Genomic DNA, 71,208 nt, shown 5'->3' on the forward strand with positions numbered 1-71,208 from the left:
AAGCTACTCCCTGCTATGCCAACATCCCAGAGAGGCACTGGTTCAAGTGCTGGCCACTCTGTTTCCATCCCACTCCCTGCTAATGTACCTGGAAAAGTAGCAGATATCATCCCAAGTCCTTGGGCTCCAGCACTCACAGGGGAAATGTAGCCTGGCCCAGCTCAAGCCATTCTAGTCATTTGGAGAGTAAACCAGTAGCTGGAAGATCTCTCACACTCCATCTCTCCCCCTTTCACTCTCTACAGCTCTGCCTTTCAAATAAATAAAATAGAGCTTAGAAAAAAAATAGAAATTATAAAAAAAGCTTTTCTCTTTTTTACTAAACTTTTTTTTTTTAAACAAGAAGTAGTTTTTATTGGAAAGGCAGATTAAATTTTTATGGTGAGAAAGGAGAGACAGAAAGAAATCTTCCATCTGATGATTCACTCCTCAAATGGCCACAATGGCCGGAGCTGAGCTGATCTGAAGCCAGGAGCCAGGAGCTTCTTCTGGGTCTCCCATGTGGATGCAGGGTCCCAAGGCTTTGGGCCGTCCTCCACGGCTTTTCCCAGGCCACAGGCAGGGAGCTGGATGGGATTCAGTCAGGACTAGAACTGGTGCTGATATGGGACGTCTGTGCTTGCAAGGTGAAGATTTAGCCATTGAGCTATTGTGCCAGGCCCCAAAATGGTTATCTTTTATCTACTTAATAACTAAGCTTATTTTTTAATTCTACTTTTCCACAAACTTAAAAGGTATTTTTAACACTTATTTATTTGGAAGGGAGAGAAGCCCATCTGCTTGCTCACTCATCAAATACTCGCTCATTTCTCAAATGCCTACTACCATGGCAATGACCATGGCTAATACTGGGCCAAGCAGGATATCTGGAAGCTAGAAGCTTCATCCAGGGTTTCCAGCACTACCACCTGGGGGGTCATGTCAGCAGGAAGCTGGAACTAGGGGCGGCATCAGCTCTGAAACCTCACACCCAATTCCCATAACTTTTCCTAAGCACCCCAGTGCAAGGCCTCTCTTATGCGCAGGTGGTTTCCTCTGTTCTTGTTTAGTGCTTTCATCATGAATTAAATGTGATATTTTAAAGAGTAAGAATGCAAGGACATTGAACAGTTACTTTTGAAGTTGTTATTTTAATGTTACTCTGAAATCTTCACACCATCGTCATGAATTAAATGTGATATTTTAAGATTAAGAATGAAAGGACATGGAACAGTTACTTTCTGAGGTGTTATTTTGATGTTACTCTGCAATCTTCACACAATCTTGAAATGGCCATCACCCTTGTTAAATGCATCACGGGCAGGTCCCTTATTCCTTGGGTGGCCTGTGCATGCCAGGCCCTCCTGGAGCAGGGCTGGGCAAAGAGTAGTTATTCTCATGGGTTTTCCATTTCTGTAGCGGAAGGTATAAAATAATCAGGGGAAAAATAAATGGGAAAAGGAACAGACAGTAACTGATGCCAGGATTCCTGTGCGGCGATTGGGGAGGATCTGGTAGAATTCTGGCTTCTGAGGTGACAGCTAAAATGTGACGGTGCCAAGTCCCCCCGTGAAGATCACTGCAGGAAAGGGACTCAAGAGCAGAAGCCACAAGGCAAAGCTCCTGCAGTTAAACACAAAGGATGAGGGGGAGGTGGGTTGCCATGAAATCAGTGAAGAAGAGAATAGTGATTGCAATTTTTAATGTAAGAATAAATAAATACATACAAATGATGTGGTATAACAACGTTAAGCTTGTACCTGTGGTGCCTGCATCCCATATGGGCATCACTTCAAGTGTTAGCTGCTCCACTTCCAATCCAGATGCCTGCTAAAAAAAGTACCTGGGAAAACTGTGGAAAATGACCCTTCCACCTCCTGCTGAGTTCTTGAGATCATGCACCCACGTGGAAGATTTGGCTGAAGCTCCCGGCTGTGGTCTGGTCTGGCCCTGGCCATTGCGGTCATTTGGATAGTGAAGTGGGAAATGAAAAATTACCTCTCAATCTTCCTTCCTCTCTATAACTGTGCCTTACAAATAAATTAAAAAATGTCTATAAAAACTGAAGCAAATAATCATAGGTAGGAAGCACTGTTAGGCACCCACACACACATGGTCACTGCCCTTTGAAAAATAGGAAGCTAAAAGGTCTCTGCTGACAACCATTGGGAAGATTGGGTTGGACAGTCTTAGCTATATCTGTAGGCCTGTTTACATAAATACAAAGCACTTACAACCTCATGTCTTTTTTCCCACAGTCCCGTATTTATGGCTGTTGGGGGCTCAGGGAGCCTGACACAGTCTCACAGCCACCTGGGCTGTGTCAGAGTTGAAAAAGCTCCCCTGAACCTATGGGAACGCTGACCCTGGAGGAGAGTGCATTTCTGAGCGGTATACTCTCACACTGGCCTGTGAGTCACAGTGGCAGCCACTGTCTCTGCAGAGTGACGAGGGCATCAGACAGCAGCACAGGGGGCTCTTGGTTGGACTGCCTGGCACAAGCCTCCACGCTCTAATCTCACTTTTCTACCTTTTGACATAAAGGCAAGCCCAGTGCCACTCACCCATGGGATTGCACCAGTCCATGTTCTGCATCTTGTCTGGCTTCCTTGACTCGCTGCTTATAGTCACTGATTATCCTGTTCCATAGATGTGCTCAAGGTTAATCCCCTAAAGCAGAGTTTCTCTTTTTTATTTAATATCTACTTATTTGAACTGTTTTATTATTTGAAAATTAGATTTGTGTCAGGAGCAGTAGCCTAGTGGCTAAAGTCCTTGCCTTGCATGCACTGGCATCCCATATGGACGCCAGTTCTAATCTCTGTGGCCCTGCTTGCCATCCAGGTCCCTGTTTGTGGCCTGGGAAGGCAGTTGAGGACGGCCCAAAGCCTTGGGACCCTGCACCCGCGTGGGAGACCAGGAAGAAGCTCCTGGCTTTGGATTTTGGCTCAGCTCCGGCTGTTGGGGCCTCTTGGGGAGTGAATCAGCGAACAGAAGATCTTCCTCTCTGTCTCTTTTCCTCCCTGCATATCTGACTTTCCAATAGGAAGGCAGGAAGCAAGGAAGGGAGAAGGGAGGGAGAAAGGGAGGGAAGGAACAAAGAAAATTAGAGTTATAGAGAGAGAGGGAGAAGCAGAAAGAGGTCTTCAATCCACAAGTTCACTCCCCCAGATGACCCTTCACCTCAAATGGCCTCAATGGCCTGAGCTGAGCTGATCCGAAGCCAGGAGGCAGGAAGCTCTTCAGAGTCTCCCCTGTGGGTGTGCAGAGTCCCAAGGCAGTGGACCATCCTCTGCTGTTTTCCCAGGCAACAGGCAGGGAGCTGGTATGGAAGTGGAGCAGCTGGAACATGAACTGGCACCCATATGGGCTCTCAGCACTTCTAGGGCTGGAGTAGCTAATTGAACCAGGTCCCAGGATAAATTTCTTAAACCTTAGAATTCAGTTCCCTCTATTTTCTGAACTCAGTATCACATGTCAGTATCATTTACTGATGAAATTTTGCTTAAAGTGTTTTTTTCTTAGCCAGTCTGAGAAGAAAACCAGTTTACTTTGTATTTTAGGCTTATGGAGGCTGTCGGGCAGCTATGGACAGTGAAGGATTTCTTAGCATAAAAGGAGACTCCTGGCTGGCGATTTCCATATCCCCTGTTCAATGAAGGGAAGATAAGGCATAAAACAGCATCAAAGAGTAAGATGGCCTAATCTTTTCAGATTGGGATGATTTGATTCTAGTACGGTAACGCAATGCAAAATTCTTTCAACTTAAAAACTGCACCCAGCTGGCAGCCGTGGGCTGCTCTCAAGCAGGAATTCTTGTGGCCAGAGGGGAAAACTCTGACGTCAGCCTGCAACAATGCAGGGACCTCAGTGCCCCAGTGTCACCAAGACGCCTTTCAAACGCTGCCTGAGAATATTGTTGGGAAACACCAAATTTCTGTGGTCTTGTTCTCGATCTAACTGAAAGGTTGCGAGAGTTCTTAGCCTGGGTGAATTTTATTTTAAAATGCGTTTGAGGGGGAACGAGGCAGAGGAGATTCTTTGAGGGAGAGAAGAGAGAGAGATTCCGTTTGTTTGTTCCTTTCTTAAATGCCTGCAATAAATGACAACTCAGTGCAGGTCCCTCACATGGGTGGCAAAGACCCAGCTACTCAAAGCATCTCAACTTCCTCTCGATGTCTACAGTGGCAGAAAGCTGAAGACAGGAGCTACAGCCAGGTACTTCAAGTTCAGCACCAGAGTCTTAACCCCTAGGTTATATACCGGTGCTCAGGGTGATTTTTCGATGTGATTTGATGGCATCTGAGTTCTGATATATAAATTGGAAATCTGAAAAAACAAATGTTATCTTTGAAAATTTTGACACTTTGAAAAATAAACGCAAAAGTCTCTTGTGTGAGGTGGTTGCTTCTACCTTCTGCAGTGACCATCTTGTTACAAAAGAATTTTTCCAAGTGTCATCTGCTGATCTAAGAGATTGTTTCAGGTGTGCAGGTCAGAATCCCAGCTTTACAACAAAGTCGTTTTAAGGCACTTTTACTATCACGGGGACTGATCCTAAGCGGCGATGCTGGTCACTGAACAAAGATCCCAGGAAGTCTGATACGTGTAGTTTGGTGTCCTGGTACCCCATCTGTAGACTCAGAGAACCTTATCGCTCCTAACACGGGCTGCGAGCCTTCAGGGTGGTGGCCTCGGTGTGGCTCACCACACACCCCTTCGTTCTTCAGTTTGCTCCTAAGGCAAAGTGGCACAGGCTCCGTGTCAGCAGGCTCAGAAGAGAGGAAAGAGATGTTATTGTATAGTCCCAGGCCATAACCCATGGGCAGCTCAGTCATTTCCTCTGCTCAATGACCCTTGTGCCTAAAAATATCGCCCCTGCTATTCAGTCAGTCCCATCTGGTAGATCCCTCATTCCTATTTGGGAAAGGCACGTTCCCTTCCACAGCTGCAGTAGTTCAGGGTTTGCAAAGAGCTGCCTGACAACTCTCTTCCCTGCCCCCAGGGCTGTGAAGAATGTGCAGCCTCTGAGGGCTGGCAGGAAAACACGCCACACCCGGGGGGAGGTGCTCTCAGGCCTGCGGGAAGACCAGGAACGCTATATATGGAAAACAGGAGACAGGGCTGGTTGGGGCAGCCTTACTCATACCTGACCTGTGTTCACTTCCCAGAAAAGGACCCAGCGAGCTAACGGACAGCCCTTGCCAGAAGGGACACAATACCAATCAGGCCAGACTGTCAGGCCCTTTGCCACCTCACTTTTAAATAAACAGGGAGATGGTGCGTGCTAACTGAAGCCTCAGGGCAGCTCAGCCAGGACCTGCCAGGTCTCAGCACTCACTCGCACTAGGATAGGGGCTGCGTGCTGCCGGGTACACCTTCCCTGGTTCCTCCAACAGATGCAACAATATGCTGAGGAGTGTTCTCCCGGGCCTGGAGGTCAAAATGTAGCCAACAAATGAACCTTTTAGTTTCTCTGTATTCATCCAGTACATGCACCTTATTTATATATTTGCAGGCAGAAAAAGGAGGAACTGGATGGTCTGTGTCACCCCTTCTTGTTTTTCAAAGTGTCAGGGCTTTCCAGGGCTGCTCTGGCACCAAGGCATACAGACCCACATTGGAAAAGGCGCGCGTTTGAGATTCCTGGCAAAGGAATGGGATTACTCCTGATCTCAAGACCCCGGGTCACCAGCCCTTCCTCCTCCACAGCCAGGATACAGTCTAAGCAGCAGGAGGTGACAGGAGGTGAGGACAAACACATCCAGGTCACCGTGTGCAAAGTTCATGCAAAGGTCTCCACAGCTGACGCCTCACCTGGCTGCTCTCACTCAGTCTGCTCCATTGACAATGAGATTTAAACCTCAATCCTGCGGATCAGCCTGGCTACTTCAGGACTTTTCTCCTCCTTACCCGAGTCATCTACGGGACAGCTGCACCTAGAGGACTCGGTGATCCCACACACGCCTTCCACTGAAGCTATAATTGTGCTTCAGGAAACTACAAACTGGGGTGTCTTGGCATACTAGGGCACAATGTAATTTTGCTTATTTAAAAGTCATCCTGGTGGGGCCTGGCGGTGTGGCCTAGTGGCTAAAGTCCTCGCCTTGAACGCCCTGGGATCCCATATGGGCGCCGGTTCTAATCCCAGCAGCTCCACTTCCCATCCAGCTCCCTGCTTGTGGCCTGGGAAAGCAGTCGAGGACGGCCCAATGCATTGGGACCCTGCACCCGCGTGGGAGACCTGGAAGAGGTTCCTGGTTCCCGGCTTCGGATCGGCGCGCACCGGCCGTTGCGGCTCACTTGGGGAGTGAAACATCGGATGGAAGATCTTCCTCTCTGTCTCTCCTCCTCTCTGTATATCCGGCTTTCCAATAATAATAAATCTTCAAAAAAAAAAAGTCATCCTGGTGGACTTGTGACTGTCGTTGAAGGGACTGTACTACAGTAATAACAGAGAGGAAACTGAGGGGAGGTTGGGAAGGGAAGTTTCTGAGCCTCTATCATGAAAAATAAACACAAATTCAAAAAAAGCCATCTGGGGCCTCTGTTTAGTTTGCCTACAAGCATGTCTTAAGGGTCTTTGTTCTATGCTGGGGGGGTGGTCACAGGGGCTCAGGTATCTGGCTCTCTGCCACCCACAGGAGAGTCCCAGACTCCTGGCTTCTGCCCGTTGTTACCAGAAATGCCGGTGGGTTCTTTCCTCAGCTTAGTATAGAAATAAAAAGCTGGGAATCTGATGCAGACAGAAAAGTTTATTTGCAAAGGGACCAGGTGAGCAGGGAAGAGAGGGAAGGGAAAGCACCTCCGAGAAGCCAGGAGGTGGGGTGCCTCTCGAAGGTTTGAGGAAGGGTCTTGGGATTTTATTCATTCCCTGGCCCCTCCTTGTTGGGCGGGGAACTTACAGGTAAGATGTTTCCCACTGGTGGTCTCTTAATTACGAAATGGGTGGGCAGTGCTGGTGCCACCCACCTGAAGGTGTGGCCAAGACCTCAGCAGACCTGGATGGTCTCACCTGTTGCAGCATTTTGGAGAGTGAACCAGAGGATGGAAGCTCATTATTTGTCTCAAAGCCTTTCAGTAAATGAAACATGAATAAAAAATTAAAAAATGATCTGATATGGATGGTGTCAGTCCACCATCAAATCCAGGGAAAACCTTTTTCTGACTTGTCACTTGCCTAGTCTCTCAATGCAGGCACCCCTCCTCCACCCTAACCTGTCACAGAGTCCCAGGCCTTCTCACCCTAAGCTGTCCAGGACTTGGATGGTGCCTTTGCGGATAAGCCACGCCAAAAACCGCCTTTGGAGAACAGCGGGGGGTGGGGACTGCAAGGGAGGACCTCGTCGGCTTACTGCGGAGCGGATTGGAATATGAACTGTGAGATAGTGTGGGGAGGCAGTGGACTCAGGGTTACACCGCAATATGGCTGGCACTATGCCTAAATAGCACGGGTAGGGGACTGGCCATTGCTAGTGCCTGGGCCGCCCATTCATAATTCCATGACCGGATGCGCTATGTAACAATTTCCTTTTCTCTCTTTCGCTTGCCCTCAGAGCTCAGGAGTCCTCCATTTGCTCGCTCAGAGCTCCTCCCTGGCCCTACTGGAGCCAGCAACGTTTGGTTAATTATCCAATATCCCAGCACCTGTCTTTGTGTGCGAACGTGTGTGTGTGTGTGTGTGTGTGTGTGTGTGTGTGTGTGTGTGTGTGTGTGTGTGTGTGTGTGTGTGTGTGTGTGTGTGTGTGTGTGTGTGTGTGTGTGTGTGTGTGTGTGTGTGTGTGTGTGTGTGTGTGTGTGTGTGTGTGTGTGTGTGTGTGTGTGTGTGTGTGTGTGTGTGTGTGTGTGTGTAGGGAGCTTGACAGTGGTCCCCGGAAAGATGTCCATGAAGAACTTCTATTTTATAAAGTTCTGCAAAGAGGAGCTCCGGTCCAAATCACACCCCAGGAAGAGAATTTTGGGTCAGGCAAAGCGCTGCTGAATTAACTACCACCTTCAAGTTCAAGGGGGAAGAGTGCACAGCAGCGCCTCACGGGGTCTCCCGTCCCAAGCGGTCACCATTCGTGGGACCTCGGAGGTCGCTCCTCAGCGGGCTCCAGCGGTCCTCCCTTCCCGTGATGGAGACCACGCGCAAACCCCCCCACAAGCGGGGGCCTCCGTCTTTCTCTTCCACTTGGTCAGACCGGCGGCCACCACACCGTCTCCGGCCCTGGGGGCCTAGCCTTGAAGGGCACAGGGAAGCCACGCGGGAGGAAGAGCCGGCAGGAGACAGGCCTAGCGGGGCACAGAGGGGGCGCGCGTGGCGAGGTCGGGTGACGCGTGGCGTGGGCCTCCTCGGCCGCTCCGCGGGGCCCTTTGTCTGAGCGCCTCCTGAAGCGCAGAGGGCGCGGCCGACAGGAATGCGCTTCCGGAGCGCGGGGCGCGCAAGCTGGGGCGCGGGGGCGGAGCGGCGGGGATGTTTCCGGCCGGGAGGCGGTGCGGGGCCGCCGAGACCACGCCTGGTGGCCCTGAGGCGGAGGAGGAGGAGGAGGAGCGGGAGGAACCGCCGCCCGCCGCGCCCGGGAGCCTGGAGAGGGAAGCCTAGCCACGGGAGCGCGGAGCAGCAGGCCCAGGCCGCAGGCGCAGGCCCGGACGCCTCTCGGAGAAGGTGAGCGCCTGAGCCCCTCCTCGGCCGGGCCGGGCGAGGGAAGGTCTGGCCGGCACCCGTCCGTTCCTCGCCTACCTCCCCTGCCGGCTTTCCTGCCTGCCCACGGGCCGCCGGAGCCCCGACGCGGGAGGCCGGGAACGGTCGCCGATGGGAACCGGCCTTTTTCCGGCCGCGCCCGGACTTGCGCGTGCGAGGAGAGCCGGGCCTTTTAGCAGCCCTCGTGGAGGGCCTGTCCAACCCCGGGCGCCTGGGAGCCGGGGCCCTTTGCGCCGGTGGGGCTGGAAGGAGCCGCGGGGCTTGGGATCCGTCGCCCTCAGCCCCTGGCCAGCTGGGCGGAGTCCCTGTCTGTCCCTGTCCTCAGCCCGTGGTAGCCGGGAGGTGGACACGCTGCCCTCGTGCCCCGGGAGCAGCGCCTGGGAGCCGTGGAGCAGACGCGAGGCCCTGGACCTTGGGGAGTCCGGAGGAGACGCGGGAACCCGACCCCGGTTGCCCTCATGAGGCGGCGGGAGTGGCTGGGGCCTGGGATCCATAGGAGCGGTGCTGGCGGTCATGTCCTCGGGGGTCGCGGGGATCGCGGGGATCGTGGGCTCTTCGGGGCAGGAGGAACCCGTGTTGGGCGCTCCTTTATGGCCTGCATTTTCCTCGCAAGTAATTGCTTGTGCTACAAGCGGGCCTTGGGAGCATTGTAACTGGGACGCCAATCTATTTTTGGCTTTTGATTTCCTACTTAAGGGAAAAATGTTAGTGACCACCCCCCACCCCCAAGCTCCTGGTTCCTCCTGTGTAAACGAGGCACAAGGAAGGCCACACTGTTACTGACAGTGACAGATTGTAATTATCTTGCTCAGTTTTGGGATCGGGCAGTGAGCTGGGAGGAGGTCCTGTTGTCACCCCCCCTCCCGTTTCACAGATGAATACCCCATGCATGGTCTGTGGGTCCAGGAACTGAGCGAGTGGCCATCAGGACCCTGCTGTGAACGCTTGAAAGCAGATGTTTACATCTGTGGGGTAGTTGGGTGCTTGGATTTCTCTGGATCCTCGGGCAGGCGGAATTCTGGTTGTCAGTTACTTTATTGTTTGGGCAGTTTTCTTAGACTCCGCCCTGCGTGTTAGGCCACCTTTGGAGATGACTGAGGAAGGAGGTTACCTGTTCTACCTTTGTAAGACTCCAAATACAATGCTCATATTTTTAAATGATCTTGCTTTATTGATGATTACTAAATGAATGCTTGGAGAGTGTAAGTGATAAATAGGAAACACATGACACAGATTGATGTTTTGCTCTGGGCACTTGGGGTTGGGGATAAAGCGATTTTACTTGGCAGAGAACTGGGTATAAAGTGGAAAGTGTTAATACAGCGCTGGTTTAAAACATCGGGAACGTGGTTAATGCCTTGCCATGTAAACAGACGGCTAATGAACTCCCAAACGAACTTCATCTATGTTGATTTCATAGACCTGCAATTTTAAGTAGTCATGATGTTGGTTTTTCTTTTAGGAATGTGAAATTCCATTTTAAGGTTTTTTTTTTTTTATCTCAACATTCTGTGCATGCACAGTCATTAGCTGGAGCAGTTTCAGCATTCAGACCACTTTGCTCTGGTTTTATAGGGAGTGCGATTTAGATCGGCTGGGCTGTCGTCACTGAATGGGACTGTTATAGTCCTATCTTGGTGTTGCTGAATCCGCACTTGCAGGAGATGCAGTTGGTGCTCATGAAAATGAATCAGCTTGTGTACTATTGTGGGAGTTTTCATAAGAATTCCTGCCATTTGTGATTTGCTTATTTGGCTTCTTGCTGAGTAAGTGGTGCCTTGCGGGAGGGGAGAGTGGTGCGGGGTTGAAGGAAATGTGTCTCCATTCACCTCAGTTGGCTGGTTTGCTCTGAGCTCATCAGTGCTGCAGTGACAGCTTTTGAGTTGGTTTAGATCTGTGTTTAGCTGAGAGAATTTGAGTGCGCCTTGGCTAAGCCCCTGGAGGGGCCTGTGTCCCGGCAGCAGTGTGTTCTGAGGGCTCTGCTTGAGAGAATGGGTATGGAGGAGCATATAGTTTATGGGATCCAGGGCTCCTGAGTTCATACATTGCTGTGGAATCCTACAAGATAACTAACGAACTAAATATATAAATTCAGAACCTTTGCCGGTTAAGAATGGTTTGGCAGATCGGTGGAAAAAAGGTGCTTTTCTGGAAAAAGTGTGTGCGAAAGGAGCCCAACAATGTTTTGTATTTTTCATTGCTTTGGAAATGGCTATTTATAAGACTTTCACCAACTGAACTTTTATTTATAAAATAACACCATGTGACTGTTTAGAGGTCAGCTTTAAACTTTATTTTTGGTTTGTGGATTTAGAAGGTAAGGCTAATTATACTAGAAGTTGCTTCAACGAGTGCACATGACCTCATCATGAGGTGTGTAAGTGTGAAAGAGAAGCTGCTTCAGACACACACAAGGTGTGCCCACAAAAATCCATATTGTAAGAGAGTTGTAATTCTACATAGTCCCAAAGCACCCCCCCCCACCAGATAAGGTATCAGATTATTCACTGGGATGCATAAGACACATTTAGGCCTACTATTGTGAGTATCTTTGAATCTCATTACTTCAAGGCTTAGCATTTTATTATGATGAATAATATTGTAAGCTATATTGGTATTGAAGCATATGTTTTCACTTGCAACTCTGCGTATATTTTGAGTACATAAATACCTTCCCAAATGGGGGGGCAAAAGTGTGGGAGCACAAAGCCTTGGAGAGCTCGGGTAGAATGGGGATAGTTTGATTGGGAGCACCCGAGCTGTGTTTAGGAGGGAGACTTGTGGTGTCTGAGGCCAGGGGAATAAATGGCCCAGTCACCCAGACAAGCAGTGTGCTGGCAAAGGGAGCTGGCTGGCTGAAGGGAAGGGTGGATTCTCTTGCCGGTGGACATGTGTAAGAAAGTCTAGGATGTATTCAGGTGCACAGGTTGGGAGGTTCTGCCTTGGACGTCTTAGGCTGTAAATGCTGACAGCCCCAGGAGGCAGAGGAAGGAAGGGAGTGTGTGGAGAGCCGGCAGCCAGAGAACGCTAACAATGCTTGGCCCAGGGTGGCTGGGAGAGGAGAAATGTAGGAGAGGTTTTTCTTTGCTTCATTTCTGCTCTGGACTTCAGTTCCTTTGGATGACATTTTACTGAGTGAGTGAGGCTCTTGTAGGATTTTCCAGTGGCAGTGTACTTGAAAAACAAAAGATGTGACATTCACGTCCCTCTGCGGTGGCATTGTTGGTGTGTTATGAGAAAAGCACTTTGGGAGGAAGTAGCCGGGTGTCAGCGCAGGCCCTGCTGCTGGGTTTCTCTGTGACTTTTGTCCAAGAGTGTGACCCCCCCATGGCTTTACTGTGAGTGTGTTTGCACTTCACCGTGGTCTCTTGATCTTCTTGGGTCTGCCATCCCAGGCCTTGAAGGACAGTGTAGGGTCCATTCTTTTTCTCCTGCCACCAGTTCATTTTCCCCTGACAGACCCCCAAGAGGGCAGGAGTGTGCTGTGCTGTTACGCTTTTTTTTTTTTTTGAAAGATTTGTTTATTTATATTGCAAAGTGAGAAAACAGAGAGGAGGAGAGACAGAGAGGAAGATCTTCTGTCCAATGATTCACTCCCCAAGTGACCGCAATGGCTGGTACTGCACCAATCCGAAGCCAGGAACCAGGAACTTTCCTCCAGGTCTCCCATGTGGGTGCAGGGTCCCAAGGCTTTGGGCCGTCCTCCTCTGCTTTTCCAGGCCACAAGCAGGGAGCTGGATGGGATTAGAACTGGCACCCATATGGGATCCAGGTGCATTCAAGCCAAGAACTTTAGCTGCTGGCCCTGCTGTGTTACACTTGAGGAATGTGTGCTAGAGCTGTCCAGCCCCTCTGGCATGGGAGACCCTTTGCAGGATGCGGCTGCATTGCATGTTGCATGGTAGTCTATCAACGTGTGGCATTTGAGGCACCTGCAAGAGCCTCTGCCGAGTGGGTGTACATCAGGAAGTTGGCCCGGTGCCTGATGTTGAGTATTGTCTGTCTACCTGGAACAGTTTGTGTCTGCTTTAAAAACTGAACAACAACTGCTAGAGCATTAATTGAGGGGGAGAGACAGAGAGAGTGCGAGTGACCTTCCATCTTTTGTTTTGCTCACAAAATCTCAAGAGCTGAGCAGGCCAAACCAAGGAGCCACTGCTTCCAGCTGGGTCTCCTGTGTGGGTGACAAGGTCCCAAGTACTTGAGCCGTCCCCTGCTGCCTGCTGAGGTGAGCAGTAGCGGAAATTTAATAAACCAGACTAGAACCTAAGCATTCTGACCGGGGATGTGAGTGTTCCTAGGTCGATGGCTTAGCCAGCTCTGTCCTAATGGCATTGGCCGAAGGGAAGACTGCTAGAGATTGGATTTGAACTTGGAACAGTGATGAGCAGACACAGGAGGCACCTGTCTGTGGGACCAATTTTTCTTTTAAGGGTTTATTTTATTTTTATTTGAAAGGTCGAGTTAGGAAAAGAGTGGGAGAAACATTTCCTTTATATACTGGTTCTTTCTTCAAAGTACCACACTGGCCAGAGCTGGGGTGGTCTGAAGTCAGGGGCATGGAGATTGTTCTGCTTTGCTCACGTGGGTGCAGGGGCCCAAGGACTTGGACCATCCTCCACAGCTTTCCCATGCCTCTAGCATGGAGCTGAATGGGAAATGGTGCTGCCAGGTTGGGACTTGAACTGGTCTCCATGTGGGATGCTGGTAGTGCTAGCCCCAATGGGGATATGGATATATACATATTTTTTTTTTTTTGAAAGGCAGATTTTATGGAGAGATGGAGACAGAGAATGTCTTTGATCTGCTGCTTCACTCCCCAGATGGCCACAATGGCCAGAGCTGAGCTGATGAAAGCTGAGAGCCAGGAACTTCCTCTGTGTTTCCAACATGGGTACAAGGTCCCAAGGACTTGGTCCATCCTCTGCTGCCTTCCTAGGCCATGATCCAAGAACTAGATGAGAAGTGGAGCAGCTGGGACATGAACTGGGGCCCATCTACAATGCTGGCACCACAGGGTGGAGAATAAGCTTTCTGGGGCCCGGCGGCGTGGCCTAGCAGCTGGAGTCCTCGCCTTGAAAGCCCCGGGATCCCATATGGGTGCCGGTTCTAATCCCGGCAGCTCCACTTCCCATCCAGCTCCCTGCTTGTGGCCTGGGAAAGCAGTCGAGGACGGCCCAATGCATTGGGACCCTGCACCCACGTGGGAGCCCCGAAGAGGTTCCAGGTTCCCGGCTTCGGATCGGCGCGCACCGGCCCGTTGCGGCTCACTTGGAGAGTGAATCATCGGACGGAAGATCTTCTCTCTGTCTTTCCTCCTCTGTGTATATTTGACTTTGTAATAAAATGAATAAAATCTTTAAAAAAATTAAAAGAATAAGCTTGCTGCACTGCTGAGCTAATGGGGCCAGTTTAAATGTTCCATATTTAGTTGATTACTCATGTAGCTGTGAAGTTGTATGTGTGTATTGGGTATATGCCATAAAGGTCCAAATTCCGGTGTTCAACTCTACTCTGTTTAGCCATGGACGTGAATAGAATAACTTACCGCCAGTGCTTGATTAAAACCTAGACAGTGGGCCTGGTGTGATAGCATAGAGGCTAAATATTCACCTTGCATTCACTGGGATCCTATATGAGCATCAGTTCGTGTTCCAGCTGCTCCACTTCCCATCCAGCTTCATGCCTGTGGCCTGGGAGGGCAATTTAAGATTGCCCAAAGCCTTGGGACGCTGCACCCATGTAGGAGACCCAGAGGAGGCTCCTGTGTCTTTCCTGCAGATTGGCTTAACTCCGGCCGTTGTGGCCACTTGGGAAGTGAACCAGCTGATGGAATATCTTTCTCTTTGTATCTCCTCCTCTCTGTATTTTTGCCTTTCCAATAATAATAATAATCATAATACTAATCTTTTAAAAAGCAAAACAAAACAAAACAAAACCCTACACTGTTGCTGGGCATCATTGAAAGTTTGTCACGCGGGGACTGTTAGAAATGTGCTTTGGAATCAGAAAGAAGTAGTTTTTGTTGCTGTTTAATTGTTAAAGAGATGAAGAACCAGTAAGAGCTAAAAAAAGAAAGGTATAAGAGAGGTTATCTTTCTTTTTGTTGAAGATCAGGCATGTACCAGTTGACATGTGGAAGTCCTTTCAGTGCATTTTTATTGATTGAATTTACTAAAAGCTTAGATTTTGTGAAATTAGGCGAAGTGTTTACTGTCATTCCCCCCTGCAACCAATATTCCAGTTCTCTTTTGTGTCAAAATGTCAGTGCTTGTAAAACGCGTGGTTGTGCAGTGATATCTGACCGTTAGGGAAGAAGTTACAGTTTGAGTGAACACATTTACATTTAGTACTATAGTGTTATGCCCGGGTGCTTTAAGAAGTTTGTAGAAAATGGATACTATATAAAAGCAGCCCAAGGATTTAAAACTCTTCTGCATCAATAAATTTAGCTTCTAATTCCATTTTTGCATAACCTTATCAGTATCCTCATATTAGGCAGATATAATACAATTACAATTAATAGGGAATAAAATTGATGCTAATTAAAGAAGTATGAGTTAAAGACTGAGTAATATGTATAAAGTTTAGTTGGGTTCTTATTGTAGAGGTTCTTGGCAAGTGAATGAGTTGATGAAGAAGAAAGATGGAGCAGGCAAGTAGATTCGGAGGTGAAGATCGCTATAAAGATGCTTCCTGACCCAAAGCTTTCACAGTCATAATCCTGTGCTATCCTCCAGATGAGCAAAATGAAAACTTAAATGACGTCTTCCTCCCTGTGCATAGTTCAGTTTTGCATATGGAAGACACAGCCAGTGCTGTTTTTGTTCCTGATTGGATAGGGCAGAAGATCATGACTAGCATTAGTTTGGTCAAGATAGGGTGTTTGAATGGTCCTACCTGAACAGTGGGTGAGATGGTGCCGTTTGGGGACATGACTCACAATTCCTGACAAGTTCTATGGAATACAAGTGCCTGTGGTTATCATTAATCAGGAAGTCCCTTCTGCCTGCATTCTCTAGCAGCTTTGTAAGCTTGCTCCAGAGTAAGCTTTCTGAACTCAAAACTCAAACACTTGCTGACTTTGTTTCTTCTCATGGGGAAAGGCCAACACTGTTCTTAGAAAGTGTCCATGATAGCAGCCTGGGTTTGGATTAACACTCCTCAGCTTAGGTGCTCCTCTTACTGGAGCTGGAGGGACTTACTGGCTCAGCCCTGGGGGCTTGGATAGCTTTGTTTGGCCTGTGTGTTTTACCTTTCCCTAGGCTAGCTATCCTCCTGCTGTTTTGAATGTGTTTTGTATTCCCTTTCTTTGAATTTAATGCATCATTTTCTCCCCCTTGTACTTAAGGTTGTCTTAGCAGGAGAGGGTGGTTAGGTGGCTGACCAGTTGTTCCTTTTTTGGGTCATGTTGATTGGCTTGAATTTTGTACATTTTTCTTATCTGATCTTCCTTTTGTGCTGGTTGATGTTTGAGTTCTGTAGAGGATCCTGATCTACATTTCCTTCCTTCCTTTTCGTCTTTTTTGTGGTCTTCATGTTTTGATCACTGGGGTCCGATGTATTTGAAGTTTCCCAACTCCTTAAAGAACAAAATGAGTTCATGTAGATTTCCTTCTTCCGGAGAAGATTCCTCCCTCACTCTCACTTTTTGTCCTGGAGAAGTAATACGTGGTGCGTTGTCATCCTGTGTCCACTGTGCCCAGTGTTCCCAGCCTTTGCCTCTGCTTATCTCTTGGGCCTCTTGGTCGCTGACCTGGCAGCATGTCCCACTGTGCTCCTCGTGCGTGTGGACTGGTTAGTGGTTAGTAGTGGCTGACCTTGCCTGGTGTGCCATTTCCTGGAGAAGGTGGTTAGGGTAGTCACCAGGGAGGAAGATGTTTGAGTCTCTAGCCCTGTTACAAGCTGCTGTCAGATTTCAGACTTTGGCTGTTGAAGCTCATTAACTCAGGCCAACAGTAACTCTGGGTGGAGAGGTGTTGGTACTCCTTAGAGAGTTTTTTCAACAGGGTGAGGATATTGAACTGTAGGAGGTTTCCAGTTCAGACTGCTGTTCGTGGAGTGGTGGGCGATGGGCTTCAAATGGTCGCTCACCCAGGCTTTTTGTCTTCTGTGTTACACAGCCTCTTGTCATCCTCTTACTCATTCACTCACTCATTCATTCATTGCAGTTCCTTTTCTGTCCTTCCTGTTACATTTTGTTAATCATTAATCCTTTGATGTTATTTGGGCCATAAACATGTCTAGTCATCACCATACCTCCTCCTGCCAGACAGAAGGGAAATTTTACTTACTCTTCCTACAAGGGGAAGGGTGCTCTGGCCAGGGGTGATGTCATCCCCACGCCTCACCTTCAAATGCTACAAAGCTCAGTGAGATGTCTCGGTTGCTCACTTCTGTTCCCATTTGACTCTTAGTGGGATAAGTGGGAACTACCATAGAGTGGTTCTAGACTCATCAAGTCTGTTCCAGAGTACACTGATTTTTAAAAACTCCCTTTTAAATTTTGTATTTTTGATTATACATTACAAGAGGCCCAGGGTTTCATCCCTTCCGCCCCCGCCCCCCCTCATTTTCCCTTATGTTATTACAGGAGTGTAGTCTTCAGCAGCAGTCATAAGTCCATCATTCTGCTACTGAAGTATATCATGATATTTTAAAAAATGTTATTAACATAAACAAACAGGTGTAAGAAGATAACTGTACTTTCTTCCCTCTTTCACTCCCTCCCTTAGTCTCCCTTTCCTTTTTTCCTTTAATTTTACAAAGACATAATTTCAGTTCACTGTATAATCACGGACTTAATTCACCAGTAACTATAATATTTAAGTAAAAAGTAAGACCACTATTATCGCTGAAATAAGCCAGCCTCAAAAAGATAAGTGATCCGCTTTCTTTGCTATGTGGCAGTTAACATAGGATACCAAAGAAGTATAGGAATGAAATGGGTATCTTGTGATGTTTTTAGCTATTGCTTATTACTCCTAACTAAGATCTTTCTACTTTCTACACTGATTTTTAAATATTAAAATCCATTATTGGCCTGTTTCTTTTTTCCTGCTTTAAGGTGTATTAGTCAGGCCCGGTGTAATGGCTCAGTGGTTAAAATCCTCACCATATGAGCGCCGGTTCGTATCCTGGTTTTTCTGCTTCCCTTCCAACTCCCTGCTTGTGGCCTGGAAAAGCAGTGGAGGATGGCCCAAAGCCTTGGGACCCTGCACCCACATAGCATACCTGGAAGAAACCCCTGGCTCTTGGCTTCGGATCGGCTCAGCTCTGGCTGTTATGGCCACTTGGAAAGTAAAAGCAGTGTGTGGAAGATCTTTCTCTGTAAATCAGACTTCCCAATAAAAATAAATAAATCTTTTTTTTAGAAAGGTATTATTAGGTTCTCTAGAGGTACAGATTTGGTAGGAAATCAAGTACATGAGGGGGAATATATTAGGGATTTAGCTCCTGTGAGTGTGGCAGCTGACAAGGTCCTGGCATGCTCACTCCACATCTAAGTCAGTCCAGGGCTTCGGGACCAGGGGTGCGGAAGATGTGTCCATGAGGATGGGAGATTGGAACTTCAGCATCGGGGCTCCAGGTTTAGTCCTGGAGTCCAGATGCCTGTACCCACAGCTGACATGTGAGGCAGGGGTCAGCTTGCCTCTGTGCTCAGAGTCCAGATTGCAGTCCCATTCTTTTTCTTCAGATACGTGGCCATTGAGGATGCCCACCCATATGGAAGCCCAGTCTGCCCACCCAGCACAGTCAGCTTGCATGCTAATCTTACCTGGAAGCACCCTTACAGGCACAATAATGCTTTCCCAGGTTTCAGAGTATTCCTTACCTGGTCAGGTGGGCACCATAACATTACCTACCCCAAAAAGCAAATACAGGAAGTGATAATAGTGGGGTGACTATTTGTGGCGGTTAAGATCTGGTTTGAGAAGCCTACATTCCATATCTGAGTCTTTGAGTTCAGATTTCAGCTCTGCTTCTGATTCCAGCTTCCTGCTATTGTGCACCCCGGGAGGCCACCAATCCAGCCAGATACTTGGGCCCCTGCCACCCGGATGGGATACTGGGTGGAATTCTTGGCCCTTGACTTCAGCCTGGCTTAGCCCTGCCTCTTGTGGGCATTTGGGGAGTCAAACAGTTACCTGAAGATGTCTTTTCACTCACTGTCACTCAGCTTGTTCACTCAGATTTCAAATTAAAATAAAAATAGATAATAAAAATACATAATAAAAATGTAGGAAATAGTAGTGGTAGAACCAGACTTGGGATACATCCAACTTTGCCGTATCTCAAAGTGTGAGCAAATAAAATAAAAATGAATAAAAATAAATATTTTTTAAAAGAAGAAATCTTGTGCATTACTTCTGGTATGGGTTAGTTTATGGAGATCTTACCCTGAAACTCTGATGTAAATGTCACTTACAACGATTTTTAAAAGTTAGGCTTTTCTGTGAAGTAGAATTGCTGAATCTCTAGAAATACAGCATGGAATGAGCATTCCTAATCTGAAATTCCAAACTATAAACTGCTGGAGGATCTGAAAGGTGAGGTGATACCCTGAGTGGAAGATTGTGCACCTGACCTGGGGAAGGGTTCGCAAGCTGGAGGTACACTAACAGTACTGCAGGTCGTCTCCTCCGGCTGTATAAGAAAGACATGTGTGTAAGGAATTTCATATTTAGACTTGGGTCCCATCTCTAATGTATCCTGTGCAAGCAGGAGTTTCAAAAAGTTAATGGAAAATTTGAATTATCATTTAATTCCATTTTCTACAAGCTTTTACTTCCCCACCCCATACACACTTCACTTCAGAATCCCCAAACATCAGAAATCCAAACCTTTCTGGTCTCAGGCATTTCAAATAAGGGATTTCAACCTGTACATGCAGTTTTAAAATTGTCTGCAAATGTAAAAGAAAATGCCAGTTGAGTTAACTGAGTGTGTATTTAAAAGCTTGAATGGAATATAAAATCATCTTTAACCTTCATGAATAAAGATGCTTGTACTGTGAGGATTAACACAGTTGGGCACAATTTTCCTGACAGTAGCACCATTGCACCCATTTGCTGCTATTGGACATTAAGATGAGGTTGGTGTGTGGGAGGTGCCTAAGATTATTGTTCAGAAGGTGAATTGTGACCCCGTAGATAAAATTGAACACGAGAGAAAATGACCTCAGAGTGAGATATTCTGGTGGGAAAGGGACAGAAACCTTGTGTCTGTATTTGTGGAGTAACAAAGTTAAAATAGCTCGTTGGCCTCCAGTCAGCCTGAGAGGCCACAGGATCAACTCACCAAGCATGACAAGCTCTTTACATTTCTGCACCCTGAGTCAGTTCTAACATGATGTTGTTTCCTTTAAAATAGTGATTAAGCAAGCCTTCAAAAACTCAGAGTTAATGACGTTTGTATTCGGACCGCCTCTGGGCTCAGGTGGTCTGGTTTCAGTCCCAGCCACCTAGTTCCTTACCTTGTCTGTGGCTTGGTTTCCCAAATAATGACTCCTGAACCTGACTGGGTGACTGGAAGATATGGATGCTATTATTATTGTCGTTGTTTCTTTTACTTGAAGATGTTGGAATAAAAGCCTAGTATTGAAAGTTTAAGTGAAGTAACTCATGCATTCAAGTGCTTGAATCTCTAAAACACATCTCCTGTGTTCCTGGGGAATGGCCTGTCTGGCCTTGTCATGCAACAGGTCCTTCCCACGATGTCTGCTGTGGGCAGCAGCGGCCCTCCATGAAATCCAGCTGTGGGTTTGAGTGATGTCACATGGTCTCTACCAGGTGACCATGTGGGACCTTCTCAGGTGGGCACTGCTTGGAAGTGTAGAGGAGCGAGTGCTTCTTGAGCAAGGCCGCTGCTTCGCTGCAGGAGCCTGGAGTTGAAGAGGTGCTTTGCACTGATGCTCCTCTGAGGGCACATTATTGCACTGGATGTCAAGGTTGAACCTCCAGATATCCACTGTGAGATAAAGACCCTTGTGTTGGCTTTTTGCTCTTTCTCTTGGTTCACTCTCTTAAGTACCTCTTCTTCTGAGGTCAACTTCCAGATCAGACTGCTGCACCCTCATTGCTTTAAGAGGCAAGAGAGCCCTCAGGCTTTGGTTCACTAGTGTCTGCCATGGTGGGGCAGGGCTGGGCTGGGCTGAAGCTGGGAGCCAGAAACTCTGGTTTGCTGTGTGGGTGGCAGGAATCCAACCACTTAAGCTTTCACTGCTGCCTCCCGGAGTGTATTAGCAGGAAGCTGAGTGGGGAGCCAGGGCCCACATACTCCAGTGTGGGTGTGCATGTCTTAATCACTAGGCCAGATGCCCACACCTCTTTTATTCTGTGTTGCTGTCATCTCTGTTACTGTCCTGCATCTCCATTGCCTGGAGGGAAGGCCTGGCCTTTTCCAGATGTCATCAGCTAGTGAACACACCTATTTCTGGCCTGGATCTCAGCATTCCCAGGAGAGAGGAGTTGAGTGCTGGGACTGTTACAGCCCTCTCATCTGCTCTCCTGTGCCCATGTTGGCCTCGCCTGAATCTGGATTGGGAGCTTAGCAGAGGCAGGAGGATTTCAGAAGGTGCACCTTTGGCTTGTCAAGGTTTATTGAAGGAAAAGGGCAGTGCTCCTTAAAGTGATGTTTTAAAACTGATAGTCTTAGAATAATATTAGGACAGATTTTCCGTTGCCCGGTACCCTTATCCTAGTAGCGATTCTTGGAATTCTGTGGTCATTAAAGTAGCCTGAGTAGTATCCCAAATGTGACTCCATTTATGTAGTGGCTAGTGAAGCTACTCAGACATCTTCATCAGGCAGTGTGTGTCTGCAGGGCTCATGGGCTCATGCCCTTGGAATTGTCAGCATTAGTTGAGTTGTGTAGATTTCTAGTCTGTTCTGATGGACTGCACATTTCAGGCAGGCCTTAGAAGGTGAACTGCTGTGTGTTTCCCACTTGCTACCCTACCCTTCTGCTGCCATCTTGGATGCAGTCACAGGTAATGTGTGAGCAAAACTAAGCTCAAGGCATGACAGAAGCAAGGTTTATATCATTGATGCCTGTGCAGGTTCTCCTCGTGTTTCCCTTGGAGGAGCCAGCCTGGAGCAGGGGTGGCACAGGTGTTGCTGATGCGTATGGCACCATGGCAGGGGAGTGCACCCAGGAGGGAGAACATTGGGCTTGGAGTTCAGTTAGCTCTTTGTTACTGGCCAAAACTTACCAAGAAACAAGGATAGTTGTTTTCATTAAAAAGCAATGTGACAGATGAACATGTGAGCACGCATGTGTTGTCTTCTATGGTGCTGTCTACAGACACACCCTGCTGTCTCTACACACACACACACACACACACCCTGCTGTCTCTACACACACACACACACACACACACACATGCACATACTGCTGTCTTATGTGGTGTTGTCTCTTCTCCAGGTGTCTTGCTTGGTGGTTCATGTGCTGTCACTTCTGCTCTCCTCTTGTGTCTGTGTGTCCACTGTGTCCTGTGAATGTGGTGGCGCTCTGTCTTTTTTCCAGCTCAGTGTCCACCGCTCTGATGCCATTGCACTTCCCTGTCTCTTCTTGTAAGTGTCCTGAGCGCTGTGCTGTGCTGTGCTGTGCTGTGCTTGTGGATGTGCTTATGGGTGATTCCCCAGCAGTTGGGTTACTGAGTTACAAGGTAGAAGCACTGTGAAATCACTTCCCATGAGAGTTGCAGTTGGTTTCTCTTGGCCATCTTTAAGTAGGTTTTATTGAGTTAGAACAACTTTTAAAAAAAATTGTTCCTACTTTACTGTAGGTTGCTTTAATTTTACTTAATTTGATAGCTAGGAAAGGCAAGCTTTTGGTGTGTGTTTCCTTTTTTGGTACCTGTGTCTTCATGTGTGCATAGTGGCTAGAGTAGCTGCCCAAGGGTGGATGTGGCTAAGGAGTGCGTGCGCAGTACTGGCTGCTGAGCAGCCCCTGATTCAGTGCCTTGTGGTTGGAGATGGAGGGGATCTCAACATGTAGAGTGCTGATCAGTTTTTTTCCCCCTGGAGTCTAATGATTGCTTAGGGACTTTGCCTTTTGATTTATTTTTAATTTTTATGGAAAAATCAGATATACAGTGAGGAGGACAGACAGAGAAGAAGATCTTCGGTCTGATGATTCACTCCCCAACAGCCACAATGATTAGAGCTTAGTCAATCCAAAGGCAGGAGCCAGGAGCTTCTTCCGGGTCTGCCATGTGGGTGCAGGGTCCCAAGGCTTTGGTCCGTCCTTGACTGCTTTCCCAGGCCACAAGTAGGGAGCTAGATGGGAAGCGGGGCTGCCGGGATTAGAACCAGCGTCCATATGGGATCCTGGCGCTGCAAAGTGAGGACTTTAGCAGCTAGGCTATCTCGCGCTGGTCCCAGACTGTGGCTTTTTAAAAGAATTGTTTTGCCTCATTTTCAGACCTGCAAAATGTAGAGAATTAATATTTTAATTATTTTACCCACATCTAATTTTTTCTAAAAAAATAATGGGAACTCAGATGCAAAAATTTATTTGGGACCTTCTGCAGGTTTGTTGATTTTGGCCTGCAGAGGATGACAACTCTTGAATAGTTGCAGAGGGGCCATCTGGATCAGGATTTGTTTGCTCACACCGATGCTCAGCCCTAGTGCTCTGACTAGGCCTCTGGGTGCTCCCCTGGAGCTAGGAGAGCCTTGATGGTGTTGGAGAACACTAGGCACTGTTAAAGGTTAAGGTGCCTCTGAGTTAGAGAAATGGCAGAATGCTCCCTTGGGTGTGGCATGGAAGTTATTGTGCTAGTGGGGGAGGGGCTGACAACGTCTGTGATGGTTTATAATGTCTGGAGATGGACTGGAACTTTTTGTACTAAACGAATTTTCATTTATTACTTTCTTTGGTATAATGATACATATTTTTAAAATTTCAGATGCATTTACAACTGATTTTCTTCATTGGACTGATCGGTTCAATTTGCTGTGTGTTTGGCCAAACAGGTAAAAGAAAGTTTTCTCAGCTTTTCATTGTGGTACTGGTGTTTTGTTTTGTTTTGTTTTAAAGATTTATTTGAAAGCCAGAGTGCAAGAAAGGGTGGGAGAATGAATGTTCTTTGATCCACTGGTGTGCTTCAACTCCCCAAATGGCTCCAGAGCCATGGCTGTGCCAGGCTGAATCCTGGAGCTTCATCCAGATCTCCTGTGAGGTCGCAGAAGCTCAGGTCCTCGGGCCATTCTCTGCTGCTTTCCCAGGTGCGTTAGCAAAAGACTAGATCAAAAATGGAGCAACGGGACTTATTGCTCACATGGAACGCAAGTGTGTGGCAGATGGTGGCTAACCTGCCGTTCCACCATAGCACCCCCTGGTTTTCACTGTTGACCGGGCTCCTGGAGAAAACTCAAGTCCAATGTTGCCACTCCCCTGGAAGCCCCACAGTGACATCATGTCCTCAGAGTGAAGGGCAAGGGGTCTCTGTGGCCAAGCTGCTCCCACTCCTGTCATGTTGTCTGGCTAAAAGCTGAGCTTACAAGCATGAATTGGACAGGAATGGCTGAGCGTGCAGAGAGAAGTCCTGGCAGGTAACGTGTCTACAAGTAGATCATGATCTGTTTGTTCCTGTCTGGAGCCCAGCCCAGGAGCAGTGCCTTGCTACACGTAAAAACAGTGGGCGGTTCCATCAGGGAACACATGTTGGTCTACGTGGGTTACACAAAATTACCAGTGACAGCAAGAAAAACAGTATGTGTTGGAATATGATAAATCACACTAGAAATTAAACAGGCTTATACCTTAAGTAATGTGAGCAGAAATCAATAAAAACAATAAATGTGACAGTTGAAAAATTTGCAAGCAAACACAGAACTTAAAAAATAAGTGACCAGTGAACATGAATAATTGAAGCCTTAAATAACTTGACAGTTTGATGCTTTCTTTATGCCTAGTAGTAAAATTAAAATACGTTTTTACATTGTGTTTTGTTTGAGAGGCAGAGATAGAGACAGACAGGCATAATTGAGCTCACATGTGCTGTTCTGCCACCCAAACTCCCACAACAGCAGGAGCTGAACTGTGGCTGATGCCCAGAGGACAATCCAGATACCCAGTGTGGGATGTAGGACTTAAGTAGTTGAACCCTCACCACTGTCTTCCAGTATGGAACATGTGTGTTTTAACCACTGGGCTCATTGTCCACCGAGGAGCAACATTTGTGACAATAAGAACCTAGTATAGGAGGTTTGGTGAAATGATATTAGTACATGGCATGTGAGAGTATTAATAGGCATATTACTTGAGTAGAAATTAGAATGTATTGAGAATTGTGAAAACATTAATATAATGTTTAGTATGTCTCCCTTTTGGAATGTCCAGTGTGTATATTATAGATATAAGTGGTTGAAATGGGTGCTGTGGTGCAGCAGGTTCAACAGTTGCGTGAGAACCCATGTCCCACGTTGAAGTGCCTAGTTCAGTCCCAGCTATTACACATCTGGTCCAGCTTCCTGCTACTGCATCTGGGAGAGAGCCAGTGACGGCGCACATGCTTGGGCCCCTGCCGGGATTCCCTGCTTCTGACCTCAGGCCTGGCCTAGTCCTGGCTGCTGTGGGACTTTGGGGAGTGAACCAGCAGATGGAAGAGCTCTATTTTTTTTTCTCTCTCTATGGCTTTCCTATAAATAAGTAAATCTTAAAAAGAAAACAAAAACAGTTCCAGAGTGCATGGATAAATGTGCGTGTTCACAATATGTGTGTGTGTGTGTGCATGTGCAAACCACTGTGTATACGGATGAGTATGGTATGTGTGTAGATGAGTGTAGTGTGTTGTATATGTGTGCTGGACATATGTGTATATGTACAGTAATTGTGTGCCCGTGCATGGAGTCTGCACATGTGAACAAGCATGTGTATCGCACACACACATGGAATTGTCCCAACATTAAGTAGCATATATTCAAGTAATGAGAAGCTGCATAATAACCACAAGGTATGCTTTTGAAGAATTTGTAATCACACAACAAAACACTTAAAAGCGGCATATTAAATGCTATGCAAATTGTGTCATCGGTTTCACTTGAATGGTCTATGTGTACTTGCTTCTCTGTTGTCTCTAAGACAACAGCTGGAAAGAAATAGGTGGCAGGGTGCAGTGGTTATCTGGTAGTGGTGTAGATGACTTTTTTGGATTTATAGTTTTATGAATTTTTCAAATTTCCTGTGGATGGGAACATGTGAAGTTAATAATCGGGAAAGAGATGACAGCCAGTCCTTCCTGTGTTTAGTGTATGAGAGGCAAACTGCTCCTTAGGCAAGTTCAGAGACATTTAAGGACACACTGAATAGACCAGAGCAGCCCTGGGTTATGGATCGGATCAGTGAGCATCTCAGTGGCTTCATATCCCTAAAGAAAGGTCCCCAGGGGTCATTTTGGGTAAGTGTGAGCCCTTTACCTCATTGTAAGAAAGTGTAGGACGTTTGTGACCATCCCAAATGACAAATTTAGAAATTTGTGCCTTTGAACACAAGTACGTAAATGTACAGAAGGTACTTGGCTTTCATATGGAAAACAAGGAAGACATCTGTTCTTCCATGGCTTGCAGTACCACCTCTGGGATCAGTCGATGCCTTCAGTTTGATAACTGTCATGCTCACTCACACAGCGTCACTTGCTTCAATGATCCTGTTTCATTGTATTCTCTCTGCAACTTCATGGAAAATGGTCTGTTCATTTTCTTGACAGATGAAAATAGATGTATAAAAGCCAACGCTAAATCCTGTGGAGAATGCATACAGGCAGGCCCCAATTGTGGGTGGTGCACGAATTCGGTAAGTAGATAGCTTCCTGTTTAAAATCTGCAGTCCTCAGGTTCCCGATGCGTATTATATAATACGTGATGGCTGAGAACTGTGCCATTCAGCATAGCAGCCCGTGGGCCCTGAAACTGTAGGGCTCTGACTTTTAAGGGTGCTCAAGCTAGCAAAGATTGTCTGCACCAAGGCTTACCTTTCAGTTCTGTTTCCACAAACTTCTTGCAGTACCTTTGTTTGGGTGTTAGAAATTGAAAATTGCTGTAAGTTTCAAATATTTATTGTACTTTATAACCTAGTATAAAAGAATCAATGTTGAAATAATGTCATTTCGAATATGCATATTTTGCATGTTGTAACACATAATTTTAGAGTTAATTTTCTTTTTTTGTTGTGAATGCTGGATAGGTTTAGAACATGTGTGGTTCACCTTTAGGACATGTGTCAAATTTGTGTTGGGTAACTTTCCAAAGTAATTTAGCTGTTTGTTGTAACTTTTCTGGGGTGTGTGTGTGTGTGTGTGTGTGTGTGAATTAAGTAACCTTCCCAGTGAAGTCTGAATTAAAATAATATAGAATTGATTTGTGTCCTTAAGAACCTGCTGTGGTTGGCATTTGGATTCTACCCCTTCTGTCATTTTTAACCCTTTCCTTGCATAGGCCCTAATATCAGAACAGGAGGTAAAGAGGCCAGATCAGAAGTGAAGCAGTTTATTCACAGAATAAACAACTAATATCAGAAGATAAAAGCATACTTTTTTTATCAGGCATTTGTACCCACATTTTAAGTACCTATTTGTTTTTGTTGCCATAGCTGCTCACATAATCAGATTTGTGGTTTGACCATGGAAGAGTATTGAGAAACTTTGTTTCTTTACAGAATTTTTTGTGTTGACACTTGGTATTCTCTTGAGAATGGTGTACAGGTTGTATTGGGATTACACGGTGTGGGATTGAGTGGGAGGCACTGTAGGGACAGCGACTGCCCTCCGGGTCTAGCACAGAGCTTGCCTGACTGAGGAGGTGGAGGTGGTGCTTACTGTGCAATGGGATTCACTCAGGCCTGGGATATTCCTAAAATTCAGCTTCAGAGTTTTGGGACATAATTTTTAAATGATTAAAAGCTCTTTCAGAATATATTCTTAAAGTGTCTGAATTGGCTGATATATGGAAAAGTATAATCCCCACCTAGATTTTGTGCTTTAGGTCAGGAGCTATTTCAGAGCTGAAACATTAGTCCCAGCCTTGAGCCATTTGTATCTTGGTGGTCTCTCCCAGCTGTTTCTCAAAAGTGACCTCAGCAGTGTTGTGTTTGACTTGAACATTTGTGAAGTCATTATTCTTTTTGTTTTGTTTTTATTTGAAAGCCATAATTAGAGACAGGGAGAGATGTTGCATTCCATTGGCTCATTCTACAAATGACCACTTAAGTCAGGATCCCGGAGCTTCTTCAGGTCTCCCATGTCGGTGCAGACACCCACGTACTTGGACTGTCTTCTGCTTGCTCAGATGTGTTAGCAGGGAGGTGGATCAGAAGTGGGCAGCTGAGTCTTGAGCTGGTGCCCATATGGGATGCCTTGCAGCAGGCTTTACCTGCTGTGACACAGTGCTGGCCCCTGTTTATTCTTTACGTTTAAGTATCTTCACTCATACTTTATGTTCAAGTCATGAAATTGGTGCATAAGAATAGATACGATTATCATGCCCTTACTTTTCCTTCCGTTTTCATATTTCACAAAATACTTAAATTATTTCAGAGAGTGACAGAGAGCTGTAATCTGCCAGCTCCTTGCCCAAATCCCTGTAATCTTCAAGATTGGGCTGCACTGCAGCTGGAAGCTGAGAACTTAATCTGGGTCTCCAATGGAAGGCTTAGGCCATCACCTGGCGCCTCCCCCAGATGGGAATTGGAAGCTAGAACCAGGCATGTCAGTGTGAGATGTGGGCGTCTTATTCAATAGACAGAATGCCTGCCCCTGTAAAATACTTTGATTTAAATCGTTTGTAAACACTTAAAATGATAGCCAATACTTAGAAACTTGTTCTGACTCTCAGGTATACTTAAATCAGTGTTAAATTTCTTAGTCTCCTTTTTGAAGCAACCATCATTAATTGAGATGTGTTTATGCTGCTGTGCTTTTCCTTAACTTACAGTTAAACTACAAAAGTTGTGCTGAGGGAGGTGCTGTGGGATTTTGTAAAGACACTGCTAGGGGAAATTCTGGGAAAGTGCCTGATACTCGGGTATGTAGGTTACCAGTTGCTGTCGACTGTATTCAACACATGGTTTCACTGAGAAGTTCATTTTTTGAATTAACAAATGGAACATTTAAAACAAACACTTAGGTCAGTTCTTGAAAGAGGTGATACTTTCTCTGGAATGATTTTGTTTTTAAATGAGCACTTTAATGATTTATGTGAAGGGAGCGTTTTATTTACAAGCCAGGAGTGAGAAATGTCATATGTCCGCCTTTTACTTATGTTTTCCTGTGTTATTTAGACCTTTCTACAAGAAGGAATGCCTACTTCTGCACGGTGTGATGATTTAGAGGCCTTGAAAAAGAAAGGCTGCCATCCAGATGACATAGAGAATCCCAGAGGTTCCACAGCTGTCAAGAAAAATAAAAATGTCACCAACCGTAGCAAAGGAACCGCAGAGAAGCTGCAGCCCGAAGACATCACTCAGATCCAGCCACAGCAGCTGGTTCTGCAGCTGCGATCAGGTGAGACCCAGCCCTCTGCTTCCTGCTCAGCCTCAGCCTCCATGGAGGCCCTCAGGCTAGCCAGTCAGAATGGCTGAGAGTTTCAAAAGCACAATTAAGATTTCCAAAAGGACAATACTAAATTTTTGTCTAAGATCAAGTAAGTTCTTGCAAACATTCAGCAAGTACTAATTTGACTTCCTGGATTTCACAAATGTTTATTCTCTTTCTATTCCATAATATAAAAGCAACATTTTAATGTTTCCTTTCTGTTGTTGTTTTTTAAAATTACTGGAGTTCTACTATCTGTGGCGGTGCTGGAACTCAAAGAAACATTGTGTGTTGTCTCTGGAGTCGTTGCCTTTGTGTGCAACCCTCCACCCCTTTCCCCGCATCCACGCCCAGTCTGCTGCAGCACACCTGCTGCTCAGTCTGACACACCACAGCCCGTGGATCCTGTCGGGAATCTCTAGCCCCTCCGTACCCAGCAGAGCAGTGTGCTTCCTCCAGGACATGGCTCCTGACTGCTCTCATCTTCACCAAAGCTCTCCAGGCTGCTTTTTGTGACTTTCTATTCCCCCCACCCCCTTTGCAATCCACTTGACAGAGTGGTTTTCCTTGAGATTTAACAGTATTTGCTTGCTCTTCTCCTATCTGCCTACCAGGAGTTTCTTCAGACAGAATTTAACAGTGGTTCAACTAAACCTCTCATTCTCCTGTTTCTGGAGGGAATGTGCCTGACATCCCTTTCTCTTCTTTTCCATCCTCATCATTTCAATTCATGTCTTTGTCACCTCCCTTTTGAATTTTTCCTATTATTTTTTTTAGCTCGTCTTTGTATCTATAATACAATTTAAAAACTATTCCTAAGTTTTCTAAAGCGAAAATAATATTTGGTGACTGACATGCATGTGGTGTCTTCCTGGGACCAACATCTGAGGTTTGTTGAAACTCTAATCTCCGTCCATCCTAAGTCAGTTAGGAAACTTAATTTTTGAGACACAAGTTACCTAGTATGGGTTGGGCATGCTGTTTATTTCATCTTTGTACCCGCAAGGTCTCATGTGTGAAGTATTTGTTGAATGAAATTGAGTATAGACTCAGTGAATTGTTTCTAGAAATCTCCAGTTTTTGTTGATGTTCCGGCATTTGCCAGGGCAGTCAGATCTGCTTGGTTTTCTCATTTGCTCCTGATACCTGGCACATTCACGTCATTTCTGACCCATGTTTGATCAGGAGAGCCACAGACATTCACGTTGAAGTTCAAACGTGCAGAGGACTACCCCATTGACCTCTACTACCTCATGGATCTCTCCTACTCCATGAAGGACGACCTGGAAAACGTCAAGAGTCTGGGGACAGATCTGATGAAAAGGATGAGTTCAGTGACTTCAGACTTCCGAATTGGTAGGAATGTTGGGAAGATGAGTGGCTTTCACCTGCACATGCCTTGGCAGGTTTCATTCTTGGTTCTCCAGCGCATGCTTGGGAGATCAGTGGGCCAGCTTTTTGCTCTTCCTTCTGAAATGAAATGTCAGTCCTGTGCGCACCGTCCCTCTGTCCCTCTGAGCGATGCAGGTGATGAAATACATGCTGCTCTCACCTGCTGCAGGAGCCTTGTCTCACCTCATACCAAGTGTGACATGTTGGAATGCTCCTCCTTCCAGCCCTTCCCTTTCCTGCGTGGTGGTCTCCAGCTGCACCTCTTTTTGCCTGCTATTTCCAGCTCTTGCTCCACCTGGGGTAGAGCAGCAGGGTGCTCGGAAACCTTGACACCTTTTAAAAATGAACTCTGTTTCAACAGAAACCGTAAGAGAATAGCATTTGGTTATAGTTCCATTGTCTTCAGTAAGCACAGATCTAGATCTAGGACCATGGAAATAGGAAGTGGTCAGATTTCTAGAACATTGATTCGTTCATTCAGCATGGCAGTGTGAAGAACTGAGATGCAAGAAAGGTAGTGGGAAGGCAGAAGCTGGATGCGTGGTCTGGTCCTTCTGTGCTGCTATAAGCACATGGTAAGGCACAGGGATGCATGTCTCTGTGTCACATGGAAAATTGGGCTTTCCATGGACATAGACACTGAGTCCATCGCAGCTTATGTAGGGACCAGGGTTATTGCCTATCTGTATATCTGTCTGTTCTAGGGTTTGGCTCCTTTGTGGAGAAAACCGTGATGCCTTATATTAGCACCACACCTGCTAAGCTCAGGAACCCTTGCACGAGTGAGCAGAACTGTACCAGCCCCTTCAGCTACAAGAACGTACTCAGCCTCACGGAGGACGGAGCCGTGTTTAACAGGCTTGTCGGGCAGCAGCGTATTTCTGGAAATCTGGACTCTCCAGAAGGTGGATTTGATGCCATCATGCAAGTTGCAGTGTGTGGGGTGAGTGTGTTTGTGTTTTACTAGGGGATGTCACTTGTGTTACTTGTATAAATGCTAAGTGTGATTTTACTCTCAGCAGAAAAAGTGGCCTTATTTATCGTATCGTTTAATTATCCCAGCAGAGTCTAGTTATTAGCCCTTTAAATTGCCTTCAGCTACATGTGCTCTGTTTTTCCAGCTATAAATGCTTTATGAAAATTCCTTGAATCATTAATTCCCCTTTAAAGCAGGCAGTGGGTTCAGTTCTGAGGTTGGTGCTCACCTGTGGCAGTGGCTGTCTTCGTTGCTGTCCTGGGTTTTCGTAGAGGCTTCATACCAGAGATGGATCGGTGCTGTGTGGCGTGTCACAGAGACTGTGAAAGGGCTTAGCTGTAGGAGTGTCTAGCTCTGGCTTCCTTTTCTCACTTGCTGATGCTGTCCCAGTGACCTTGTAAGTCTTGATTTGTAAGCTGGAAGAGAACATGCCTTCTAGAAGTGAGACAGCATTTTTAAAGTTTGTTTTGGTTTTGGTTTTGGTTTGGAAGGCAGACTTTACAGAAAGAGGAGGAAAGACGGAGAGAGAAGTTCTTCCATCCTCTGGTTCACTCCCCAAATGGCCACAATGGCTGGAGCTGAGCCGATCCAAAAGCAAGAGTTTCACCTGGGTCTCCCACATGGGTGCAGAGACCCAAGGTCTGGGCTTTCCTTTGATGCTTTCCCAGGCCATAAGCAGAGATCAGAAATGCAGCAGCCAGAACACAAACTGGCATCCTTGTGAAATGCCTGTGCCACAGGATGGAGGATTAGCGTGCTACACCACTGTGCCAGCCCCAAGATAGCATTTCTAATTGCAAGGTTCTCTGTGGCAGTGAGCGCATCTGTCCTGTCCCAGTGATGGCGTTGTATGTCTGAGGGTTTTCAGATGAGACTAAGAATGAGCATTGGGCAGTAGATACAGTTTTTTTTTCTTTTTTCTTTTTAAAGCTTTGTTTATTTCTATTGGAAGGCAGATTTATAGAGAAAAGGAAAGACAGAAGGATTGTGCATCTGCTGGTTCACTCCCCAGTTGGCTGCAGTGGCAGCACCTGAACCTATCTGAAGCCAGGAGTCTCTTCTTGGTCTCCCACATGGGTTACAGGATCCCAAGGCGTTAGGCCATCGTCCACTGCTTTCCCAGGCCATGAACTGGCAGCTGGATAGGAAGTGTAGTACCTGGGGCAGGAACCAGCGCCCATATGGGGTGCCAGCACTTGCAGGCTGAGCATTAGCCAGTTGAGCCATTGTACCAGCACCTGGAGGCAGTGATTCTATATGCCAAGCTCTGTGTCAGCTGCCGGAGAAAAGGATGATAAGCAAAACCAAGACCAGTTTCTATAGAGCAGAGATGGGGACAGCCAGGCCGAGGGATGATGCTGGGTGGGAGAAGTCTCAGTGGGTGCTGCACTCTTGAGCACAAGCAGCAGCATTGTGAGTGAAGACGACACAGAATCGGCAGGAGAGTGCATGAAAGCCACCAGATCTGCGCTCAGACCCCGGGGACGCTGTTTGAGCCTTGCCTTTCTCTTGAAGTCACTGATCGGCTGGAGGAATGTCACCCGGCTGCTGGTGTTCTCCACGGATGCTGGCTTCCACTTCGCTGGAGATGGGAAACTTGGCGGCATTGTTTTACCCAACGATGGACAGTGCCACCTGGAGAACAACATGTATACCATGAGCCACTATTATGTAAGTGGTGGCTCCTCACATGGTGAATTGCAGTGCTTCCTCTGCACATTTGGTGGGTGACTGCATTGTGTGTTTCTCGGGGTTTGGTGATATGGTAACTTAAATGTACAGTGATGCTGGAGGCGCTATGTGGGGATGGCTTGAAGCTGCTTCCTTCTGTGGAGTGAAGGTCCTTCCTTGGGAAGCAGGGGCTGCCTAAGACACAATTTCACCCCTGACTTGCCCTGTCTGCTTGCTGGAACACTTGACTGGCAAAGTTGATGATTCATTCAAACATTTTTTATCTTAGTTAATTTTTTTTTTAAGATTTATTTTTATTGGAAAGGCAGATATACAAAGAGGAGGAGAGACAGAGAGAGGAAGATCTTCTGTCTCCTGATTCACTCCTCAAGTGGCGGTAATGGCTGGAGCTGAGCTGATTCAAAGCCAGGAACCAGAAGCTTCTTCCATGTCTCCCATTGCGGGTACAGAGTCTCAAGACTTTGGGCCATCCTCGACTGCTTTCCCAGGCCATAAGCAGGGAGCTGGATGGTAAATGGGGCCACCGAGATTAGAACTGGCGTCCGAATGGGATCCCAGTGTATTCAAGGTGAGGACTTTAGGCACTAGGCTATTGTGCTGGGCCCTATTAGTTGATTTTTAAAAGTAGGCGTCTGCCTTTACTGAAAATATTGTCAAATTATTCAAGTTCTAGAAGAAATATGAACAGCATTGAATCTTTTTTTCTGAAGTGACAGATAATAACACTTCCAATTCTTGGCCACTCAGTATACACACACAGACTGTCTTGTTTTAGATTTTTCCAGTGTGAATCTATATATTTTTTCAGATTCATTTATTTTTATTGGAAAGTCAGAAATACAGAGAGGAGAGAGAGAGGATGACTATCCGTTTGCTAATTCACTCCCCAAGTGGCCACAGTGGCAGGAGCTGAGCCAATTTGAAACCAGGAGCCTGGAGCTTCCTCTGGGTCTTGCACATGGGTGCAGGGTCCCAAGGCTTTGGGCTGTCCTCCACTGCCTTCCCAGGACACAGGCAGGGAGCTGGATGGGAAGTGGGGCTGCTGGCACACGAACTGGCACCTATATGGTATCCCACACATGCAAGGTGAGGACATTAGCCTCTAGGCTACTGCACTGGACAATAGAGTGGATATTCTTATATGTACATGTAAAAAAGAGGATCAGCTGGGCGCCCCTGCTGTGTGTCCCACTCACCTTGGCTGACACTGGCCTGGAGACTGTCACCTGGAGGTAGTTTTGATGATGCCATTGTTCTGTCACCTGTACAGGTGTGAACATTTCAGAGAACAGGTTGGGAGGAGGACCTGTGCTCTAAGCTGTGTCTCTTCATTTCTTAGGACTATCCTTCTATTGCTCACCTCGTTCAGAAACTCAGTGAAAATAACATTCAAACCATCTTTGCCGTTACTGAAGAGTTTCAGCCTGTGTACAAGGTATGTGTGAGCTAAGAAGAGAGACAAAAGTGCTTTTTCTTTTTTGTTGTTGTCTTAGAGAGGTAGAGGAGTATATATGAACTGAAATGTAGGAAGATGCCATTAGCTAGGTCAATTGGATTTTACAAAAGAGGTTGATGTTATTGATACCTTGAAACTTGTGTTTTTCTGGTTTACTCCCAGAGTTTCTTAGGAGATGTATAGGCCAAGGGTATTTACAAAGAGGCAGGTTGCTTGTTCAGTAGGTGCTAATCAGCTAGTGAATAGTAGATGTGCTTGATGTGTTATATTGTTTTAATTGCAGGAACTGAAAAACTTGATCCCTAAGTCAGCAGTGGGAACGCTGTCTGCAAACTCCAGCAACGTGATCCAGCTGATCATCGATGCCTACAATGTGAGTGGCAGTAGATCCCAGGGGCTCCGGACTGTGCCTTGTACAAGCGGAAATGCTCAAAAACACAGTGCAGGAAACCCAGGGGGCAACACAAAACTTACATTCGGTATCTGGAGGGACGTCTTATACTGAAAAACATCTTATACATCTTATACTGGAAAAACACAGCCTCAAGCAAGCAAAAATAGGATAAATGCACATAAGGAAAATTCTAGTCTGTCTGTCACTATGTGAAAGCAAGGTTGCTCTGTAGGCGACTCCTGGATTTGTGGGGATCCTCAGTCTTCCTTCCCTCTCCAAAGTGTTCTTTATACATTCTTGTGTTTGCTGGACTGTGGTGGACAAGCTTTTATGCCATTTCTTTCCTCCCACACATGTAGACAACATTTTTTCTGTTTTTAGTAAGTGTATGCACTCATTTATAAATGTAAGTGGAATATATAAAATCTAAATATGTGCTTGTCCGCAACGGGGCTGTTTTAAAAGGTTAATGGAATTCTTTTTCTTCACCTGGGAGAGTTGAGTTGATATTAGGAGGAGCTGTGCTTTCCCTCCAAGCACAGCTTGGTTCCCATGTAGCATTGTGTAAGCAGGCATTTGGAAGTGTTACCGTAACTCTTCATGCGCTGCATACACCCCTTTGATCCCCATTAACCTTTGGTGAGTTGGTGTTGGTTGAGTTTTGAGTATTTTTTTTTCCCCTTGGTAATCTCAGTATATTTTGGAAAGACCTGGTTTGAAGACATGAACATTTGGTTCATTCCATTATCGGGCTTGCAGTCCAAAAGCTGGGGCCGGGAACTCCATCCAGGCCTCCCATGTTGCCGCAGGCAGTAGACTGCTTCAGTCCTGGCTGCTGTCTCCCAGTGGGCCAGGAGCTGCTCAGCTGGGAGACAAACACTGATGGGCAACCTAGTTGGTGTTGTGAGCACTAGGGCAAACACCTGCCCAGGACTTCAGGATGTCAGCAATTCCTGCGTCCTCCCTAAGCTGTTTTTTTCCCCACCAGACTGTATTCCCAATTTCTGTCTTGTCCAAGAATGTGAGCAACAGGCCGTTTCCCACTACCATCTTCTCTATTTGTCCTGAGAGATCTGCTTGCTTGCTTTTCTTTCTTTTCTTTTTTTTAAACAAAATGTTAGTTTTTATTAGAGACAGAGATGGAACTCCCATCTTGGATGTCCACAGCACTGGGCTGGGATGGGCTGAAGCTGGGAGCTGAGAACAGGAGTGTCCTAGGAGGGTACTGGGAAACGCTGCTGTGGTGGGAGGTTGAAATCAAAAGCCTGGAGGCCCACTTCAGCTGGTGGGGGGCGGGGGTTGTAGGTGTGACTGTTAACCTCCAGGCTGACCTCCCCTGAGATTTTAAATAAGTATTGGCTTGAGTCTTTCCCCTTGAGGCGTGGCTTGTTTGTGTGTGTTTTCCAGGCAAGCAGTGGTAATTGGGTCAGGCCTGGACTACATGCTCATTGGTATTTCACCACAGGCATGGGACAGAATGCTCTTTTCTGCAGTGTGTTTGCAGATCCAGTCCTGCTTGACTGGAGCCTGCCTGGTCTGAGTTCTGTTTCCTAGCCACTCTGTTGACCTGAGCGTCAAAACCCTGTCTTGATGGATATGTCCTGGCATTTCACCTGTTGGTCTCATGCATCCCAGTATGTTCTGTCTGGCTTTCCTGTATATAATCATGTTTTGTTTCAGTCCCTCTCCTCAGAAGTCATTTTGGAAAACAGCAAATTGCCAGAAGGAGTAACCATAAATTACAAATCTTACTGCAAGAATGGGGTGAATGGCACAGGGGATAATGGAAGAAAGTGCTCCAACATCTCCATTGGAGACGAGGTATTGTATGTTTATAAACAAATATCTGGAGAAATGCCAAAAGAAATGATGGCTTTTGGAAATATTTTCAGTGGATTAGTATTATTAAGCATATTGTTCACTTTATCTTACTTTTTTCCTTAAAGGTTCAGTTTGAAATCAGCATTACTTCAAATCAGTGTCCGAATAAGAATTCTGAAACCATTAAAATCAAGCCTCTGGGCTTCACTGAGGAGGTCGAGGTGATCCTTGAGTTCATCTGTGAGTGCGAGTGCCAGGACGCAGGCATCCCGGCCAGTCCCCAGTGCCACGATGGGAATGGCACGTTTGAGTGTGGGGCCTGCAGGTGAGCCGGATCGCGGAGCAGGACCCGGATGTGCACGGGGTGGGCAGAGAACTGGGATTGCTGTAGGGGAGCTCTACCTGGAGCAAATAAGGAAATGTATTCCATCTTGGTGATCTTGCACATGGCATTCTGTTTTCCTGTCTGTCTCATCTTTCAAATGAAAACCTCATAGTCTAAAATTGCACTTGGTTTTTCTGTCATGAGACGATACTGTGAATTTGTAGCGAATACGCTCAGGTAAAAGAAAGACATGCAGGACCGATGATGGTAGCTTTCCCTGGGAAATGGAATGAAGTTGGGCTAAAAGATGCTCCGTTGTCACCGCTTGTGCTTCTGCATTGTTGGAATCTTAAAAATATGTACGTGACATAAAATTAAAATAATGATACTTATCAGAATATAAAATGTAGTATCAGTAAAGTTATTTCACACTGTAATTACTTTTTTTTGTATTTATTGTTATTACAAAGTCAGATATACAGAGAGGAGGAGAGACAGAGAGGAAGATCTTCCGTCCGATGATTCACTCCCCAAGTGACCGCAACGGGCCGGTGCACGCCGATCCGAAGCCGGGAACCAGGAAACTCTTCCGGGTCTCCCACGCGGGTGCAGGGTCCCAATGCTTTGGGCCGTCCTCGACTGCTTTCCCAGGCCACAAGCAGGGAGCTGGATGGGAAGTGGAGCTGCCGGGATTAGAACCGGTGCCCATATGGGATCCTGGCGCGTTCAAGGAGAGGACTTTAGCCACTAGGCCACGCTGCCGGGCCCTGTAATTACTTTTTAAGTTAAAAACTGAAACTGAATGTATCCTGAATACAGCTTTCTGTTTAGAAGGAGACGGGGATATCTGATGTCCATGTAGGTTGTAGGTGACTGGGCCGCCAGGGTGCCAACCATGAGGAAGACACATGGCTGCCCCGAGTGCAGTCGTCTGTGTGCAGAGCCATCCAGATGTTGTCAGTCCCTACTCCATGCTGCTGGATGTGCTCTCTTTGAGTCAGGTGACTGTGTCTTTAGGGAAACGTTTAACCTGAAGAATTCCCATGAACATGCCTTCTTCTTCCCTTTCTCTGCTCACCACATGCAGAATCAGCTGGCAGTGTCCATGAGCGCTAGTTATATTTTAAAATCTCCGTAAAGTCTGGCTCAGCTGGATAACTTTGTTTTTGAAGAACATGTCACATTTTTAGCCAATATGGCTGGCCCATTTCTGTTCAATTTTCTATACTTTCTTGGAGGTAGTTATTGTACTTTTCTAGGTTAAAATAGGGCCATGGTTTGGTTATGGTTAGAAATGTAATAATGTATCATTTGAAATTACAGTTGCTGTATTCTTTGAAATTACATGAATTCTGTCTTTCCAGATTTTTTTTTTCTCATTCATTATTTTCAGTTTGAAGAGAAGTGGTTTTCGGTTATTTCTCTTTATACAAGTGGAGTTTTGCGATCTTTGCTCAGGTGCAACGAGGGCCGTGTTGGCAGACACTGCGAGTGCAGCACAGACGAGGTGAACAGTGAAGACATGGACGCCTACTGCAGGAAGGAGAACAGCTCCGAGATCTGCAGCAACAACGGGGAGTGCGTCTGTGGGCAGTGTGTCTGCAGGAAGAGGGACAACACGAACGAAATCTATTCCGGCAAATTCTGCGAGTGTGATAACTTCAACTGTGATCGGTCCAATGGCTTAATTTGTGGAGGTGAGCAAGTGTCTGAAGTGTGAGCCCACTGAGTGTGATAACAGGTCTTGAAAACTCACTGGGTTAATGAATCAGGGTTGTGGAGTGTCAGTCTGTCCCTCAGATACAGTTCTTCCGTGTTTTGGCCCCTTTGTATTTGTAAGTCCATGCCATGATTTTATGTTTTCACCACTAGTTGAAAACATGGTATTTTTAATTGCAGGAAATGGTGTCTGCAAGTGTCGCGTGTGTGAGTGCAATCCTAACTACACTGGCAGCGCGTGTGACTGTTCTCTGGATACGACTTCTTGCATGGCCACAAACGGGCAGATCTGCAACGGCCGGGGTATCTGTGAGTGTGGCGTCTGCAAGTGCACGGATCCCAAGTTTCAAGGGCAAACCTGTGAGATGTGTCAGACCTGCCTGGGCGTCTGTGCTGAACACAAGTACGTATTTCCTGATTGGTGGTGAGCGTTGATGCGTAAGTGTGTGCTGTCTCCAGAACTGGGGCAGGGCCTGCGTTAGACTGTGTCCAAACTAAGTGTCTGCTTTGTGGAAGCCCACTCTTCAGTGCTTAAAAATTCTTTCTCAGCAGCTAATGACTATTAGCACACTGAAATGTGTCATGGAGAGGTGTAAGGATATTTTGATTTGAATTTTCTAAGGAATCGACTCTCTTCAGTTACCTTTTTTTTGTTAAATTTCTTAAGTACTATTTTTTGACTTGGCAGAATAGAAGGCTTTTTTCCTTTGAAGGAACATTTTACCAGTAATACACTGCTTAAATTATTATAGTTTATTATTATTATTGTTGTTGTTATTGGAAGGTCAGATATACAGAGAGGAGGAGAGACAGAGAGGAAGATCTTCTGTCCACTGATTCATTCCCGAAGTAGCCACAATGGCCAGAGCTGAACTGATCCGAAGAGCCAGGAGCCCAAACCTGCTCCAGGTCTCCCACATGGGTACATGATCCCAAGGCTCTGGGCCATCCTCGACTGCTTTCCCAGGACGCAAGCAGGGAGCCAGATGGGAAGAGGGGCTGCTGGGGTTAGAACCTGCACCCATATGGGATCCCGGCGCATCTAAGGCAAGGGCTTTAGCCACTAGGCTACTGCACCAGGCCTGTTATTATAATTTTGTATTAATATATTTACTATGTGACAGGACTGTCATTTTATGACCTTTTTTTAAAAAAAATTTATTTTTTATTATTATTATTACTTTATGATATAGTTCCATAGGCTGACCTTTTATTTCTTTATTGTGATTTTAATTTGAAGTTTTAATTTGTAATTTGGTTTGGAAAAGTACCACTTTTTAAAGTTTTCATTTGTTAATTTAAGACTTTCTATCTGCTGGTTCACTCGTCAAATGTCCTTCATGAGTAGACTAGGCTGGCTTGAATCCACGACTCTCACAAGGGTGGCAGGAAGTGTTGCTTGAGGCACTGTGACTGCCTCCTAGGGTCTGCACTGGGAGGAAGCTGGGGTCAGCATCTGGAGCTGGGGATCGAACACAGGTATTCTGGTGGGATGTGGGTGTTTTAGCCACTAGGCAAAAGGCCCACTCCCAGAAATTGTCATCTTCTGATGGAGTTTTTCCATCCAAGAGACAACATGCCTCTGCTGATTAAAATTCCCTTTCATAGCACCTGTTGAATTTGATCACCCAAATTTAACATTCAAGGTAATGTTTAAGAAAACACTTAGCTCAAATGGGGAATGTAAAATGTAATGGTTTGTGTGTCTACAGAGAATGTGTTCAGTGTCGAGCCTTCAATAAAGGAGAAAAGAAAGACAGGTGTGCGCAGGAGTGTTCACATTTCAACATCACCAAGGTGGAAAATCGGGACAAGCTGCCGCAGCCTGGCCAGGTGGACCCCCTGTCCCACTGCAAGGAGAAGGACGTGGACGACTGCTGGTTCTACTTCACGTACTCGGTGAATGGCAACAATGAGGCCATCGTTCACGTCGTAGAGACTCCAGGTCAGAACCTGAGCATCTCAGAAATCCCTCCCATCCTCTCCTGTCTTCTCCAGACTGCTTAGGCTCACTGTCAAGTTCCCAGGCACCCAGAAACAGCTTCCAGTTGGATTACCTATGTTCAATCTGGGGGCATTTTTCATCTCTTGAGGTAGTATTAGGGAGAAGAGAAGTTGAGTTTCAGGTTCTCTGAGTAGAGAGTATGGAGATGTCATGATGAGTGATGCAGGCATGTAGAACCTGCAGACTCAGGCCATGCTCAATAGCAGTTACCATTGATGACCTGAGATTTGAGCTTGATTGGGCTTGGACACTGGGGAAGATAATCCGTGGAAGGATATAACGGAAGTGTTGGATTTGCTCTGCTTCTCGGCAGATGGAGCATTTCTTGGATTTTTCTAACAACTTTTTACTGGATTTCTTGAGGTTTTTCTCGAGTAGGCAGGATTTTGTGCATGCATGTCCTGTATCTCAGTTAAAGTTAGGACTAGAACTCTCGAACAGGTGGCAAGCCTGTGTTGAATGTGGTAGTGAACTGTCCAGTGGTTCTGCAGTGGTTGTCATGTTGTAGCATAGAGTGTATTTTCGGACAAGCTTGTGGAAGTACTGCTTCCCAGTGTGTGCCTCCTGGTCATTCCTGAGCACTGTCCATTGAATACCAGAGGCTGTGATCTTGAGCAATAATTGACCAAGATTTCTCCCATGGATCTCACTTGACTTTTGTGTCTAAGAGCATCCTACGCACGGTTGTGTCTTAGCATGTGGAGCAGGGTTCACTGGATCCCTTCGGCTGGACCACTGTCTCCCTGATGCACATGTGCAGGCCTGTCTCTTACTATGGTCGGCTCTCAGTCTGTTCCTCTGAGTTTTGAAAATAGCTAATGTGAGCACTCCAGACTTTGTTCTCTCCCAAAGAGTTTCTGAAACTCTTACCTAGTTCTTCACTTTTCATATAAATTAGTTTGCTGATTTTCAAAGAAGTCCCATCAGGATTTTGACTGGGAATAGTTTGCATTTATAGCTCAAATTGGGAACCAGGTAATCATGGCAGTATTAATTTTAGTTCTTGGACAGGGATTGTCTATTCAGATTTCCTTTTACTGCTTTTAATACTGCGTAGGAATCTTAAATGTACAAATCTTTCCTGTATTTTATGAGACTAACAAAGTTTTCATGATGACACTATAAGGTGACTTTAAAAATTGCTATTTTTAATATGTAGAAATATATTTTTATTCAGGATTTTTGTTTGGGATCATCTAGCCTGGGGCCTGGCAGACTCCCAGGTCACAGTAGCTTTATGGCAGACTTGGTGTCATTCTGGCTGCCCTGTGCTTACTTCCAACCCTCTGACTTTGCAGAGTGTCCCACTGGTCCTGACATCATTCCAATTGTAGCTGGTGTGGTGGCTGGCATTGTCCTCATTGGCCTCGCGTTGCTGCTGATTTGGAAGCTCCTGATGATAATTCACGACAGAAGGGAATTTGCTAAATTTGAAAAGGAGAAAATGAATGCCAAATGGGACACGGTAAGTTGCAAAACACCTAAAAATATAAAGTGGCTCATGCACTACTAGAGGACAGTGCAGGGATTGCGCCTGGGTCTGAGACTGCCTGTTTAGTTAGGCTTGGAGTTTTCTCTGAAAGTTTAGTATTCAAGTAATTAGCATTTAGTGAGAAATAAAAAGCATCCTAAGTGTATTCCTATTAACCCAAACTTTGCAAGAATGGCTATTCTTATTACTGTGTCCAGTGTGTTTGATTCTTCACTAGTTTTGGGGTTAAACCTGCCTTTCTGTCTGGTAGATAACCCTGAATAGTGTCACTGTGTGGTGAGCTATTCCGTGAAGGGCTCCTTCTCCTTCCACACAGTGATGGTTGAGTGGCGAGCAGCTAGACTCCATTTCCATGATATTCTGGAAAAGAGAAGTCTGTGGGGACAGGAGTCAGACCAGCGGTTGCTGAGGGTTGTGGGAAAGGGTCAGTCACACAGGGGCACAGGAGTCTTGTTGTCTTTAGGTATGTGGGTATGTTTGCATACTCAGGGGACTCTGCTCAGAAAGGTACTTTACTCTATACAAATGTTACCTCAGGAAATTGGCTTTATGCAATGACTCTTAAGTGTGAATGTTTCCAAGTTGCTTACTGCTTGCAGACAGGGAGTCAGGGGAAGGCATGACACACACCATGCCCACTGTTGTCTTCTTGACAGGGGAAAGCTGTGACAGTGTATTTAGATGTAAATGAATTTTAGTCATTTACATTTTACTAGTTGCTTGAATTTTTCAAGAATTGTCAATTTCTGGGGCATGGAAATAATAAATCATAGTAGTGTTTAAACACCAGGAATGTCCATTTTCTTTCTGATGAAATCATTAGAAACTGTTTCTTTTGCTTTAGCAAGAAAATCCGATTTACAAGAGTCCTATTAATAATTTCAAGAATCCAAACTATGGACGTAAAGCTGGCCCCTGAGTTGCCGCCGGTATCTCCTTTCCCTTTCTGCCTTGCATGTGAGCTCTTGCCCTTTTGACTGCACTGGGTGTCCTTTTATCACTGTTGCTACATTTTTGGAAGTCTGGCTTTATTGATATGTCTAAACTGCGGCTTTTGTTTTTGTGTGTACACTCAGTCTCTTAGAAGGGCTTTTAAACAAAAGTGGTATGTGAAGCCAATGACCCAAATGGAGTAGTTTTGGCACTGGAAGACCTGTGCTGCTCCTTCAGGATGATGCCATTGCCCAAGACCCTGAGTTCCCTTGGTATTGCATGCCCATTCAGCAGGAGGTGGTGCCAGAGCAGTTGTTTTCAATGGTAGCTGAGAATGGCTTGGGCGCTGAACTTCTCTCTGGATGTGCAGTTCTTAGCGCATTGAGTGAGAATCTACATCCTTGTTTTGTGTGCAGTGATCAACATGCTTGATTTCATTATACTGGGCTCAATGGGCATTGGACGAGAAGGGACACAGCAGGGATAGCTGTAACTAAATCTGATGGTATGTGAAGTGAATGACCCAAATGGAGTAGTTTTGGCACTGGAAAACCTGTGCTGCTCCTTCGGGATGATGCCATTCACCAACACAGTGAGTTGGTGAATGTAGAAGGGACAATTAGATTGTGGTGATGAGCCAGAGTTGGGGTCAAAGCCCAGCTCCCCACATACTAAGTGGGACAGCCGTGTGTCCACACTTCGCAGGGCGTTAGCTCCTCTTGTCTTTGGTAGGAGGTGGGCATTTCTTTGAGAAGGAGTAGCTGACTGGGGCCAGTGCTCTGTAGTGATGAAGTCACTGTGCCAGTATTCATCCTCATGACAGTCCTGTGCCTGAGCTGGGATTGTCCTGGCATAACAAATTGCTGTCAATGTCAGGGTTAAACAGTGACTATTGGACCTGGGAAGTCCAAACTGCAAAGTGGAAAAGCATGACTTGCTGTGCTGTTTGTGTAGTACACAACTGTAGTGCTATTGCTGATGATTCTAGAAGGATTTCTAGATTCTTCAGCTAGTGATTACAGCATGAAATTCCTTTAGAAGGCAGAAGAGCAGGAATGTACACAGTGTGTCGTCCTGATCTCTGGATGACATACTTTGAAACACGTATTAATATAATTGTAAGCTCCTCAGACCAATAGAGAGGATAAAGGTGTTTGGAGCCCAGTTTCCCTCCTGCTGTGATCGGAGCTCTTATTGCTCATCGCACCTCGTGGGTGGTGACGCAACATGAAGGGTTTGTCTGTTCTCACTCCTGCCATCATGTTCAGGCTGGCTTCCAGTTCACCTGTATGTATGTTCCTGTGTTTCTGCCTGTTGCACAGAGCGTCACAGATCATTATGACACTCATGATCCGGCCTCCATGCTGGTGGCAGCCACCTTCCATCACCAGATCCCAGAGCATTTTTACAAAGAAACTCTTGAAAAACATAGAGCTATTTCAGTTTATTAGCACAGGCAATATCTTCACCATGAAGTTACTTTATTGCATAGAAGTCAACTCTGCCCTGTACGCGTTCACTCTCTGGAGGTCTGCCTTTTATGATGGTAATTTTACCGAGATCTTGAAATACAGAGTTGTTCTGTATTTTTAAGGGATAGCATTAGAAGTCGTTACTTATTGGATTTCTCATTTATTTCTGATCAGATGTTAAGACTTCTGAAAGTTACATTTGGTGTCAGAAGGGTAGAAGGGTACAATGAAACTGGTACAGGAAGAAACTTTCATGTCTTTTAATTTGAAACTCAATGCATTCTGCTACCTAAGACTTCCAAAGAAAGTCATTTTTATCATTTTCAAAACATTTATTCGTTTGTTTAAAAGGCAGGGTAGAGTGAGAAGAGATACTGATTTTCTGTCTTCTGGTCCACTCCCCACATGGTTGCGTCAGCTTTCCCAGGCATATTAGCAGGGAGCTGGAACGGAAGTGGAGCAGCTGGGACACGAGCCAGTGTTGCAGCAGTTTAGTGTGCTACACTACAGTGCCAACCCCCAGAATTGATTTTGAGAAGAATCGCAAGCTCCTTGCTTGTTTCCTTGTGCTGGTTTTATAGGCGGGTAGCAAGCAGACACCACAGGTCCGCAGTGTCTTCTGTTTGTCCTACCCAAACTTTCACCCTTGCTGTCTGTTTAGTTAAACTTTGAAAGCATGAAAAAATATAAATTATTATTTAAGTCCAATTTCTGTACTATTGACTAAAGTTTTACCTAAACTGTTACTTGTTCAGGCTTCTTATATCACACAAGAGGCCAGAGCTTGGTAAAAATGTTTTGTACCAGTGAAATCCATGCAAATGTAGCCTAAAGTTTTGGCTGCAGATTATTCTGAAATGTCCTTAAGAAAAACAAAGTAGAAATTAAGGGATGAGTGGCTAAAAGTCCTTGCCTAACATGCGCTGGGATCCCATATAGGCGCCGGTTCTTGTCCTGGCTGCCCCAATTCCCATCCAGCTCTGCCTGTGGCCTGGGAAAGCAGTGGAGGACAGCCCAAAGCCTTAGGACCCTGCCTTTGCTTGGGAGACCCAGAAGAAGCTCCTGGCTCCTGGCTTCGGGTCGACTCAGCTGTGGCCATTGTGACCACTTGGGGAATGAATTAGTGGACAAAGATCTTTCTCTCTCCTCTCTGTAAATCTGACTTTCCAATAAAAATAAATGTCTTTTTAAAAATGAGGGATGAACTATTAAGCAAGCAAGTGAAATGATCATGCTTTGTGAAGCACTTTCCTTGTACAGGACCAACCCTTGCTGGTACATTAATGAGTCACAGGAGGAACATATCTGAGGGGGACATGATGGTGTTACTGACAGCAGGAACTAGTGCGGGTTCTGCTGGGCATGGTGGTACTGCAGCACATTAGGCTTGCTTCTTGTTGCTGCCACGGGACTGCACTTGGGTTGCTGGGGACTAATCTCAGGTATTTAGTTGGCCTCCAGGATGTCTAATACAGAGAGTGAGCTTATTTTTACCTCTAACCTTGCATGTTCAACTTTCGTTGGGATGAACTTTGAGATAATATAATGACAAAACAAACATTTTCTCAAAGGTAAGTGCTTCCTCACTATGCAAAGTAGAATGTAGGTTGTACTTGGGGTCCATCAGTCAGTAATAGTCTTTGTCATTCTGTGTTCTCTTTTTTTTTTTTTTTTTTTTTTGGTCCTCCCTTGCTATTCTTAATTAGAAAACGTTAGATGAAGTGGTTCCCAAGTAACTGGCCTCGTGCAGGTAGTCTAAGTCTTGTTCACGTGCTCCAGGACCTTCTAAGAGGGTGATCGCTGGACCCACTTTTCCCAACTCCACAAAGTCCCATTTTGGGAGTCTGGCTAGCAAATGGGGGTGGGACTTGGGATTAGAAGTGCTGTTGAGTTTGACCTCAGGTGTTTGACCCATTTTGAGAGGGACCCTGAGCCCGTGTTGCAGCACGGTTGTTCTGGCCTGATTGTTCTGGTTCTTCTGTGGTCTGGCTTCTTGCAGGACCCACCCTTGGTGTGCTGGACTTCCCTGCCCTTGTCTCCCCTCTCCCTGGTAACGTGCCCACACTCTAGGCAGGCACACAGGACCTGGGTGATTTGTCTGTCTTGTCGCCTGTCCTTGCCCAGCACCTCAGCAAGTAGATCTTTTCCCACACCTAAGAACTTTCGAATTATGTACATTTCTGAATGAACTAACTGTTCTGTTTCCTACACGTTGATTGGATTGGTATTTTTAACTCTGTAAAATTTCACCATGAACCAGCCGCTGATTTGTTGCTCACTTTTCTTGTTCTCTTGCTGTATTTTGTTGTGCAAAATTCTACTTTGTTCTATATCAGAGTGCTTATTTTTCTTTTATTCGCCAAACTGTATGCTTCCTGGGGGCAGAATGGTGGTTATTCATTTTCTGCTGAAAATGTTGCCAGCAGTGATTTGCATGTTGAAAGATCTTGAGCTTATGGCCTGGAGTCACTGGCTTGGTTGGCTTGAGGCTTGATTTTAGTTCTATTCACTAAAATCTGGCATTGCAGTAAGCATTTCTCCCTGGATGACAGCTGTGTCCTGAGTGCCATGATTGTCTGTGTTAGCATTCTGAGTGGATTCAGTGGAGGGACCCGCACCTTCCTCCCTGCAGTGGAAACTGAGGGTCCCTTGATTACCAAGCATCTGGGTGTCCAACAAGCGGTGAAGAGTCAGGCACCGTTGATGCTTCCCTAAGGAGGAGTGAGTTCGGGGAAGCCATGTCCTGGCTGCTGAGGATGGAGGGTGCTTCCAAATCTGCCACTGCAGGAAGGACCCAGAGACAGAGCAACAGGGAGCCAAACCAAGACCGACCATAGCAGAGCACAGCTTCCATTTCTCAGTTGTGCAGGCAGTTACTAATGCTTTCCAAATGAGATAGAAATGACTTCTTAAAATGACTACCATTTAATCTTGATGTATAAATGCCACATGATTTTATAGTGCAATAATTTTTTTTTTCTTTTTAGGGTGAAAATCCTATTTACAAGAGTGCTGTGACAACTGTGGTCAACCCAAAGTATGAGGGCAAGTGAGCCGCCCTACAGACTCCGAGCACTGATGTAGCTGTCTTCCTAGTCACAGTGTAGTCGCTCTAGGGCAGTAGTGCCATGGTCTTACTCAAGGGCAGGTTTTGAAAATGTACAGTATGTATAATTTGTAAGGATTTTTATTATTTCGAAATAATGTTCTAATGCATGCCAGGGACTGACAGAGACTTGAGACAGGGTGTTAGCCTTGTCAGCCAAGGTCACATTGTGCCTTCTGACTTTTCCTTCCTGGACTGCTGAAATCACGTTGCCACTGCGTTGGTGCTGCTTGCGGGGTCGTTGGAAGGGCGAGGGGTAGGGGATGAGCATGGGGAGAATTTCTGTTAATCATGTGTTACAGTGGATTTTTAACTTCACAGATATGTCCGTATTCAGTTCTACAGATTGCAAAAGTAAAGGTTCCACTAGCTAGTTTAGGGTTATTTTAAATCTGTTATTTTGCCATTTGCCATTTATTGCACGCCTGATGACATTTCTGAAAGACAAGCGTGTTGGGAGTTACTGAGATCAAACAGCTCTGAGATGGTTGATCTGCGAAGGCCATGGGGAAGGTTCAGAGAGTTAGGAAGGAAAAACCAATAGCTTTAAAACCTGTGTGCCACTGTAAGAGTGACTTAGTCACGGTAACTTTTATGCCTTCTCTTTAAATTCCAGCCTTGGGTTAGAATACTACAGTTTTCGGCTTACACGTCCTTGGTTTAGCACTGTACACACAGGCCGTAATTTACATAGCATTTGCTCAAGGGGGATCTTTTGCATTGAGTTTTATTTTGTTATTTTGTTTGGAGCCTGGTGCTTTTTAGCTCCTCTTCTAATCTGATAGCGTATTTGTTTCCATGTTGGGTGAGACTTCCTATCAATGCTTTTCCTTTGAAATGTTAGCTGTAATTTGCTTTTCAGTGAACTTGTGAAGTCCTCCTGTGGGACAGTCCCCCGCCAATACAAGCCTTACTTACCTTCAGTTAGTGCCACAGGGACCACCCCACCGTGTATTGTGCTTCTCACAGCTTGAGTTGCCCCTCACCACCTTATTTTAAGTGCCTTTTAATTTTAACAGATCACTTTTTACAGTGCTATTTTCTGAAGTTATTTATTAAATAAAAAAGCCTAAAATACTTGAATTGAATGTTTTGGCTCTATGTTGTTATATTTTATGTCAATTCATAGGTTAAAAAGTTGAGGAATAGTGTTTCTGACTGGTCAGTTTTCTGTGTGACCCTTAATCCTCAGTTGTCAAGAGATACGAGCCAGAGACACGGAGCAGGGGATGTAGCAAACACAGACCCTGTGACTGGCCGGCCGGGCTGCCCGGATGCTGCTGGACAGCTCCTGGCGTGCTGCTGTGGAGAGCAGGCTGACTCTGTGACATCACTGCAGAAGTGCAAGCTCATTCTGTTTCACACGGAGATAAGATTGTCACTCTTCTGACAAGAAAATTTAGGGAGAAAATGTATTTTCAAATTACTTTGGTTTATTTATGTTTGAAAGTATGTATCCTTAAACAAGCATTTGTGTGAAGCGTATTCCTGGAACACGCAGGAGTCGGGAGGGTTAGGATGAAGATTACATGGAATGTTCTGGCCTTGCTGGCCTCCGACATCACTGTCCACTGAGCTTCTTTGTACGTATCCACTTGAGCATCCTGTTAACCAAAGCATTTTAGAGGTAAGAATACCACATTTCTGCAAGTTGGTCATTCTGTGAGAAAAATGACAATCTTATTTATCACTCTGTATCAGCTTGTCTTCCATAATCTCTGCTTCTGCTTAGCTTTTCAGTTTATTCTGCTCCAGGTATAATCAACTAAATTGGCTTATGTATTTCAGCTCCAGAGCTCTGCTCTAAAACATTTTTAAATAAATAGTATAAAACTGAAGTCTGTTTCCCACTTTTTCACTTTTTCACCCCTGGTATTATCCCTGAGATGGAAATATGGTGATTCTAAGAAAAAGTTCTATGACAATCATAATGCATAAAAAGACTAGAAATTCCTTTGTTGGTGCAGAAACTCTGTGAAATATTTTTCATGCTGATTTTAAAAATACATTTTAATTAATGTCCGATGAAACTGTCATTGGGGCTGGCGTGGTGGTATCAGAATACAAACACTGGTTTGAGTCCTGGCTGATCCACTTTTCTATCCAGCTCGCTGCAGATGTTCCTGGGAAAGCAGTGGAAGTTGGCCCAAGTCTTTGGCCCTTGTATTTTTTGGGGAGATGCAGTTGATGTTACTGGCTTTGGCGCGGCCCAGGCTTTGGCTGCTAGACATGGTTTGAGATTTAACCAGTGGGCGGACGATTAACCAATCGATCTCTCTCCTTTTTCCTTGTTTCTGTAACTGTCTTTCCAATAAATAGTCTCTTTGAAAAAAACATTGGGCCCTGTGTGATGGCTCAATTGGCCAGGATCTCATGAGCACTGCCAATTCATGTCCCAGCTGTTCCACTTCCCATCCAGCTACCTGTTTGTGGGTCTGAGATAGCAGCAGAGAATGGTCCAAAGACTTGGGACCTTGCACCTGCTTGGGAGTCTTGGAAGAACCTCCTGGCTCCTGGCTTCAGATCAGATCAGCCCTGGCCATTTTGGCCATTTGGGGAGTGAACCAGCAGATGGTCCCATTTCTTTCCTTCTCTGTAATTCTGCTTTTTGAATAAAAAACAACTTTTTAAAAAAAGTTATCATTAATACACTTTCCCAGAAATATTTTTTTAAAAGTCTAGATTTATTTGAAAGGCTGAGCTACAAAGATGAGAGAGACAGGAAGAGAGAGGGATGGAGTGTTGATTGATCTGTGTATTGGTTCATTCTCCAAGTGCTAGCAGTCCAGAGCTATACCAGGCCCAGGTCACAGCTGGGAACTCTCCGGGTCTCGGTCAGTGCAGGGGCCACCCATGTGTTACCAGAGGGAAGCTCGAATGGAAACAGGAAGTGGACTTGAACCAGGCACTCTGTTACTGGATGTGAGCATTCTAAGCGTTGTCTTAACTGCTGCATCCCATTGGCTGCCCTGGAAATGTTACCTTCGGATCTCCACTGAAACACTTTGCAGATAAGTGTTCTGAAAGGAAACAAAATTATTTCTAGGGTTTGGTGTTATGACTGAACAGGTTAATCCTCCACCCTGTGGTGCCAGCACTGCACATGGGTGTGGGCTCCTGTCCTGGCTTCTCCACTTCTTTTCCAGCTCTGCTTGTGGCCTGGGAAGCAGCAGAGGGTGGCCTGGGACTTTGTGCCCCTGTGTGAGAAAAGGTGCTGGCTGTGAATCAGTTCAGCTCTGCCCTTGTGGAGTGAACCAACAGGTGGATGACTCTGTCTCTACCTGTCTGTGAATCTTTTCAAATAAAGAAACATTTAAGATAAGATCATTTATAATCAAATTATAAGAAATTTTTGTGAATTATTGTTATACACATACACGATTTTTGACCATTGTTGTATTTTGCGTTTTTCCTGTGTGTTACCTGCAGCATCTGAAAGATGACCCTGAGTCAAGCCCATTTGTCGTTAATTGCCTGTGTCTTCTAAGACTTAGATGTTACTCACTATGCACACAGATGTGCAGAGCTCAGCTTGTGAAGGTCCTTTGCGGCTCTTCAGGCTCCCTTGTGTGGTCCTGTATTCTGAGAATTCAGGTGTGGATAGAAGTAGCTTCTGCATGGGTTCCCGTTTTCCAGCTATTTCGGATGAAGACCAAGTCGCACATCATGGCTGCGTCGCTGTGAGATGATACATTGTCTGAATTAGAAACTCGGGTAAGAAAATGCTACAGACATGTATTGATTGAAAGTGGTAATTCTTAGATTAATTTCCTTCAGTGGTACTTTAAATGATTTTGATTTTACATGCTCTGATAATTATGGTCTTATCAAAACTAATTCTAAAAGAGTTTGGTATATTAAGTTGCGAATAACCTTGTGAATGGAAATATTATTAAGAAGATTTAATTCCCATAATGGGTTGCTTTATTTGATTTAAAGAAGATACTACACAGTGACAATTGCATTAACATTACTGTATTATTGTGGCTTGCTTACTGAAAAATACTTAGGTCTCCTGTAGTAGTAGTCAGCTGACCTTCCCATGGCCCTTTAACTATGAATTGGGTGATATTCAGATACCGTCTCCCGCCCAGCCTGACTTTCAAATGGTCAGGACTATCATGCATGTGTTAAATGTGATGTTTCTTTTTATTTGAGAGACATGGGGAGTGAGAGTGAGTGGGAGAGAGATGAGTTGGAGATGGAGTTAGAGAAGAACTGTTAGAAGAGAGTAGGAGACAGGGTTCCAGAAGGTTAGAGATAGAACAGAGCTAAAGTTAGAGACAGCTTTAGAGAAAAGTAGCTGCACAGAAGAGAGACAGTTACTCAGAGTTGGGGATATACACACACACATACGTAAACATATATAATTTAAATCTACATAGAGATTGCTTAAGGAGAGGTTTGAGACAAGCTAGATAGATGATACTACAGAATAAAATTGGTTCTTTTCATGTCTGAACATAAGAGCTAATGCTCTGATAATATTAGAAAATACAAGAACAGGGCCCAGCGTGATGGCTCAATGGCTCAAACTTCCCCTTGCATGCACCAGAATCCTATATGGGCCATGGCTTGTGTCCCTGCTACTCCACTTCCATCCAGCTCCCTGCTTGTGGCCTGGGAAAGCAGTCAAGGACAGCCCAGAGCCTTGAGACCCTGCACCTGCGTGGAAGACTTGGAGGAGGCTCCTGGTTTCAGATCTGCTGAGCTCCAGTCACTGCGGCTACTTGGGGAATGAACCAGAGGATGGAAGAACATTCTCTTCTCCTATAAAACTTTAAAAAATCTTAACAAAAATTAACAGCAAATTTTAACGTGTTGCCTTATGCAGTGATTTGTTGTATATGAAATGAAAAGTTCAGACAAAATAAATTGGACTTGAAAATTTTAAAACTTTGTGCCTTTATTTTTTAAAATGTATGATTTCTTTTTGATATTATTTACATTGTTTAGAAGGATACATGTCTGTGGCGGGCCTCTGATTAGGGTTGGGAGGGTCAGGTATGGAGGAAGGTGAGTGGGACAAATGCTTGCCCTTTTTTTCTTTTATTCTATGTCCACAGGGGAGGGAGGTCATTGGGAGCACTCCTTGCTGTCAAACTACATCAGCACTCAGGGATGGGGACAGTCATTTGATGATGTGTTAGAGATCCTGGTGTGGAGAAGAGAGTTCTGAGGGTGTTTTGATGGTTCTGAGAAAAGATGAGAACATCTTTGCAAAGGTCTCTTGGTTGACAAGGCCCACCTTAGTGCACCCACAGACCCAGGAACATGCTGCAAAGCTTGGCCAGGAGAACTGTTCAATCTGTTCTGCTTTGCATCCTCTGACAAGACAGTTAACATACCCTGCTGGCCTAGAGGAGCTCACTCTTGTGTCCCCCTTGTGTACCTGGACATGGTGTCCACTACATAGACATCAACAACTGAGGAGGCCCAGTCCAGATACATGTTCCAAGGTCGGAACACATCCTGTGATTTTGTTTTCCTTGTGGCCAGGGTCGAAGTCCAGTGTTGTAGTTGGGGAGTCCCCTAAGAAACTTCACCTGGGATGACCTCAGACTTGACTCTTTTTTTTTTTTTTTTAAAGATTTATTTTATTTTTATTACAAAGTCAGATATACTGAGAGGAGGAGAGATAGAGAGGAAGTGGAGCTGCCGAGATTAGAACCAGCGGTCATATGGGATCAAGGCGAGGACCTTAGCCACTAGGCCACGCTGCCGAGCCCAACAGACTTGACTCTTGTGTTCACGAGCTAGCACAGGTTTGGTCATCACCTGCACCTGGCACTGCACATGCAGGTGAATTTAGCTGCCTGCTCAGTTCCACCTCAGCCCCATAGATCATGGGACCTGAGTGACGCTATGGCGCAGCCCAGCCAGCCACAGACTTGGTCCTCACATCTATCAGCAGCTGTTGTGGCTTAGGGTAACCCCTCAGTAACACCTGCCAGGCCCACCCCAGCTCATTTTGGTGCATGCCAGCCTCTGCTGCAGCCTAGCCTGGCCTGGGCTGCATCCCAACAAGCTCTCATGCACACCCATGGGTGTTAAGGCTTAGCTCAGCACAAATTGCTCTCAAACCTGACCTACTTGCATGCCTGTAAGTGCAGCCATCTTGTCCAGTCTGGCCCACCTCAGGCTCTTGTGCTCACTAGCAGGAGGCACAGCCTACCAAGAGAGAGAGTCCACAGTTCCCTTGGTAGACATGCTCCCAACCCCAGATCTTGACCCTGCCAGGGGCTTCTGCAGTCCAGTCTGACAGGACATGCACCGCCAGTCCTGGAACTTGTCAGCTGGTACTGTGACCTAGCCAAGCTGGCTCTCACCACTTCTGCCTCTCATGCCAGGGGCTGTGGCAGCCTAGCCCATCCCGGTCCATCCCCATCCCTGCTCTCATGCTTACCTGTGGAATCAACAGGACAGCAGGTTAATTCCAGAGGATCCCTACTAGGTTCACTCTTGAGTCGTGTGTGTGCCAGTGGGTTCTGTGGTACAGTCTGAGATGGCCGCTCCCAGTCTGCATTTGGCAGCACTTGCTGCAGCCTGGCTCAGCTCGGCCTAGCCCACCCCAATCCAGCTCTTGCTAGCAGATGCGACAGACTGGCCTGGCCTGGCCCATTCCTAGTGCCAACCCTCGTAACTGACAGGTTTTGCTGCCCAACCTGTCCTAGCATGCACTCTAGTCCTGGCTCTCATGCAAGTGTGTGCTGTGGACTCACCCTGCCTGGCCTATACCCAGCACACAGGTATCATGGATGCTGCAGCCGAGACTGGTCTGGTCTCCCAGCTCCAGCTCTCACACTCAGCTGTGGGAGCTAGAGCCTAGCAGGGAGTTGCCCAAATTTTCTCAAGAACAAGGCCTTCTCCCAGCAACAGATCTTGCATGTGCCAGTGGGTGTTGTTGCCCCTACTGACATGGCTGCCCCTGAGTCCTGGCATTCAGTGATGGGAACTGTGGTCTAGCTTGACTGGCCTGCACCTCTTCTATCTCATTTATGGGTATTACAGCCTAGCCCAGGCTGGGCCTACCCAGACCCAGCCCTCACACTTACGAGTGAGAGCTGCAGCCCAGCAGGGCTGTCCCACAGTTTCCCTACCCAGGTCTGTTCCTGTTCTGGAGTCTTGAGCATGTTGTCATGTGCTTTAGCCTAGCCTGGAAGGTCTACCTGAAGTCTCAGTCCACTGGTGGTGTGTTGCAGCCTGGCCCAGCCAGGTGTGGCCCACATCCTTCCCTAGCTGTCCTGTAGGCCAACAGGTACTGAGTCCTGACCCAGCCTGGCCTTTTCTCACACCTGGCCCACACAGACTCACCTTGCCTGCCCCCAGTCCTGCCTCTTGTGTTCCCCAGCAGGAGCTATGGCCTAGTAGGCGAGTTCCCCAAGTTCCCCTTCCTGCTTGCCATTAAGGACAGCAGCCCAGTTTGTCCTGGTCCTTGCATATGCTGAAGTGCTGCAGTCTGGCCTAGCCAAGCTTCCTGCCAGTCCCAGCTCCCACGTGTGTCAGGTGGGTTCCTGTCAGTTGAGTTCTTTGGTCCAGCCTGGCTGAGTCAGTCACGCACCTATCCACAGCTCTGCATAAACAGCTGGTGTTGCAGTCACAGAACTGGTGAGTCCACAAGTCCCCCATAGAATCTGACCCCAGATCCGGTTGTCTCATGTCCTGTTTGGTGCTGTGGCCCAGACTAGCATGTCCTATGCTTTGCTCTAACACTCATGGGTAGGTACTGCAGCCTAGCCCAGACAGGCATGCACCCCCACCTCCATCCCAGCTGGTGTGTGTGCACTCTTGAGTAGCGGGTGATGCTATTAGGTGTAGCCCGGATCTCCCATGTGGGTGAGTGCTTTGGCCTGACCCAGACATGCCTGCTGTTTTCCCCTGTAAATTGTAGTGTCTCAACTCCCTCACCTGCCTGCAGGTGCAGTGGCCTGGTCTGTAGAAGATGCTAGAAATCATTCCTGTCAAGCTTGCCTTCAGCTGCTCCCACTGTAGTAGGTTCCCAGTTGCCCTCCCTTGCTTGGGGAGCTGGGTGACATAGTCCAAGTGGCATTCCTGCCTTCCCCCACATTAAAAAAAAAAAAAAAAAAAGAAACAGCTATGCAGGCATACTGGTATAGTTGGCACACATTTGGCATTAGTCAGGTCTCAAATATCCACCCCAGCAGTTACTGGCTGCTTTTCTCTTAGCAGTGTAACACTTGCCAAGGTTCAAAGGACACTACATCCAAGAGGAAGGCAATCTATGGAGTGAAAGATTAAAAAAAAAACTTGCATATAAGGGATTGATGTGCAGAATTCATAAATAACTGTTAAAATCAGCCATAGTAAATTCCCAGCTTAGCGTCCAGTGCAGTAGTCTAGTGGCTAAAGTTCTCTTTCCTGGATCCCATATGGACACCGGTTCTAATCCCGGTGGTCCTGCCTCCCATGCAGCTTCCTGCTTGTGACCTGGGAAAGCAGTTGAGGATGGTCCATAAAGCTTTGGGTCCCTGCACCCTTGTGGGAGACCTGGAGGAAGTTCCTGGCTCCTGGCTTCTGATCAGCTCAGCTCTGGCCATTTCAGCTACTTGGGGAGTGAACAAGTGGATGGAAAATCTGTCTCCTCTCTGTAAATCTTCCTTTCCAGTAAAATAAGTAAATCAGTAAAAAAGAAATAGTGGGGTTGGCATTGTGGCTTAGTAGGTGATGCTTCTGCCAAAGGTACTGGCATTCCATATGCACGGCAGTTTGAGTCCCACTGCTCCACTTCTCACACAGTTCCCTGCTGATGGCCTGGGAAGGCAGCGAAGGATGGCCCACGGGCTTGGGCTCCACATCCTGTGGGAGACCCGGAAAGAAGCAGCACCTGGTTCTCGGCTTCAGACACATCCCAAGTCTGGCTATGGAGGCCATTTGGGGAGTGAACTAGCAGATGGGAGATCTCTCTGTGTAATCATGCCTTCTGAATAAATAAGCCTTCAAGCAAACCCACTTTATTGGCTTCTACACATTCATAAAAATGGATAGTTCATATAGGGGAAACGTAAAACAACTTCTATCTAACCTTCTGCCATTTCCATCTGAGACATGGCACGGAGGCACAAAACAATGTTCAGAGGCCTGGTTTAGAGACGCAGAAGCCTTAGTCCATTTTCTGCTGCTCTGGCAGAAAACCTGAGAATGGCTAATGTTGACAAGGTTTGTTTAGCAGACATGCTGCGGGTGTCTGATCAGCTTCTGAATTGGGCCTCGTGGATCCCAGCAAAGGAAAGCAGAAGGGCAGGAGGCTAGTGCATGTGACAGGTGCAAACTATGTGGGCTGGCTCACGTTGCAGCAGTGCGCTAGTGTAGAGTTCAGGGTCACTGGAAATGCCTTAATCTCTTCACAACCTCACCATCTCTTAAAGATCCCAACACCTCTCATTGTTACACTGCACTGGAAAATGGGTTTCAACAGGAATTTGGAAGCAACAAACTATACTCAAACCACAGAAAAGGATTTTTGCACCCCGTTTCTGTTACCAGTAAATCTGTGTTCAGCACTGCAGCCGTGGTGACCAGGATGCTATGTGTCTGAACCCAGCCTGAGGAAGAAGATAGCAGAACGTGGGACACTGAAGAGTACGGGAAAACTTTGTTTCAGGTGCCCTCTAGTGCTGGAGCATTGAAAGTGCAACAATAGGGCAAACATCAACTTTCAGCACCAGTGTAATGTTGAAATAGCACAAGTGTCCACAGACTAAGAGAAAATAACAGGTTGCTTGGAATTTCATGGAGAATATCCACATAGCCAGACAATAAAGACTGAAAGAGTTTAGCCCTTTGATGTTCAGATGATATATACCACTAAACATCAAAAGCTTTCATAGAACCACGTTCTCAATGAACAAAACGAGCTGCCATAAGCGTTCAGATAACAATGGAAACCTGCAAAATCAACAACAGAGGTCTTAAGTGAACTCAAAGAAGTTTGAGATGATGTGGGAAAATGATTCACTACTTTTAAAAACAATTTAAAATGTCAAACAGGAATACTGGAAAGGCAAAATTGTAAGTGACAGAGAAGACATCAGCACAGAAGCGATCAAACAAAGAATTAGTTCAAGCATAGACTCTTTGAAAGCGCACAGCTGGGAGAGGAAACTCAGGAAGAATGAAGAAAGATTTGGGGGCAACCCTGATAGAGCAATGATTTAAGCTGTTCGGGTTCAAGAGTTACTTTCAAAACCAGATATGAACAGCATAGCCACAGGTATAGGAACAATAAACATGCAACTATTCAGGTACAGGAAGGTCTACACCAACAGGCATACTCATCAGCCAGGTCCACCGCTGAAATCAAGCCCTTATGCAAGTTTAAACATACAGAGGTTTCTCCAAGCTGCAAGAAAAAAAATACAAGAGAGTGGCCCCGCTCACCTAACTAGAATCCCATCAAAATCATGCGTGGGATGAGACTTTCATGGTATTTACAGAAAAAAGATGATAGCCAGGAATGTTCCTTTAACTAGGAAGGAAAATGAAGTTTTCCCAACAAAAGCATATTAGACCTATATTACAAGAAACAGTGATGGGAATTTCTCTTAGTAAAAGAAAAGAATCCATGAGAGAAGTGGTAGTGACCACACAGCCTGGGAAAGCCCTTGGTGCACCTTGGCCCGCAGGCACCTGGCATACATCCTCCCCAAGAGGAAGACTTGGGATGTGTCTGTACTCCACCTTCCTGTGCCCTGCAGCCTTCCTGCAGGGGTGAAGGAAGAGCCCAGGAGGAGATGGATGAGGTTTTTGGCTAAATATGCCCCTGCCAAAGTGTAATGCAGCCAAGAGGGATAAATCATGGGACATGAAAACATGCAAGCATGGAGAAGAGACGAGAAAAGGGAAAGAAACCGTGGAAGAATTGCCTGCAGAAAATGAAGACGCTGAAAGTGAGGAGAGTCCAGCCTCTGATGAAGGAGCAGAAAAAGAATGCAAGTCCGATTAGTACTACAAACCAGGTTTAGTCAGTGGTCCCTGTCTGCCTTGTACAATATGGAGGAGTATTTTGATTGACTACTTTGTAAATGCAAGCATTTTCTGTTTTATGTCGTTTTAGTAGAAGTGGTTAATGTACATTATTTTTAAAAAGAGGTAGAGTCATATGCTGATTGTTTATTCTTTGATACAACTATATCCATCAATACAACTCATGCTACTTTGCAATTGGGGGGCACAGTTTTTTTTTTTTTTAACATGAATGGGCCCAGGCAGACGTGGGTCACATCCCATATTTTGTTTTAAACATGAACATGAAATCTGTCTTGAACATTTCAGTTACTGATGAGGATTATTGCTCCTTGCTGCTGTCAGAACCATGTGTGCATCTTTGGTAATGGTACTTCTAATGGTATAACTTATGGTAGTTCTAACCTTGTTCATGTGCTGTCGAAGATTGAAAATGTCAGTATGTTTTGTAAATGATGTTAAATTGTGAATTGGGAGTTGTGTAACCACAGCTTTTGAAGGTGCTGGTACTTCACAGTCTGTTACGGAAAAGTTGCTTCCAAATGTGAAGTTGGAAAGTCACTGACTGAAGTTTGAAAAGACTAACAATTGGGCCCAGTGCTGTAGTCTCACGGCTAAAGGCCTTGCCTTACATGCTCTGGGATCCAGGTGGCTCCATTTCCCAGCCCCCTGCTTGTGGCCTGGAAGAGTGGTCAAGGATGGTCCAAAGCCTTGGGACCCTGCACCCACATGGGAGACTTGGAAAAGACTCCTGGCTCCTGGCTCCTGGCTCCTGGCTTCAGGTCAGCTCAGCTCCAGCCATTGCAGCCACTTGTGGAGTGAATCATTGAATGGAAGATCTTCCTCTGTCTCTCCTCCTCTTGTATATATCTGACTTTCCAGTAAAAAAAAAAAAAATCTAAAAAAAAAAAAAAAGGATGAGTATGAAGAAAATACCAGAATATAGAAGATTCACTGGTTAGGGTAATTATACAACTCCAGGATTCTCTGGCATTAAAAATGATGGTCTGTAATCCATTCACTGGCTTTGGTATGAAAAAACAAAACCCAACCCAATAAACACTTCCAGAAACCTTCAGCTATTCAGCAGTCTGGAATTGCTCTGTGCCCCACCTTTGAGTATTTAAATAAATGCATTACCTAGGCATGGCTGAGGAAATTCTTTGTCACTGGTGGTCAATTTAGCCTTCAGCCTCTGTTCCCACCCAAAATTTTGAGGTCTAGGGCAGAAAGTGCCAAATATCAAATCTGGCCCCGGTCTGTCCAAAGCCCATCCAAGTCCAGGAGCTCTCTGGGCCAATTTATGAATATGCAACCTAATTCCTTGTATAGCTTGTATTTTATTTGGAAACAGAAGTTATTCAGAACCAACCACTCTGAATTAAGAAAACCAGGCTGCTAGCGCCCATGTGCCTCATGTTGATTTCCTGAAAAATTTATTTATTTATTTTTATTGGGGAATCAGATTTACAGAGAAAGGAGAGAGAAAGATCCTCCACCTGCTGGTTCACTCCCCAAGTGGCCACAACGGCCAGAGCTGAGCCGATCCAAAGCCAGTTTGTTCTTTGCCTGACAGTTACCCACATTTTTCCTTTTTCTCCTAGTCTGGACACACTTATCTGTTCACTCCACATCATACTGCCTTCTCCTGAAGTTATTTTCTCATGGGGTACTGTGACAAATGTTCCTCCGTCCTCTTTGTCCCCTCATGACTTCTCCTTCTATTTTATTGCTGAAGCCACAATAGATGTGGCTTAAGCTCAGTTACTGCTGTAGTATCAAGTTATCGACCCCAAAGCTTGTTAGAGTCTGGGCTAAAGCCCCCAGACGTCAGGGTGCGAGCAAGTCAACCCCCAGAGAACGACAAAGAGTCTCGCTGGTAATGCAAACAGCAAACAGTTTATTGCGCCAGCATGCTGGGGTCAGACTGCACTTGGGGCACGCAGGCCAGCCAAGCGGGGCAGTCGGACCTTAAACAGCCCAAGACAGAAGCTTATATAGGCCCTTATGGGCTGGGAAATACATCAATAGTAACAACCTAAGACTTGTTCATTTTTTATGGCCTTCAGGCACAGGGAGTCTGTTCTGTTCCCATACCCACTATCTTTATGGCTCATCCCATTCTCACACCCTTATCTTCCTCCTGTTCCTGGGATCAGAGAAGAATTGCACCCTTGCCTTCACAAAATTGCAAGGCAGCAAAGAACAGATTTATCACTAAAGCGGAATCCTCTCAAAGTCCAGGCACCTCCTGGCTTAGCAAAGTAGTAGTTTTTCAGTACAAAGGAATCTCACACTGCCCAACAATAACATTTTACCCACACTCTAACAATGTAAATAAATCTCAGATTACCTGATTCTTTAATGAGTGAAGTACACAGAGAGGAGGAGAACAGACTTGACAGGGTTTGAGTTCTTACAAAATTAGGACATCCGTATCAGAAGGAATTGAGGGTTTCTGCGGGAAACATGGAAGGAATACAGATCTCTCCCCAACAGCCCTGGTAAAAGTCATCTTGGAAATGGCAGACATTTTCATTTTAGTGTCAAACTGCCAGAAATTTTAATTTTAAAATTAGGAGAAGTCTTTAGTGTAGTTTAATCTCCCCCCTTCTCTTCCTTGCTACTTCTGTGAGGAATTTTATTACCAGCCCACTTTCATTTCCCCATAGTAGGCATTGTTTTAGTCATACCTTATCTATTTAGACTTGTGTTATCACTCTATCCACTGCTGCAGTATGAGTCATATATATTACTCATGATGAAGTTAAAGCATTAAGCAAATTCAAGGAGCTGTTTCAGTGTCTTGGAAGCATTCTGTCAAACCCTCAGTTAGCTTTAACATCTAACTATTTACCTCTGGCCTGCCACTAGGCCTATCCTCACCAACCCAGCCTTGCTTTTTGCACTTCTTAATACACCCAGACTGTGCTCACTGAACAGGATAAAAGTATGAGATAGAGGCTGCTGTCCTCCTCATCTACCCTCTTACCTTGTTTACGTTCTTCTGATTTGGCACTACTGGTAACAATCATGTTTTTGGCAATGGTCTGCATGTCCCCACCTCCCCTTTTCTGGCCCCAATTCGTCTCCCACTGCTTGTCCTCAACAGTCTGCCCAGGAGAATTCCCTCTTGTGTCTCACCCTCCACACTAATGAAATCGATGTATCAGCTCTGATTACCTTGTGTTCATGCAGATATGTGGTGTGAAGGGGGGTTAGAAAACAAATACATTAACAACGGAACTGATCTCTCCTCCCCACACCACCACCATTTTCCAACACACCAGAACTCAGTCTTAGGTTCCAACCTCCTAATGGTATCCATGACCTTTGCTCACTCTGCCTATCAGTGTATAGGCAAAACTGCATTTTGCCCCCAAGGACAAGAACTATTAGTATAGGCCTGTGCGTGTGCATAGTTCCCACAATTACTCTTGAATCTATACCACAGAACCATTGCCCTGATGGGTGTGGCCTGCTTACTGCCGATAGGGGTGGGGCATGTACATGTCATACTGATCATTGTGTTGTAGGCTAACACAGTATAAAAGCAGCAGTAGGCCCAGGCACAGGGCGATCGCGAGACTGGACTATTGGCAGACCTCCAAAATGCCAGATAAGAACAATATCCCTTTGGCTTCCCAGCACCACCCTGCCTCTTCCTCTCTAACTTCAAGCCAATCTCACCCTCCTGATCCTAAACCCCAGCCTCAGCCCTCCGAAGCTCTACCCCAACCTCAGCCCTCTGAACCTCTACCCCAGCCTGACCCTCCGGTTGCTATATCTGAGTCTGTTCCTCTTGCTCTACCACACCAGCCTCTCCCTCATCTTGGCCCTCCAACCCAGCCCCACCAGTGTCATTTTCCTTCTGTCCCTGCACACCCACCACAGACTGCTGGTGCTACCTCTGTGACTCACCCTCCTTCTCGTGCCCAGTCCCGCTTTCGCCATTTTCCACCCTACTATTACTGTCCTCCTGGTCATGTGTTGGAGTCCTTCCCTCTGTCTGCTTCTCCATACCTACCTCACTGTGCCCCTGGCCCTCCACCCCAGCCTGACCTGACAGGTGCAACTCCACTTCAGCTCCACTCTACCATTCGTTCCCAGAAAGCTTACCCTAATTGTTCTTCTCTCAAGCCACATCCATCTTCACATCTTAAAGGTAATCCTTGCCCACCTCCTGCTCACAAACACACACTTCACTCTCATCCTTGTCCTCAAAGCCGGCCTCGCCCTCCTCCTAGTCCCAAACACAAACCCCCTCCTGTTCCTTTTAAAACCAAACCCCAACCTCCTTCTGGCCCCAAAGGCAAACCCCATCCTAGTTCCAACCCTCCACTCCAACTTAATTTTCCTTGTGGCCATGAATACCGAAAGCGCCTTCTAGCTTTTCTTGCACAAAAGCCTTACCTCATTAACAAACCTTCCTGTCAAAGACATTTTTTTTCTATTCTACGAAAACTTAATGGTCCTGTCCTCTCTTCACGGGGTCATCTTTCTACTGACCCTTTATATCTGCATCCTCCTCCTCCTGCCGTTCTACCCCAATCTCACACTACTCCTCCTAATCCCTCAACATCTCAATCTCTCTCAAATCCTTTAGCAACAGCTTGCCCTACTCCTGCTCCTCTGGTCCAGCCTGAACCTCCTCCTGCTGCTGTGTCCCAGCCTCACCCTCCTCCTGCTCCTCCTCCGAAGCCGCCTAAGCCTCCTAAGCCTCACACTCCTTTTCAGTCTCGTCCTTTCCATGGCCCTGTTCTTCCATCTAAGCCTCCTGCTCCTGTGTCCCAGCCTCACCGTCCTCCTGCTCCTGTGTCCCAGCCTCAACCTCCTCCTGCTCCTGTGTCCCAGCCTCACCGTCCTCCTGCTCCTCCTCCTCAGCCTCATGCTCCTTTTCGCTCACATCCTTTTCATTGTCGTTCCCATGGCCCTGTTCTTCCTTCTAAGGCACCTGCTCCTCTTCCAAAGCCTGAACCTGCTCCTGCTCCTGGGTCCCAGCCTCACCCTCCTCCTGCTCCTCCTCCTAAGCCTCATGCTCGGTTTCACTCTCATTACCGTCCTTTCCAGGTCCCTGTTCTTCCTTCTAAACCACCTGCTCCTCTGACCCAGCCTCATCCTCCTCCTGCTCCTGTGTCCCAGCCTCAACCTCCTCCTGCTCCTGTGTCCCAGCCTCAACCTCCTCCTGCTCCTGTGTCCCAGCCTCAGCCTCCTCCTGCTCCTGTGTCCCAGCCTCAGCCTCCTCCTGCTCCTGTGTCCCAGCCTCAGCCTCCTCCTGCTCCTGTGTCCCAGCCTCAGCCTCCTCCTGCTCCTGTGTCCCAGCCTCAGCCTCCTCCTGCTCCTGTGTCCCAGCCTCAGCCTCCTCCTGCTCCTGTGTCCCAGCCTTGGCATCCTCCTGTATCCCAGCCTGACCCTCCTCCTCTTGTACCTCTGTCCCAGCCTGACCCGCCTCCTGCTCCTCCTCCTAAGCCTCACACTCCTTTTCGCGCTCGTTGTCATTTCTATGGTCCTGTTCTTCCATCTAAGCCTCCTGCACCTCTGCCCTGGCCTCACCCTCCTGCTACAACTCTGCCCCAGACTCGACCTCCTCCTGTTCCTCTGTCCCGACCTCACCCTCCTCCTCGTCCTTCTCCTAAATGTCACCCTTCTTTCACCCTTTCTGTTCCTCAGCATCCCTCTGTTCCTGCACTCCAGTCTGACCTTCCCTCTGGTCCTTCACTGCGGCCTCACCCTCCTCCTGATCCTCCATCCCAGCCTCGTTGTCATCCTCCTGCTCCAGGTCGCCCTTACCTTCACTCTATTCCTCGTCACTGTTCCCGACTTCTGTCTGCTCGTCTGTCCCAGCCTAACCTTTCTGGTTCCCCACCCCAGCCCCGCCCTCCTTCTGGTCCTTCATCCCAGCTGCAGCCTCCTAGTCCTCCATAGCAACCCCAACCTTCGGTGGCTGTATCTCTCACACAGGTCTGATCCTTCACAAAGTCCTCACCTTCCTTATCACCCTTCACCCAAGTCTTTCCTGACTTATTGGATTATAGTCCTCCTTCTTCCCTAAATTAACCTCTTTTACATGTCTACCCCATCTTTTTCCTCCCCTGACGAAGGAAGCCATTTTGCACTATCTAGCCTTAATTCAACCCAGACCCAGTTCTTCCTCTGTTCCTACCAGACCACCTGCTCACTGTCCTATTATCCTACCCCTTCCTGTTCTGCCTCTATCATGTATCCAACTGCTCCTAAAAGCACTACTTGTCTTCTATACTCCAAATCACCCCCACTTATCTATAATGCAGTTACCCCCTCCACACTTTGTGGTTCATAAATATAATCAGGAATGGAAGTTTCTCTTCTACTGGGATACTTCGGATGAACTCACAGATAAAACAGCTGCATTCCCAAACCTGATGGTGCGTATAGGGAGCGTGGGATGATAGAAATCACTCCTAAGTACTTGGTACATTCCAGATCCCCTTTCTGTGAGCAAATTCTGGTGATGTTTCTACTGTCTGTGCATTGCCTTTGTCCCCATCTTGTTTACACTCTTCATATACCAAAGTATCTTTAACAGTTTTCTTTGCTCCAGGCAGAAAGTTATGTTTTCCCCCTGCATGTGCCTGTATTAGAGTCTACCCTAAAATGGGATTGTGACAAAGCAAATTGTAACTGGTGATGGAAAAAATGAGGAAGTAGAATCATGTCCTCTGTTCTCCAGGAGGGTAAGTCTTGTTGATCTGCGCTGGGTTGAAATAAGTGAAAGAAGTGATGAGCCCTGAGCACATACAAAGTATCAGGACCCCACTGTAGGCACATGGGGATGTGCATGGATCTTACTTGGCATGGTGTGTGTGTGTGTGTGTGTGTGTGTTGGTTGTAGCTGATTTAATCTGGGTATGCTCAAATCCTCTTGTTCCTTTTTAATCTGAGATACTTTGTTACAAAGTATAGTGCAGGGTTCACAGTTTGCTTTCCAATCATCTCAAATACGTACATTGTTGAAAACAGCATTGCCCAGAGGACTATGACCCCTATCATAATTTCAATTTCCTTGGAATTCCGGAAAACTGGCAGGTGTGGAATCAAGAGAAGAAATCACTGCTTAGCTGCTGGATGGAGTCATTGTCTCCCGTGATTCAAATACACACCCATGGGTTACAGCCCACCAGTGATGTGTGGTTCAAATGTGTGCAGAGACAAGACAGGTGAGAACAACTCTGGACAGTCCTGATACCTCCAGCCCCTAAGTCACTCCTTAGCTTCACTTTGCAGGGGAAAATATGCCAGTGGCTAAAGTCCTTGCCTTGCATGCACCAGGGTCCTCCATTTGGGTGCCAGTTTGTGTCCCGGCTGCACCACTTCCCTTCCATCTCCCTGCTCTTCACTGGTAAAGCAGTTGAGGATGGCCCAAAGCCTTGGGGCCCTGCACCCACATGGGAGACCTCGAGGAAGCTCCTGGCTCCTGGCTTTGGATAGGCTTAGCTCCAGCCATTGTGGCTGCCTGGGGAGTGAACCAGTGGATGAGTTGTACCTAGTGAACACCTATAATACAAACATATATAACTCTGACTGAATCACCAAGCTGCTGTCTGATGTAACAATCATGAAGAGATGAGCTTTTTTTTGGCATCATTGTCTCAGAACTCACAGATCCCACAGTTGCAAGGGTACCATGAATAAAATGGAATGCAATTCCACTTGCTCTTCCAGAAGTGTTGGTTCCATTGGATACACCACATTTAAACATAAAGTTATCTTTGGAAGGATTTGTAGGCTATATCTACTAACTAGCAAATCTCCCTCAGGACTTCCAATGGCAAAACCAGTTTTCTTGTTCTGTTTGTCTCTAAAAACAGCCACACATCAGTCAGTGCTGATTTTACAGTGGAGACTCTATTCCCCTGAATTCAGAAAGTTAATTCCCTTACTGATAAATCAGCCCCTCTCTGCACTTACTTCCAAGGCCATTAGAAGAATCATTTAAGATTGTACAATATCATAGGAGTTGGTGACTAGATATTCTAAAACTTGAGAATCTCATCTAAGCTTCTGGTCATCACACAACTAATTTGTAGCTTCATGATCGCATGACTCCTTTTAGCAGGAACATCATAATGTATAATTAGCAGTGCTAGATTGATATTGAGATCCTGAATTTTGGAAGTTTTATCACAAGATTGTATAAACACATTGATCTCAGAATCACACCTGCAGGCATTTAGCACAGAACCAGTGTATTTCTATTGGGCTTTTGGACTGGTCTGTCTATACTCGAACTGTGTAGAATTTTTGAGCAATGAACATCATTATTCCATGATTCACCAGTTTAGGAAATTCCCAGAAAATGGGAATGTTGGTGGGCTAAAAAATAGGAAACCAACACCCCCCAAATGGCTTCAATGACCAGTGCTGAGCCAATCCAAAGCCAGGTCTTTCAGGTCTCCTACGTGAGCCACTCTCTACTGTTTTCCAAGGCTATAAATAAGGAGCTGAATTAGAAGCAAAGCAGCGGGGACATGAACTAATGCTCTTATAGGATGCTGGTGCTTGCAGGTGGAGGATTAGCCAATTGAGCCACCCACTGACCCCTCAAATTTTTAGATAGTGCTTTCCGTTGGGAACTTTCAGGTGTTGGCTGCTAGCATTTCTCACATTGCTTTCACAAAAGTTCAACATGTGTAGCGGGTGGTTTGGATACTTTATCTCCTTTATACATCGAGTGCTTATTTTAAGCTTTGCTAAGGTATAGCTAGAGTATCCTTTATGATTAGCTTAGTCCTGTTGCTAAGGCATTAACTTTAGAGGGACTCAGTTACTTGTTTATAAAGTGATTCTCCACATTACAAAGATAAAGAGCAGCTGGCAGCCAAACCCTGCACGAATATAAAGAAATATAGCAGTAAATATTGTGTGCATGATACAGGCAAAGAGGGTTTGAACTCTGGATGTTTGTTCTAAAGTATGAGAAATTTCTGACTCCTCTCAAACTCTTTTTCAGGACGTGATTGGTCCTCCAGCCTCTGCCACGTAACACCAAGCCCTTTTTCTGATGACATCCAGACATGTCAATCTGGGGAAGGTGAGCTCAGTGCTGCAAGGGGGCATGTCATGAAATGGGACCTTTTCCTACTCGGAAAACAAACTGAAAGGGAGGGAGCCAAGATAGAAAAAGAGAGAGATCATGATTTACTCCCCAAGCTGTTAATAGCTAGCACTAGGTCAGGCTGAGGCCAGAGCCTGGAACTCCATACGAGTGTCCAAGATGCATTACAGTGCTGTGCATCGGAAGATGAGCCAGAAGTGAAACTGACCCTCTGAAAAATCCATGTGATGTACATGTAAACCACTTGGTGGATGTTCTCAAGAAGAAAGGCAAGACCATCATACCAGGGATATAGAAACAAAGGAAGGACTTATCAAGTAGTTATTCCAGACAAATAATATGCTCAACAGTTGCTTCTCTCACATGGAAATGACATGCAGAAACTAATGGATGCAGCATGACTGAGAGGAAATGACTTAACACAGTGCGTAATGAGGCAGACTTACAGGCCGAGAACAGTGTTTAAGGGCTTGCTGCAGCTTGGTGTGGTTCCTCTCCAAGCAGCCCCAATGCTCTTTGGCAACATCTGTATTAAATACAGTATGTGGATCAGCAAAGTTCACAGCAAGAAAAATAGAATGTTGAGTCACTGGGTGAGAAAACCACACAGAGAGAGAAAGAAGTGGAAGACACTGGAAGATACAGCTGAGTGTCATTTACGATGCAGTTATATTACCTGTGTGGTGTGAAGAAAGGTATCCCGTATTGGTATCCAAGGTATGCTGCTCTACAACATATAGTTGAAGAAGCTGCAGGGCATGTGTCAGACTAAAGAATACAAAGTGAATACTGAGAACTGATAGGAAGCAGAAGATTATATGAGCAGTGCTGTGGTGTCTGTGAAAAGTTTTGGAAGGTTTTATATGAGTTCATGTATACAGATTTCAAAAGCAGGCACAGAGTCCAGGCAGTGGAACTGTGCCCAAACCATAGAAATTGGAGGGTTTTGCATCCAAGGAATGGATTCGGTTGCATTCCTCCTGATGTAAGGGCATACTGAAATACACTTGTTCTGCACTGATGAAGGAGTGAAAGAGTAAAGCACCTACCTAGTGAGGAAGGAAACAGATGTTGAGTCAGTGTTAAAAGGTTATTAATAAAGACAGAGCTGTCCCTATCTTGATAGCACTCCTCCTGGTCATTCCACTAAAGTAAGTCATTTATATGAATGTGAATGAATCAGGTTCTCAAATACAAAGGAGCTTCGCAGGCACTCAGGAGCAGGAAAATGGAGAGCTGTTGAATCTGTACAATATCCACCAAACACAGCCTAAGAAAATAATATTTTATGAGCTTTATGCAGGTCACCATTGGCATCATTAGCCTAAACATTTTCACAGAGTACTCCCAGAGATTTAACACCGAATGGCGTTGCCAATGAATCTGGCTGCCACAGCCTGCTCCCATCTTTCTCTCTAAATCTGCCATCTTGCCCAGTGCCAGGCATGATGTGACTATGTGACTGTGTGGGCTATGCCATTCACACTGCTCCACAGCATCTCTCCACTGCAGGAACTTCTTCGTAACTCTTTCCTGGGAATTCATTTCAACAGCTTCTCTTTCGCTAGACTTCCCTAAATCACAGTCTTTTTCCTATCCAGCCATCTTGGTGACCCAATTCTCAGATTTTCAAGGAATCTCCATTCTGTCACCCACAGTAGTTGTATATAATTACGTTCTCAGCAGCAGTGCAGGAGGGCCCCTTTTTTGCCACATTCTCACTACCATTTGTTATGTTTTGCATTTGGGATGAGAGACATTCTAAGTGAAGTGAAACTTCAATGAGGCTTTAGTCGAATTTCTCTGATGCTTGGTGAGCCTGAATATTTTTTCACGTGTCTGTTAGTCGTTTGTTTTCCAACCTTTGGAAAATGACTATGAATGTGTTTTATCCATTTCTTCCCTGAATTATTCCTTTTGCGGTAGCTGTATTTCTTAAGCAACTTGTATGTTTCGGATGTTAACCCTTTCGGATGTTAACAATTAGTTTTAACAATCTGTCAGTTGCCACTTCGCTTTGTTGAGTGTTTCCTTTGCTGTACAGAAGCTTCTTTAGCTTGATGTAATCCTCTTTGCCAGTTTTCCTTTAATTGCTTGTGTTTCTATATCCATAATGACTTGGAACATGGGATTGAATGTTGTGACAGAGAAAATATATGGCTTATTTGAGGGGAAATGAAGGGGTTTGTTTCTGAGAACCATCCATGCATGCTGACAGTAGGCAAGCAGGATGCAATGTGAGCACCTAACTTGAAGACAGAAAGACTTCTGACTCTCCATTAAATCTTTTCCAGGACATTACTGTTACATCTGAGATCACACGTGTAAATACAAGGTATTCCCTGATGCCATAGAAGGTAGTCCACTCTACAACAAAGAGATTGGGAAACTTCAGAACAAACATGAAACTAGAAAAGGACAACACTGCGGTAAGATAAGAATTAAGTTCTATACAGAAAAATACGAAGTAAGTCCTAAGGCAGGCAGCCCCACATCAGAGCAAAACACCACACAGTACCAGGAACCAAAGCTAGGGACCCTAAAGGAGCCCAAACTTCATGAAGCAAGGCTGGGACAAGCCTGAATGACACCCCTGCCTATGCAAGGGCATGAGTTTGGCATACCCCAGACTCAATTAAAGGGGAGGAACTATAGTTGAACCTAAAAAAGGCCCCGATATCAACAAGCGATGAAAAGAGCAGGCGTGTTTGAGGCCCCAAAAATGGGACATAGGAAGGTTGATACCAGCCATAAAGTGAAAAGAAATTGTCTGGTACCCCACAAAACAGGGTTCCAGACTTTCTTGGCAAGCCTGGGGTAGGCCAGGAAGGGAGGACCAAGGCGGAAGTGTCCCCAGACCAACTGAAGGGAGAAATTGCTGGCAGGCCTAAAAACCAGGGCAAATTGGCCCAGCTGTTCTGGAAGCAGACTTACTTCTCCAAAACAAAATGAAGCCTAAAAGAACCAATCTTCAGGATAGGTCAAAAGGATGAATTGCAAGGGGCCCTACAAGAAGGTACCAAAATTCAGTACAACCTTACCCAGGGCTAGGGGCAAGCCTGCCTATGTACTCCAAAGGAGACATAGACAGGAATAAGCCCAAGTCACAGTTAGGAGAGGAACTGCTAGGGACCCAATAAAAGGGCCTCA

General features: G+C 46.0%; 1 protein-coding gene across 2 annotated transcripts; it reads left to right on the plus strand.

Annotated features, from left to right (window-relative positions):
• Positions 1–8,474: 8,474 nt before the first annotated feature.
• ITGB1 (integrin subunit beta 1) lies at positions 8,475–49,064 on the plus strand. 2 transcript variants are annotated; one of them, XM_058669641.1, is made up of 17 exons: positions 8,475–8,626; positions 23,577–23,643; positions 26,379–26,464; positions 28,946–29,168; positions 30,384–30,554; positions 31,295–31,533; positions 33,082–33,237; positions 34,598–34,693; positions 34,998–35,087; positions 36,789–36,929; positions 37,055–37,254; positions 38,713–38,951; positions 39,154–39,376; positions 40,686–40,918; positions 42,277–42,443; positions 43,315–43,399; positions 47,863–49,064. In XM_058669641.1, exons 2-16 carry the CDS (start codon positions 23,577–23,579, stop codon positions 43,387–43,389), a joined length of 2,406 nt encoding a protein of 801 aa, XP_058525624.1. In that variant the 5' UTR covers positions 8,475–8,626; the 3' UTR covers positions 43,390–43,399; positions 47,863–49,064. The 2 variants fall into 2 exon arrangements, with proteins under 2 accessions (XP_058525624.1, XP_058525625.1); XM_058669642.1 differs by lacking the exon at positions 43,315–43,399.
• Positions 49,065–71,208: the final 22,144 nt, after the last annotated feature.

The sequence above is a fragment of the Ochotona princeps genome, chromosome 10, assembly GCF_030435755.1.
Source record: "Ochotona princeps isolate mOchPri1 chromosome 10, mOchPri1.hap1, whole genome shotgun sequence".
Taxonomy (NCBI): domain Eukaryota; kingdom Metazoa; phylum Chordata; class Mammalia; order Lagomorpha; family Ochotonidae; genus Ochotona; species Ochotona princeps.

What these genes read in the sequence shown, in the direction of transcription:
- ITGB1 (XM_058669641.1), top strand. Translation starts at nt 23,577, where the DNA reads ATGCATTTACAACTGATTTTCTTCATTGGACTGATCGGTTCAATTTGC. An exon ending in CTGTGTGTTTGGCCAAACAG is followed by an intron (nt 23,644 to 26,378) that starts GTAAAAGAAAGT and finishes TTTTCTTGACAG; the next exon opens with ATGAAAATAGATGTATAAAA. An exon ending in TGCAAGTTGCAGTGTGTGGG is followed by an intron (nt 31,534 to 33,081) that starts GTGAGTGTGTTT and finishes TTTCTCTTGAAG; the next exon opens with TCACTGATCGGCTGGAGGAA.